Below are 72089 nucleotides of genomic sequence, written 5' to 3' on the forward strand. Positions count from 1 at the left end.
CACACCAATAGTGGCCCCAAATTCAAATTTGCTTGGTCCTCATAAAGTTATAACGCGCCGCATCCTTTTAGTGCCCTCGATGCCCATCGGCCAACAAAAGGGGTGAAAGAGCAAATAACAGCAATAGAATAAAAATAAATTAAATGCTTATTAAGGTATTTTGTTTATTAAAATTAAAAAAATAAAATAAAATTTATCGTCGTAAGTGTTGTATGACAATTATTGTCAGCACTGGCTGGCAACACTTTGAGATGTGTTGTCAGAACCGGCTGGCAACACATCCGGGAGTCCATTTGTGTTTGTTAGTAAACTGAGCCGTGTCACAGTGGTATATTCTGTCTGCAGATCGGTTTTAGAATGAGTATCGTCGAGTACTTTTCCGAACACAGCGGCTATCGATGCGGATATTGCAAAAGCGAAGACGGAAGTTATTCACATGGTAAAAAATAAAATAAGTTTTTCATTTGAAATTGATTAATTTTGCAATGTAATTGACATGTAATTAGACTGAACATGTTACTATAGAATTTGGATCCTTGCAGCTAAATAGTATATATACAGTAATCTCTCACTTAACATAGTGTTTTTAAATGAGAGCTGTTTATAAATATAATTCAACAACACACAACACTTGAGGTTGAGGTGATATGTTGTTGAATTATATTTAAAAACATGTGGGGAAATTAAATGGGTAATATTCTAGCACTGAATGAGGGTCGCTGCCCCGTCCCCTCATTCGGTGCTAGAATCTTACTAATTAAATGCCGGAGGTTGCAAGCGCAAAATAATAGGAAACTTAACTCTCATTTATATCCTATGACAAAATTGCTTTCGTTATATGTCATTTTGCTTAATGATGCAATTTCAAAGAACTTGTCGACGCATTAAGTGAGGTCTTTCTGCGTGCGTAAAGCTTTAAAAAGTAACTTATACCTAAATTCTTGTTCGTATGAAATATATTTATCTGTCTAGAAGAATCTGAATAATGTAATTGGCGTCGGTTATATTTAAAATGTTTTTACTTTTGTTATATGCTTGCTAATCGTCGTTCTTGTACTGTTTTATGGCTCAATTTGGTTCTGCTAAACGAAACTTTGGATTGACTGAATCGGTTTTGTTGATCGTATATTGTGGCGGCGAGGGATGACGTGATCCGAAATGAAGGATAAATGCCCTGCGGGGGGGGCATAGTTTATAAATTAAAAAATTATAAAATTCTCATTGAAAACTGTAGGTTATTTCTGTCTTCAAAAACTTAGAGAAATACTTATACTTTTTCATCATAGAGCAATGCAAATTAAGAAATTTACTTTGTTGATTTCTAGAAATCAAGAATTTTTGAATGGGAATGTTGACAAAATCTCGTTTGAAGGTGTGCCAAAGATACAACTTTTGTTTGCAGGACCGAGGGATGAGATGCCGGAATGAAAGATTGTCCCTTGAGATTGGCACAGTTGACTGACGTGACTAAATACGTCTGCAAGTCGATAATAATTGATTGAAGTCGTGGTGTTACATCAAGCAAAGAGGCAAAGAATATTTGTTTATATTAGACACAACCAGTGGCACACTCGGGATTTAATCTTTGGGGAGCCAAGTTCAATGGATAAAAAATTTTTAATACTAATTAAATAGAATTCCCATCTTATTTGACCACTAATTCACAAGTATAGAAATAGAAGACACAATATAAATAAATAAAATAAACTTTAATTAGAAAAAGATTTTTGGAAAATTTTGCTACTGGTTTTTTATTTCCTTTGGAGGGTGCCAGGATCTTTGGCTCCCTCTGAGTGTGCCATTGGAAACAAACGTAAATACCATATTTATTCTAATAAATAGTACAGCTGCAAGATGAAAAAGTATAAAGAAGATAGGGGTTATTGTAAACTGTAAAACTGTACATTCTATTTGGTGTTGTCACTCTTACTGTATATTCAAGTAAAGTGTTAATCTGTGGAGTGTTGTGTTTGAGGTTCAAATAATAATAATGTGAAAAAATCATATTTATTCCATTTATAGTCCCCTCAAAGAATAATGGCACCCAATTCCCAAAGAATAGAAATAATAATTGCCTTCTAACAGTATGCGCATTCTAATAAACATCAGAACTGCAGGATGAAAAAGGAGTCAATCCTGCGGCTGTGTTGTGAATAGACAGTTTGCTGTTTATTTGAATAAATATGGTATCTTTATCTCACCAGTTTTTTAGATGGTGTGAAAATAAGTATTCATCATCATAAAAATCAAAATAAATGGTGAATGACTTGAGATGAGCAGTACATGTGCATGTTGTGCTATGTTGATCGGATGTCTATTCTAAAAATGATGAAAATATGCTGGCCAAATGGGAGAAATGTAAAGTCGTCGGGTTCTCTAAGAAGGAATTAATTAATTTTTTTCTTAAAATTATCTCAGTTTTTATAAATATTAGACAAGAGTAATGTAATTGTATTCTTGGAAGAAATATTTAATTCAGATAGGTTTTACTTTGAACAGTGTTTTAGATCAATAAAGTTTGTAATTATTAATGTTTACTTGCACTTGTATTGCAGCAAACTAAAACAGTTTCAATCCTACTGTTTTCTAATTGCATTCCTAAAGTAATAATAATCAAAAACAAATTTCATATAGCAATTACAAATTTATTGTAAGAAAATCTTTAAAAATCGACTGTTTTTGTCTTGATTTATGTTTTTTAAAAATATTTGAAAAATAAACTGAATACAATAGTATAATAAAACACTTATTTTTGAAGTAATTCACAGCTTCAAATACAATTTTTATGTTAAACAGTATTGAAATAACCTTTAGTAAATATAAAATTTAATATGAAAGTTCAGAAGTGCTAAGTGCTAATGTTTTTGCCCATGTCAAACGGGCATTGTCAGGAAAACTAATCCCCGGCTGCCGAAACAACGGGGATTACCATACGCGGTCGAAGAGGGGAATTTTTTAAAATTCTCGTTAGACTTTTAATGTGAAAACCTTTTGTTATTGGTTGATTAAAGACATTTTATACTAAGCCAAGAAAAAAACCATTTATTTAGTTCTATGGCTTTTTTGGGACAGGTGTCTCGGTTGTGCCACGGATGACATAGTTGCATCTATTTATCTCCTTGTTGAAAACCTTATATTTTGAAGGTATGCTGTCACATGGGCATTAGTGTTGTGTGCACAGATCTTTATCTCTCTGCCACAAGTGGCCACTGTTGAGTGGCATGTAGCTTTTATAGCCTTTCATATGAATTACCAAATGGTGCCATTTAGTGGCAAGTCTGAGGTGCTGCGCTGAAACAGACAACCGAGTGATCTATCTGGAGGCAATCTGTAACTGTACTTTTCCATCTCAAATTTCTTAATAGACATTTTATTTAGTATATATCTATCATTTTATAATTTTGTTGTATTTTTTTTTTTTTTCATTTCTATGGAAAGGAAATATACTTTCAGAAATGATTTTTAACTACTGATATTAGCAGCTTTGAGTGCTTGAAGCTGAAACATTTAAGTTGATAAGAGGATGAAAGATCTATATTTAGTAAACTTATTATTTTAACAATAGAAACAAATGCATTTGAATTTTGTTCTGTTTGTGTTATAATTATTTTTATTTAATTATAAAGCGAATAGAACAAAGTTCAAATGCATTTGTTTCTGTTAATATTTTAATTTTTAGACTGAATTAGTAAGAAAAATACAATAACAGAATTTGGGTCTAATCATTTTGAAAAAATGGGTTTGTGGGCCATTTTCAAGTAATTTCCCTGGTCAATTTTGACTGCAGTTCACCCCTAGTAGTAAGTATTTAAATAATAAATAAAAATGAGTAAAATAAAATAATACATTTTTAAAAGACTTCTAAAGACTTTTTAAATTATTTTATTCATGTAATATATAATGTGAAATTTGTCACAGCCCATTAATAAACTGTGATTGGGGCTAGACTGCAGACTTCGGTCTTCAGACAACGGTGCCAATAGCAAATTTGTCTACATTACTCCATTTTCTGCATAAATTTTAATTTTTTTTTTCTCTTGTTGACGTGTGCTTCATGTTAACAGTTGAAAGCCATTAAATTAGACTTGATAAATATTTTTAGGTCTGCAGCTGTTGTAAAGCAGAATTGAGACAGTTTTATGAAGTACATTGGGGATGATCATGTATCTAAACTTGAGTAATCTGTTCGTAGTCCATCATATAATTATTGGTCTCTATCATCCTGAATAATAATACAAAACAGTTGATTCAAGACACATTCACATGCACAGTAACATTGTGATCACTCCATACATGTAACTTTGCATTAATTTTTTTATTATTTATAAAAAATTTCATTAACATTATTCTAAAATTATTTTCTACAAGTTATAAAACACGAAAGTTTTTCAATCCGAGTATATTTTAGAATAATAAAACTATTTAAATTTTCTAAAACTGGGTTTATAACTTTAATAATGTGAAGACATGCTATTCTGACATTTAAACATCTGTGTTTACTGGAGTAATACATTACAATATTATATAGTGAAAACTTTTGGACATTTTGTCGACAGTGTTTGTCACAAAAAGAACAAAATTACAGAATTCCGCACTGAACGTTGTAGTGAAATCAAGCTTATTCCATTAAACCTAAATTTGGAACTTATTTCATTACGTTTGATAAGGAATTCTGTAATTTAATTATTTTTGAGATAGACTCTGATTGATGAATGAATAAATGTCCAAAAATACTTAGTATGTTATTCTATTAAAAGCAGATGTTTCATATTATTAATTTTAACTTAGTTTAATCATAGTAAATAAATATACTCATTGGAAAAAAGTTACGTTCTAAGGAGGAGTTGAATGAAACCTTATTATTTTGAATGTAATGACAATAGTAATAAGTGATTATGGTATCATACCAAAAAGATAATTTCTTGTGGAACAACTATATATTTTAAAGGAATCTTTAGCATCTTTTAAGACTTCTTGCCTGGAAAATACGTACAGTGATATGGTCAGACATGGACAACATATCTGTGTACCTGTGATTTGCTTACAGATGTTGCAACTATCACTCAGTGGCGTAGCGAACATAATTGGCGCCCGTGGCACGACTCTTTATTGGCACCCCCTGCCCACTCCAGAAACACATATAGTTTGTTTTGGAGACTATTTGGGTGCCCCCTCTGCGAGTAGTGTCCGGTGCATGATAGACCCCCTTGCATCCCCTTTGCTATGCCACTGCTATCACTCCAGGTTTCTCACACTTGTAGATGGTCGAAGTTGGTGTCCCATTTGGTCTCGCATATGTTCAAATTTAGAAACTGTGCCAGGAAGTTACTAACATGACAGGCATTCCTGGAATGTTCATAACTTCCTTAGCTATGTGTGGCCAAGCATTAGCTTACGAAATGACTGCAGTCATATCGTGAAAGGCATAATATTGAGGGTGCAACATTTCTTAAACTTACCACTGTTCTGTTACTATCTTGTACCTCTAGTTGAGGTGACCGACAGGACTACCAAGACGAGCATAACAGCAGTGGGCATTGTGCTACTCAATAGTAAAGACAAGATTGAAGTGCTTATCAGTGGTTTTCCACACACTAATGTGTGTTTGTCCATTCCCAAACAGAACTGGGATTCTCTGCTAAAGACAATATGCTGCCAGTCTGTAGCAGTTTATGCTTCTCTGTCACAGCCTCACTGTAAATGAAGCTGATGTCTTGGCTGCTAATGACAGAATGCATAGCAGTTGCCATGTGTATGGCTCTGAAAATGACCTGGAGCTCCACTAAATTTGTAAATAATTAATATAATAATAATAATAATAAAAAATTCCGAGAAACATGACAGAAGAATAGACAATGGAAGTTCCAATATTGACTGTTTTGAGTTAGAATTGGATTTTCTTGTTTAAAACTTCAACAATGACCTCTCTTGCAGTCTCTTAATTCTTGTTTTACCTGGTTACAGATGTGATGCCATTGTGCACATGAAAATTCAGGACCAATTTCGTGGATAATTGAGGGACCAGAAATTAATAAAAGCCATTGTTCAAGGTCACCACAGCGCCTTTTGTTTTTTGTGGTGTGCTCTCTTTTGTTGTGCTTGTCATGCCAGTTCTGTTCCTTCTGTAAAAATGTTTGTTTCATGCTCTTTTGAACTTACGGAACTGTAATCTGTGTTACAATGACATCATGTAACTCCTTGGTCTGGACTGTTGCCACAACTTCCAAACCAGCACTCACATTGATCCTGCCACCAATCAGAAGTGAGTAATCAGAGAGAGACTGCAAGAAGCTGCAAAGAAAGATCTTGTGAGCCCTGATCTGTTTTGACAATAAATGGGTTAAGTTAATGAAACTTGACTCAGTGTTTCCACTCCCACATATCTGATCTTACCCCTCTACCATTGTGATTGGGATTAAAGTTTCCTCCTTTGTTTGCCCATACACTTGCATGTAATTTTGCTTCTGCTAGTTGCTTGCCAATGGTACTAGGAAGAGATCCTGTCTCTGGATGATGGCCAAAGATGCCATTGCAACTGTTTATGCTTGTCTCACAATAAGACAGTCTGGGTCATAACTATATGCCAAATTTTGCAATAATTGGACAATTTTATCTGGATGTGTAGTATTTCTGTCAGTGGGCATTAATAAGTATTAATATATAATGAAAATTTTCTAAAAAAAGTCAATATGAATTTTAGGAATGTGGGCACATGCTTTGACACCTACTGACTACCAAGATCTTATCAACAGAGGATGGAGAAGGTAAGACTTGTAATTTTTTTTACTTTTCCAATTTAAAATAATAAAAATTTCATATATGTTTTAGAAGTGGAATGTATTGCTATAAGCCAACTATGAATATTGCATGCTGTCCTCAGTACACAATAAGGTAAAATTTAAATTGATACCTATATCTATAAGCTATTAAAAACCATTTAATCACAGTTAAAAAATTCGTTGCAGATGTGAAGCATTAAATTTTCGTCCATCGAAATCACAAAAGAAAGTCTTAAAAAAGATGCATAAATTCTTGGCTTACGGAAGAACTAAAGACGACGTAAATTTTTTTTTTCAAAATTGAGTTTAACGTTATTTTCTATTGCTCATTTCCACCAATGTTAATTCAGGTTTCTAACAACGAATCCCAAATGAAATCTTTCGAGAGCGATAGTCATTTCGAGTATCCGGATGTCGTGAGAATGAAAGACATAGCTTCTAAAGTCGAGAAAGATTTAAAAGACAAGGAATTCGAAGTTAGACCTGATTTAGGTTGGTATATTGTTAAGCTGGAGTAAGTATGAAAAGAGTTAATTGTAATTCTTACTTTTCTTTTTGATATTTTTAGGAAGTGTAAAAAACACATCTCAGAATGAACATAATGTATTGGGTGAAGAAAGCAAAATCGTTAAAAATGTGACTGTTAAAACGAGTTCAAAAAAAGGTAATTAGCGAGGTTGAGGCCGAAGTTTTCGATGCGAAAACGTGTACGTCAGACGTTTGGCGCCGCTTTCCTGTAAGTCTAGAAGTTTGACAATGGCATTTGGAAAGTCAGTGGAATCATGCTCGACATTCCAAACGCCATTGTCGGACTTCTAGGCTTACGGGAAAGTGGTGCCGAATGACTGACGTACACGTTTTTGCATTGAAAACTTTGGCCTCAACCTCACTATTACTTATAAAATAACTGTACTTTTACTATTATATAAACTTTTATACTATTTACTATCTTATCTTCTATAATTTGAGATGTTGATAATCCAAATTCAAATTGTGCAGCTATAGAATACGGAAGTAAATTTTTCTAATTTTCTTTAACTATGTGATTTGCTGTTAGTGAAAAAGGGGAAGAGAAATTTTGTTAAAGGATGTATTAATCTCAATTTAAAACATTGTTGGTGAATATGGCTGAGCTGTAAATCGTTAGATAAGATCAATTTCATCATAAGGTGTGTTTCAAATTTATACGGACACGAATAAATTAAAGTGAAACACAAATTTGCTGCATTAAGTGACAAATGTTTTATTAAAAATAATATGGATTTACATGTTTCTACACTGCAAAAGAAGAATTTTAATCAAACATTAACATTTTGTCACTGAAAATAATGTTTATGAAACTCTTATACAAAAAAACTGTTACATATTTATCCGGACAGGCACTCATTTTATGACTTAAACAGAATATTGTTTAGTTTCAAGCATTGAAATATGCAAATTAGCTTACATATCTAATTGTAATACAAATTCTTTATGTTGTTCAACGTTCTAAAATGGGTAGAACAAAGAATTTATCTGATTATGAAAAAGGGAATATTGATGCCTATAAATCACGAGGCAAGTCAATAAGAGAAATTGCAGCATATATAAATTGTCCAAAATCAACTGTTGGTGATTATTTATCAAAAAGACGTGGCAAGGATGTACCAAAATTCAAGACAGGTCCAAAACCCAAGCTTACTCCTCGAGATTGTAGACAAATCATCAAGGTTTGCTCCACAAAACAAACATTAGTAAGAAAAATAAAAAAAGAATTGTGCTGCTACAAGGCAAGTCTAACAGTGTGGAGAGTTTTAAATACATCTCCAATGTTAAAATTCAGAAAAAAAGTCATAATGCCACCACTTTCATTAAAGCACAAAAGTGACAGACTTGATTGGGCACAAAAACACATGACATGGTCCGAAGAATGGATTGAAGTTTTGTTCAGTGATGAAAAAAAATTCAACTTAGATGGTCCAGACGGTTGGAAGTATTATTGGCACGATTTAAGAACCGAAAAACAAATTTTTTCAAAACGCCAAATGGGTGGGGGATCAATAATGGTGTGGGGTGCGTTTGGATTCAACGGAACCACAGATTTAGCATTTATAACTCAAAGAATGAATTCAAAGAAGTATCAAGGCATGCTTGAAGATCATTTATTGGAAGCTGGACCAAATATTTGTGGACCAAATTGGATCTTTCAACAAGACAATGCCCCTGTGCATGCCTCTAAATCAACAAAAATGTGGTTTAAACGTAAAAATATTAATCTGATGACATGGCCTGCTAGAAGCCCTGACCTGAATCCGATGGAAAATCTTTGGGGGATGATGGTTCGTACAGTTTATGCCAATGGAAAGCAGTTTTCCACAATTCATGATTTGAAGGCAGCAATTTCAGATGCTTGGGATAAACTTAAGATTGAATTCCTTCAGAATCTAATTGAAACAATGCCTAATCGAGTATTTAATGTAATTAAGTTAAATGGTGGTTACATTGGCCATTAAATTGTAAGAAAACTTTGCAATTTGAAACCTGTCCGGATAAATATGTAACAGTTTTTTTGTATAAGAGTTTCATAAACATTATTTTCAGTGACAAAATGTTAATGTTTGATTAAAATTCTTCTTTTGCAGTGTAGAAACATGTAAATCCATATTATTTTTAATAAAACATTTGTCACTTAATGCAGCAAATTTGTGTTTCACTTTAATTTTTTCGTGTCCGTATAAATTTGAAACACACCTTAAGTTGAATATTGCAGTCATACTTGCACAAAGAGAACACTAGGCAATGTAACTGAAACACAAGATTTTAATCTATTTTAGCTTAAACTCTGGCATTGACGACATAAAATGGGATTGCGGAAGGTTCTGGAAGTACATTCTACGCAAGCAAATCAGATTTCGTTCAGCATTCAGAATAGTTATGATCCAAAATTTAAACTTTGTCATAAAATCTGCTGTTTTAAGATTTTTTTTGTTCTGAAAATTGGCTAAAAAAGAGGTATATTTGAGGAACTGTTTTTTTTTTCCTGAAAATGGATTCCAAAAATATATTTAGATAAATATGGTGATATTATGATGCCATGGAATTTGGTCGTAGTCTGAAATCAAAGCTAATGAATTTAATTGGGGAAGATTGTGACTTGGATGACCAGTGGAAATACGACATGTAGCCTATGTATTTTTAGCAATCTGGGATTAGAGATGACCCTTTAATTTCAAACTATTTTTTATTAGAGTAAGTGTCCAATTACCTGAAAAGGTGTAGATTTCTATAGCAGTTCTGAGTTTAAAACTATTATTATTGCTGGACAAGTCTTTTTATTGGTTTTCTATTACTTGCCAGAGATGATTCAGTTGGGACTGGAGTCATGTTGAGTCACAAAGTAGAGAAGAGAAAGTTATACTAAATGCACAAATGATATGATACATATGTAATATTGTTTACAGAAGGTGATCATACGAATTCCGATAGACCTTTACCGAAAAAAGCTAAATTAATGAGGAAAGAGCGAAAGATCCAAAAGTTATTAGAGAAAGCAAAGCAAGAAGGGACATCTGAAAATGTGGAACAGGTACTATTTAAATATGTTTGCATTACGGTTAATGGAGAATTTAAGTATTAAAAGTTTTCTTTAAATATTGCTATTAAAGTTGCTGAAGAAAAACCAGACAAAGCAAAAAAATAAAGTTAAGACATTGAATGATTTTCTTAACGAACCTCTTCCCGAAAACCCGGCGCATCGTTTACAGGTAATTTATATTTTAAAAATAAATTTCCAGATTTTGTTTTTGCTAAATTAATATTTCTAATGCAGATTCGTTTAGTTCGTTCCGGTCTCGGCAATAAAGAATTCGAAAAAACTTTTTCCATTTCACATAATATTTACGCAAAGTATCAAATGACAATTCATGGAGATCCACCAGATAAATGTTCAGAAGATCAGTTTACTTGGTTCCTTGTTAAAAGTCCTTTAAAAGTAAGTTGTTATTAATATAAAAATTCTTACTAGAATAAAACTTTATAAAAATATCAGTCACTTTCTCAGCCAGAGAAAAAGTCAGAATTTTTCTGTGGTTATGGTTCATTCCATCAGCAGTATTGGCTAGATGATAATTTAATTGCTGTTGGAGTTGTAGACGTGTTACCACATTGCGTATCTTCCGTATATCTATATTACGATCCGTCGTATAGTTTTTTATCGCTAGGAACTTATGCGGCATTAAGGTAAGGCAATTACAAAGGTTGTTTATCTTCCAGTTTAATGTATAATAATGAAATTTAAATAATTTTAGAGAGATAGCATTTACGCAAGAATTGAATCGCATTGTTCCGGAATTGAAATATTATTATATGGGTTTTTATATCCATTCTTGTCCAAAGATGCGATATAAAGCAAGTATTTAAACAGTTATAATTTTGCTCTTAAGTATCTTTTAATTAAATATTTAAAATATTTTCAGGGTAACTTTGAACCTTCGTACCTCTTATGCCCCGAGGTCTACAGTTGGCATCCCATTGAGAAATGTAAACCAAAACTGGATATTTCCAAATATCATCGTTTGAATGAAGATAGTAATGCAGGTAATATATTTTCTAAATGAAATACGATTTAAAAAATTAAGGTGATATTTTTCATAGAAATAAGTTATGGTAGATTGAGTTTACACACAATGTCAATGGACAGATTTGACCAAACTTTATTATTGTTTTATTAGTTTTAATTCAAATAGAACTATTTTATTAAAATGAAGGAAAATTTACTTATTCAATTATATTCTTTGATCTAAAATTTTCTTTTGAACTTTGGTATCGTGTTTTTGAGTGTTATTTAGTATACAGGCATAAAAACAGACATTTTATAGAGTATGTCTACTGATATACAGAAAATATATATTTATTATTTATATACCAAATATCAACATACATTTTTAACAAAATGACTTGAGGTTAAATTCAAAATACAACCAATAGAAAGTCAGAATCTCGCACAATTTTGAGAAGAGTGCCAAGTGTTGACGACTGTAATGTTTGTAGTACAGCCTGAAAAACAAAGTATTTAAATAATTTCCCGACCACTTCAAAATTATTTTAATCGTAACATAATTATTACTTATATGTAGGAGTTTTAGTCTTAAGAATTTGGGTGGTGATTTGGATTATGATTGTAATGGGAAATGTAGATCAAAAATGTTAACGAAGAGTATCTTTCAGTTAATATTTTATTGTTAGAAAAACCAGAAAAATGTGTGACACTATTTTTTTTCTAATAATGGAAACCAACATTCTATACTATTTTTCAAAGTAATTTAAATTAGCGATAAATTCATCTTTTTAATATGTATTAGAATCTCATTTTGTGCTCTAGAGTAAGAGTAAAAATAGACAGGTAGTAGTAAAGAGGTATTGCATTTTTCTCAATGGAAGTAATCGTCTAAATGAGTCATTTCTGTTTGTATTACTTCTAATAAAACACTTGCCATTTTAATCCAAAATGATTTGTCACTACCATTCAAATTAATACCACCTTACGAAATCTAGTATACTGAGCTAAGCAATCATCAGACGTACAGTACATCTGAAAATAATGAAAAACAATTTTTTTCCATTCAATTTTGTGTATTCTTAAGCAAAACTATACAATGTAATGACTCCACAACAGTTCCACTTTTCATCAAATTTTTTCGCACATGTACTATACAAAATTTACCGATTTATCAGTTCTAAAATATGATTATAAATCTTAAAGGTTAACATGTTAACCACCATGGGAAAGTGTGACTCACTAAAAATTTCTCCTGGTGCTTTGAGATACGCATTGTGTAATTGTGCCTCAACAAACGATTACACAGTATACTCTGTGGACTACCAATAGTACCTTACCGAGCATTTCCATAAATGTAGTTTAAAAAATAACGCAAAACAAACTTGTACCGACCTGCAAGTGAAAGCGCAATGTATATGACTCGGCCTGTACGTGTAAATTCGTCTAAGTCTAGAGGCTTATATGTTATACCTCAAGCAAAAAATTCAAAATTAACATAAATATTTTTAAAAAGTCAATTCAAAGAGCAAATTTAGATTTTCGAATATTAAAAAAAACCTGTGTAGAAAAATGAGAATGGCTCACGGGGATACAATTTCTTCAATGGTGGCAGTTAATATTAGTCTAGTTCAGTGAAATCTGTGCAAGGTAGATTTGGTACCATATTTCCCCCCCCCATAAATATCGAAATATTTATACTGGAATTCAGAATATTTTAATTATACATATTAATATTTAAATTTTTTTTTTTTAAATAGAAGATAAAGATGGCATCGTAGACATCGGCCAGGTTCAGATTTTATACCAAAGGCAGTGGATTTCCTACACTAATTATCGCAAGATGAGGAAAGGCGATTGCAACGAAGCCGAAGTGGCGGAATATGCTCGTTTTGTAGGAAGGAAGTGCTATTCTAAAATGCTTTTATACAGATCGAGTTCCAAATAACGACGTACCGCTTCTTTTTACCGATTATCACTGCACATATAGCATGGAATTAAAACTATGCCTGTTTAAACTACACATATTTTGAGAACTGTAGATATGTGTAAATTTGTTCACAATAAATTATCTCATCGAAAGTTATGACAGAATTACTTGAATTAAGTTTTTTTATTTGTGTTGATTATTGAATTTTACAATACGTATAATAGTATTTACAAAAGATGAATAGTGCATTTGTGACAAAATTGGATGCCGGCAAACTATTTTTCTACTGTCTGTGCAGCTTCACTCCTTCAGTCGCTTTCTTCTTTGTCAGGACCTGGCTGAATTGGATTTAACGGTCTGCCTTCTGCATCGGATCTATGAAGAAAAACAATTCTAAACATCCACGTTTTCTATACAATCTGTTCATAAAGTTAATTACCACATACACAATACTCTGACCATATGGTGAATTGCTTCCAAAAACAAAGTTTACATGGTACTTGCAAGAAGTAGACGAGCCGCCGTGCTTATGGCATTGTTGCCCGACAAGAAAACCAATTTCCCTTAATCAAATTTTGGAATCATAAAGTATCTCAACACTACTTTTTGTAGCTGCACGAAATAGGACAATAAATACCTAATATTTTCTGGAACTTGCTTCTATTCTAAATTCCACGGTGCCATTGATGCTCATTACACAAACACATTTTCAAAAGGAGCATTCTGTTATAAGCTTAGTCTTTTACTCTTAGCACAATTGCAAAATTGTAGTATCGGGATTTGCATATAAATATCTTCAAATCCACTTAATTGTTAGTAGAGGAAAGGCCTTGGTTTTCCTTTTGCTCTGCTAGCAAACATTTATTTATTGTCAGCACAAAATCTTGGGATTCAAAATTTTTTATGCCTAGATTTTGTACTTATGACATAATTTCGATAATTGATCACCAAAATACTGGTTTCCAGTTTTTTTGTAACGAATTGGTGGAAGTAGCATAAACACACCCAGATGTCTCATCTTAGAAGAAAAATTTAGCATTTCTACTACTATTCAGATTTATTTGTTAACACTACACTCAAAAATTTATGGCACAAAAAGTCAGTATTGCCAAGTCTACTCCTTGCAAGTTAACATTTAATTACATATAAACTTGGAGATGCCAAGTTGGCCATTTTTTAGGGCCACAATGGGGTGTCCTGTCCAAATTCGATTCCCCAGATGGCAGGCCAACATCTTAACTAACTCGGCTATTCTTATATTCTATCTGCGTTCATTAAACATTATCACTATGGGTCGAGGTGGCCAAGGCAATTAAGGTATTGGCTTACTGCCGTGGAAACCCAAGACCGAATCTGGTCGGGCAACCTTAGGAATTTTTTGACGATGGTCTGTCACAGATACCGGTCCTTGTTACCCCAAGGAGGGCCTACAGGAAAAGCCAGAAATGAAAAAATTAGGCATCTACTTACCCATAAATGACTTCTTCGTCCGAATCGTCAATCATCGAAAGAGCAGGATTATCCTTTACTCTAGATTCTGTAACAAATCAGAACAATACTACGATCACACAAGAATTATTTATGGTCGGTTTTTTTGTTATCCTAACTAAATAAAAGTGTTATACCTAACACGGCATTTCCGGGCGGCGAGTATACGTAGGCCATATTATACAAATAAAAATTTAAAAGACCGTAGAAGGATAAAAATTGAGCCGAACTACTGTAGTTGTGGGTGAAGTCTGCCATAAAGTTATCCTTTAATATGGAGGTTTTTATATTTAAAATCATATTAGTCACGCTATTCAGGATGACTATTATCATGGTGAAAGTTTGAAATTTCAGACGAAGATCTATAAATAAAAATAATATATACTTCAAATTTTGAGTCTTTTTTCCTTCCAAATTTTATGTTACATTTGCATTACCAAAGTAAGGCATGGAATGAACTTCTGTATAAGCTTTCACCACTAGACAGGCAAGATATAAAAAATAAAATATGCAAACGATTCCAAAGAAAATTTTGAAACCCTGAAAATAACAATTGCGTTTAATGTAATTTAATAGTGACGTGCGACTGCAGTTTAATTTAAAAATGAGTAAATACCGTAAAGTTTTGGATGTCCAAGTGATAGTCGAAGGTCGGATCTTGTAATTCGTGATATTTCTGGCTGGAGGTGAGTATTACGGTCGAAATCCATAGCAATCCGACGATAATACATTTAGGAAAATAAAAGGATAGGAACTTTCTTTTATTCTGAAAATCAAATAAGTTATTAATATGCAATTTGCATTTTAAATACACAATATGGCGAGTGACCTCGATGACCAAATGGCCGAAAGATAGAATTTGGTATGAGAAACTCTTGAAATTTTTCGTGGGGAGTCTCTGTTCTTTGCCATTTTCCCAAACCCATGATGGGTATGGAAAAAAAGGTGATCTTACAGTGAGGGGGAAAAGAGAGACAAACCTTTTACAAACTTGAAATAAGCGGAAATTTTTCATTTTTAAATACAGGTACTCCTCACTTTATGACAGAGTTTCGTTCTGACGAATTGGTCAATAAGTGAGGAGCTTGTGCCAGGAATATAGGATCGTTGTAAAATTATGCAACAAATTTCAAATTTATTCATAAAAAGACTATTATAGTATGCGCAAGCCTATTATAGTACGCTTAGTGCGCATGTCACCATTTGCCACCGACCGACACTCAAGCTGAGAAAGGGGATTCCCCGAATTGCAGGTCATAAGTGCATGTGGTCGTTAAGCAGACAGTGGTCGTAAAGTGAGGAGTACCTGTATATCGTGTCTTTCCGATTATATTGTGAGCCTTTCTTGGACTTTTGGTCTCCAAAATTGACACAAATGCGGCCTCATTTGTGTCATTTTCTCCTCATTCTGCTTGGAAAATTTAATGCTTGTGTGTAATGACTTGATAATCTCACAGTTAAAATGTCAGTTATTTGGTATTATGACTGACAATCAGTGGAATCATAAATGAACTAATCTAGAAATGTGAACATCATGAAGCCTTGTATTTATGACAATAAACTATGTTTATTGTTGTTTGAATACATTAACTTCCTGCCAACAAATGTTATTTTAAAAGGTCAGCAATGTATATCTTATATAATTTTAACTTTTCACCCTGCAGGCATTAAGGCTTTATTTGTGCTCACAATGGGAACAGATCAGATTGTGAGGAAAGACCAAGATCAAATCACTCGCATGTTAATTTGGATCATCAAAGTACCGGGCCGGTGCCTTTACTGCCTCGATTACCAGCTGTCATACGAACAGATTAATATGTTAATTAAAAAAAAAAAAATATACAAACCTGACGAATTCCGTGATAGGCACATAACCAGAAGAAAAGCACGGCAGAAACAAAGGATGCTTGAAAAGTCACATCTAACATTCCGGGAAGCCAACTATTGAACAGGAATGACATCGGAAATATAGGATCTAGAATGGAAAATCAAATCGCCATCTTATTAAAGTATAAAAATCAGATGCAAAATAACAATCTTATGTATAAATTCGTACTGTTATATAAAAGGAGAAGAGGAAGTAAAGCGAACATCCATTTCTGTTCGTAGGACCAATCGTGATGGATAAAGTGACGTAAACTGTGAGAAAACCAACACTGGAAAGAAATTTAATGTCCGTGTACACAAAATATATTTTATTATTTTATTCTAAACATATGGGTGATTGAACAAAAGCTTTACTTGCAAGGAACAGACTTACGATGCGTTATTTAGAATTTTAAATGTTATATGTCGAGTCCCATAGCGAATGTTTGAAAGATTTCTATGATTCCTTAGTTACTGTAGAATTGATAGGATAAGACAGCGCAAACAATCTGTCAATGAGGTGCGCCTCGGAAGTACTTTTTTTACAGAAAACTGGCTCCATTTAGGCATTCAACACACGAGAAAAACCCATAAACCCAATATGGCCTGCTGTCGCCAAGGTGCAAACCCGCAATCTTGGACCATCAACTGACCCAAAATTTAATTGTTTCTCGTGACACATTGCAAGGAAGTGACGAGCACGGCAAACTCGTGGCATTGCCGAGTCTACTCCTCTCAAATAAATATTTTGTTCGATCGTTCCGCAATCATATGACCAAAAAGTTTCACTTACGGTAACGTAAAATGTGACGATTAAAAATATCATCCGAAACCAAATTTCCATTTTGGTATAAGCTGGATTGTAACTCTGAAACTAATTGCTTCATTTATCAATAAAGATAACTCAAAACAAACTTCAAACGTTTATTTTTGATAATTATAATAATAATATTAAAATGCTTTTACAAATAAATTTATAATACTTATTACAATTACCTGAAACAATACATCCGTTATCTGATATTTTTCGTCTATAGTTTCTAAGCCGTAAAAGCGAATTGTGATAACGTAATGAGAGTATTCTAAGAAGCCTAAATGTAGCACTGTTATGGCATCACAAATCTATAAAAAGAAAATCAATATAACTTCTGGTTTTAAAGTTTTTTTTTGAATTAACGAATATTAATTTAACTAACCTTTTTTGAACAATGCAAATCCCTCATTCTGTTCTTATTGTGTTTTTTGTCTAAAATCAGCACTTGTTCGTTTTTATCGGAGATGCCGTAAATGGCGACATTTACGTCGAACGTCTTGTCAAAGGTTTCTTCCTCTGAAATTAATATAAATCAATAATTAATGTTTTGTTTGAATCTGCGAGTAATTGATTGGAAAATTTTCAAAACTAATTTGAATTATAAGAAAAACTGTGCTTTATTGGAATGAACCCAGTGTTTTTGAGCTTATCTATTCATCTTTGGGGCCTTAATTATTCTAAAAAAGTTAAAAATTTACACACACCGCTCACTTTTTCCAGCAGAGAATTCTAATATAACCTTCGAAGCAGAAACTGGAGATTCGAATGTTTGAAGAGATTCCGTTCTGGAATGCTTAACAAATTCTGGATTACGTGTTCAAAAACTTATCATCCAATACAGAGACAAAGATGCTTTTAAGAAATTATGCAGTACGGCACTGGTTGGTGCTGGAGCCAAGCCTGCATGGCATAACGGGTGCCATTTTCACCCTTGTCCGGCATGCAATGGCTCAGAGTGGTCCGAAGTTTTGGGTTAGGAGAGAAGATTGATGGAATAAGGACATCCTAATATAAAATGTAGGTAGTTCGGATTGCAATAATCTTCGTCTAGGTTGTGGGCAATAGCAAACAAAGTATGATATTGGAAGAATAATGCTAAAGATTTAAAATTTTATAATATTTTAGAAGTATTTAAGTTTCTGAAGAAGAGTTGAATATGCTCAAAGGTGCTTTAGTTCTAAATGTAAATGTTCGTTCCAATAAAACATAGTTAACTGATGAATTATAGAAAACAATGCTTACATTTTATAAAATTTGATGTAAAATGTTATCTTGCATTGATTTAATAATTAAATAAAATAAATTAGTTTATTTTGGTAATATTGAATTAATATTTGAGAAAATATACAATAAAGAAAAATGCTTAAAATGTACAGTGCTCAAAACATGTTAACAAGCATGCGCAGTCACAGTGACGGCGATAGTAGGTCGTACTTTTTGAGAACTCCACGACCTGGTTGTGACTTCTCGCACGTGACGGAGAACTATTCGAAGGACAACACACCACTTTACTTTCATACTAGTGTTAACATTTTTTAAAGCACCCTGTAAATATATATATAAATATCTCCTACCATCTTCATTCAATATAATAATTTGTGCAGTAACTTGCAATTGTTGACTGTATGCAGATAATGTAGGCGATTTAAGAAGAAATGGACCTGTCTGAAAATCAAAAAGAACTTGTAAAATTACATACTTATTCAAAATTATCAGCTATATCATATAACTTTCAATTTAAGATACATTTCAGACTGATGAATTTTCAAAATATTGATTTAACTCCATCCTTTTTTGAGGCGGACTTAAAATGTCTATTTTTAAACAAATTTCCCGGAGTTATAATTTTTATGGATGAAAATTTACTGCATATTTATGTTAATTATTATCCGAGAAGTGTGACGCATACACCAATTGATAGAGTAACCACCCGAGTTTTGTCTCGTCGTCTGTTATCTCCAGCCATCTTCATTGTCTAGTTGTCTGTTATGTCTGCCGTAAACAAAAATGTCAACCTGTAACAGTGCTGCGTGTTCCACAGTTTGCAAAGTCGGAATTGCTTGTCATCGTGCAACGTGAATAATCTGTAGGAGCCGTAATTATGGGCTGTCACGAGAAGAATGCCACAGTGGGCATAGGAAGAATTTGAGTACAGATGTGTGATGCGAGGTGCATGCATTGAGACGTGATGGGCAAATGTAAAACTTGGACAGTTTTCCAATGCCTTAATATACATTGCAAATTTCTCGGATAATAATTAACATAATTACAATAACTTAAAATGGTAGCATTCTTTTTGGGAGAACCTGTATATGTTTAAAATGAAATTCAGTTAATACTTGTGCTTTAATGGAAAATATTTGGTTAATGTAACCCTTGGTGCCAAGATGGTGGTTCGTCTCTGATTCCAGCAAGGAAACAGTGGGACGCACGTTCTAACCTAACATAACCTATTCTAATAAATTACCATAATTATTAACAACCAAATTATTTGAATAGGTTAGGTTGGGTTTAGAATGTGCGTCCCACTGTTTCCTTGCTGGAATCGGAGACGAGCCGCCATCTTGGCACCAAGGGTTACATTAACCAAATATTTAAATAGTCCAAGAGTTAACTTTCCATTTAGCAAACTATACAGTAAATATCAAACCAAGATAGTATAGAGTTTAACCATTATTAGTTATCAAATGTAGTTTAAATCATTTAATGCAAATTCAATTATTGTATATAAAAACCAATAAAGCATCTTTGCAAACACAGAAATTTATATAACATAATATTTCACTGATTTTGCATGACTCTAAAATAAGTAATAAATGTAAAAATAAAATTCATAAATAATCTCTCACCGCCATTATCGATCTGTTAAGTTCGGGTTTGATTTCCGTAGCACGGAGAGAGACGGTGCTCGAGGTGGAGGGTCCGGCCAGACCGATAACCACGCAGAGAGTATAAAGGGCAATAAACACCAAGAAAAGCAACACAAATTCTCTTTTATGAAGTGTGTACAGTCGCATCTGAACCGATCTGTGAATAAAAAAGAAATTTCTACAGCATTTAATTTTTTTACCGCAACGGTTACGTGTAACAATTGCTAAATTATAAACTTAAATATGCCTTACGCAAATATTTTGATAAACATTCGGTTTCAGAAAACATTGCAAATCTCACATTTTCGACGATCATTTTTATTCTGAATATTCTGTAAAATATAAAAATAAAAAGAAAAAACAGAAATAAGAACATAAAATAAAAAAAAGGGTTTAAATAAATATTTAAAAAAAACAAAACAGAATTGAAATAATAAAACTGAATAAAATTAAAATATAAAAGATCTGTATAACAACAAAAACTAGAATGAAATTTACTAAAAATTGTATGCAAGCGGAAGATGATAAAACTTAAGAGCAGTGGCGTGGTGAGGGGGTGTATCATGCCCTAGGTGCCACTCGCAGAGGGGCGCCCAAATAGTCTCCAGGAGAAACTGTGTGTGTTTCTGGGGAAGGAAAGGGGGTGCCGATAAAGTGTCGTGCCCCGGGCGCCAGTTATGTTCACTATGCCACTGCTTAAGAGTATCCAGATTCATCCTTTTCAGATCATAGGAACACAAATCTCATAGTCCCATAAGGCAATTTTCTTTTAAAGATTGACTTTTACATATTTAGGTAGGGAAGAGCCTACGAAAATAGATTCCATGTAAATATATAAGGTCTAAATGTCCCTCTGACGACAGCATAATTTAAAAAAATAATAAAATTATACCGAAGGATATACTGTATTAATGCTCGTTTAAGTGGAGAAGAGCATAATTGACTCTACAATATGAATATATGTTGCTGTAAAGACTTTACAAATTAAAGAAGCAATGAGTAATGATATATTAATGTACAAGTACCAGTATTTCATTTATGGGTTTATTTAATTTGAGTTTCTAGCAGTCCATGGTATATTTTAAACCCATGGGAAGTGTATAATTAGTGGGTTAAAGGTGTGTTGATGAATTATTATTATTATACATGACCATGGTTGTCCTTAATCAAGCAAGGGTTTGGAATCAAGGGTGCCGGAAATTCGATGGTATACCTGTATAATTGTTTTATACAAAAGAATGTAACTTTGTTTTAATTCTCTTTCTTTATTTGTTGTGTTCATCTGGAGATTTCAGCCACTGAGGCTATTTTCTCCGAAAGGCCGCCACCTGGTGGTTAAAGAAAGCGGCCCGTTTGCCTTATGTATTCTTCCAAGGCTTTAATTCTCCAATAATATTTTAGATTATAAAATACTCTCAGATAGATATATTCAGTTTATATTCATTGAACACATATTGCAGAATGATTAATAATTATTTTAAGAATTAAAACACATTGTAATTGTAAATTTATATTGAGTTTTATAAAGAAACATGCAGAATAAGTCAAAAATCTCACTGAACTGACTATCAGTTCCATCAAATCTACTGATGTTTATTTGTGGGAGCACTTAAAGATGATAACATATTATCTGAAGTTACAAAACACCCGAAGGAATGCATCCGTATACTGGCATAAATAACAGGTACATGGCAAGGTTGGAGTCCTGACCGAGAAGAACCCGTTGCCAGATCTAATAAAATTCTTCTGGGATTCTTTTAGGAAAGGTTCTCATACACATTATGGATTTGGCCAGGTCAACAATGAGGCAGACCTGATTATGGGTGACAAAGCCCAACATATCTAGGATGAACTGCCTGTGAAATTTACATTCAAAAGGTTAACAAATGATAGTCCTTAAATTATGTAATGCTATTTTTATGCTTTTCAACTATTATCCCATTCTCATAATGCTCTTTGTGGCAGCCAAATAATTGTAACCTGGAGCTGCATACGAAAATCCAGGCGGCGCTTTATTGAGAATATAAAAACCCGTGCTGGCCGCCTGCCACAGCTTTTTCCCGCTCTTTTCTGGCTTGTTCACTTCTCTGCGGATGACTTGTACTGCTCTATCTTAAATCTTGTAGCTGAGATCTCTTTATTTGACAAGTATTGTAGATTACTGTAAATAAATCCCCTTTGGAAAGAAACCTGGCTTTGGCTAATTCAAATCTTAACGAACATTTAAGTGGTGATACTAGACTGCCACACTCTTTAACACTGTCACACATACAGTCCTCAAAATTATGTAATCCATATCCTTAGTTAACTTCCTTACTTGTACTAAGAAATAATACACACCACGGAGTATTGAACATTCTGTTATTTTATTAATTACATGTATAATGTACAAGACAGTGACATAAATGGTACGATTTACTATTCAACATTTCAGAAACAAAAAGGAATCATCATATTATTCAAGGGTCATACCCTAGCATTATGTAATGTTTTTGTAAACACTCCCATCCCCTTGTAACACATTGTAATGATCTCCCTTGTACCCATGGGGCCATCCATTAATTATGTGTACAGTTTGAAGGGAGAGACATTGTCTATGTGAACATTTTTCAATGGTATTAGTGGCATATGAATTTGTTCTCAAAAGCCTGCTTACTAGTCATATAACTGTAACTTAGAAAATATTTGCAGAACTTTTTAAAGTCATTTCTTCAATGTAGAGGGACCACACACTTTTGTAGACATAATTAAAGATGGGAAGGGAGGGGTCAAAAGTTGATCAAAATCTGTATATGTAATTAATTTATAGCCCCAAGCTTAGTACTTAAACTTTTCAAACCATAATACAGAATGATCTGTCTAGTTCAAAGAATAATTCAAAATATCAAACTGTTTGCCAAACAAGAATAGGAAGTGTAAATCAATAGACATACGAAAATACGAATAAGTAAATTAAATCAACTATTATAACCATTAAATTATATACATTCATGAAAATATATGATGTGATATATTTCTGGCCACAATATTTGAGACTGTATGCTGTATGATTCATAAGCAAAGATAATTTGTAAATATTCTGGTTCTGATTACATTCATTAGAAATTCACTTAAAACCTTTCTCTCCCCCATTTTGACTCTTTATCCGTGGGCACTAAGTTTTTTCAAGCTCACAATGCAGGAGCTAGATGATGAAGGATGGTTTTGGTTTGTTAAGTTATGGCAATGCAACACTTGGGCAATCTGCCTAGTGGGGATGTCTTCCGGGAGGTCTTTTTAAGAATAACCGGTTCCTATTCAGGCGTTACAGACATGGAGAAAACCCGGAAAACTCCACGTGGCCAGCCCATCTTGGCAAGGTGCAAACCCATGACTAAATTTCCAGTGTTCGGAAATGGAACCATCCTGGCCACTGGTAGGTCTTTATGGAGGATTGGACTTGACATATTCGGTATAAACTATACCAAGAATACTTCCTGGAGTTTTCTGTCTGGAATTGATCCATGTTTTCAGAGCAGTAGGCTGAGACCTTTGCTACCACGGTCATCCAACTGATTTATCTTATAAAATACATTCAATACTATATTATAAGTAAATAGTAAGAGAAATAAAAATCAGTCTCAGTTGTAAGAGGTTGATTATTTTTATTTGCCTATAATACTATTCTCCAGGAAAGAGAAGTTTATTAAACACAGGAATATAAGCTGCTGATTACTGATATGTTAAGATTATTTATTATACAAAATTAAACTGAATTGAATCCAGGAAAAAATCAATTTTTGAAAGCTAGATACAATTTCTCATGTTTCTAATTGTCTGTTCTGCATCACTTTAAGAAGTATTAAAATCACTCTTGGAATCAGTAAGTCTACTTTATATTTTGATATAAAAACAATTTATAAGGATCTCTTATCTATAAAGAGGTCAATAGGGACACTATCTAGTAAAGTGGCTTTAATAGGACCAGATAAGTAAGCCATTGATTTGTCATTGATTGATTGATTAAGCCATTGATTTGTCATTGATTTGTTTATCTAGTTATATTAAAGCCACTTTACCAGCAACACACCCAAAGAGTTCTTATGAAATTGTGTCCGTAGTTAATTATTTCTTTTATTTTTTAGCAGAGTTTTAGTATGACAAACATGAGTGTATATATGCAATAGAAAAGGAATTAATTATTTGTGAAATTCATGACTACCCCAATAGGCTCAATTCAAGCTCCGAATGAGACATTTGGGACCTTATCAGAGTTGTAGAGCATACCTACAGGAGCAAAAAAGTCAAAGAAACCATACCTCTACAAGTGACCCTTTGCGAGATACAGCTCCCAAAATTGGGTCACGCAAGATTGCAAGTTGCACCACTCTGTTAAGATTATCACATTTAACTGTTTAGCCCATGTGACTATGCTAGCTCCAAGCAGTCCACTTGACTGTTTGTGGAGTACTTGAAGTTATATAGTTTTAGGGGGAGCTGGCCCCTACATAGGCAATGAGGTGCAAGCTATAGCGAGCACCAAAGTGCACGACTACATGTGGAGCATTGGTCAAGGCTTGCTGTCACTCGCCTTGACAATGCAGAGCATGGAGAATAGGCAGTATACTGATACAGGTTAAAAACTGATCTTTGGACCCTTCAACTCTTCACGAGATATTTGCCTCCAAAAGCAAATATTTCATGAAGGATCACATGTACAGTACATGTATGGTTCCTTTAACTTTTCTGCTTGTACAAGGGGAGTTATACATCCCTTATATCCAGTGGTGATATTTGAAATATTTAACAAAGGGTTCGCTAGCAGAAAATTTTTCCCTAACAATCACCGACAAACAAAATGGAAGTTTTGGCTAGAAATAAATATAATACCTTTTCTTGCGATATATCTAATAATCTGTGGCGTATTTGGAACGTAAGGGGCCCTGGGCGAAGACCAGGTAACAATAGTATATTAGTGCTGTCAACCTGTTTTTTTTCTTTTTGGGGCAGAGAAATTTTTCATCCCAAAATGGCACTGCTGATAATATACAGACGTCATCATCTCTCGAAATACAATATCCTTTTTATTTCACTGTCCATAGCCTGACACGTGTTCCACATCCATCTTGTATTTTCTCGTGTGCGTGGATTGTGGGATCTCTCTTATGACTGGATCTAGTTTCAAGAACTCTCTTGAATCAATCGCGATTAAACCTTGTTTTGTTCGAGATTGAAATGGTCGAGAGAGATAGCACCAAGGCATAGTCCCCGACCTTGCTCACAATCTAGATTGAAATGCTCGGTGCAAACGGGGTATAAGGCTCTAGTTTAGTAGCGTTACAGAGTATAATACGCTATATTTTAATATATTTTTTAAAAGAAACAAAACCACTGAGAAAATGTTACATGTGTTTAACAAGGTTCGGAAAATTGAAAATTTTACCAACGGGTTCGGCTGAACCTGTGCGAACCCACTGAATATCACCACTGCTTATATCTGTCCCTTCGCAAAATACAGTGTACTTCCAGGGATGCATGCAATTGAGAGTCATGTCACTCCATTAAGACAATCATATTTAAGAAGTTAACTTGTGTGACTGCTGGTTTTGAGTAGCCGCAACTTGACTGTTTGTGGAGTACTTGATGTTATATAGCAGGGGTGGGCAAGCACGAGTTTCAGTGGGAGCCGCAATGTAGGTTTTGCAAACTGCACGGGAGCTGCAGTTCTGTACTGTCGTCGTGGATAGTATGGTAAACTGCGCAATTTTATTATATAATATAAATATAAAATAAAACAATATATTGAATTTTTTTAATAAACATATTTTCACAAAATTATAAAAATAAAATTGCTAAAAATATTAATAAAAAAACAGAAATTAACACTTTCAGCAAGAGCCGCACGTAACTCAAACAAGAGCCGCATCTGCCCATGCCTGTTATATAGCCTTAGAGGAGGGTGTGGGCGAGAGGGGTGCCGAGATGCTTATTCTACACGCTCCACGTCGGTCAAGGAAGAGCATGAAGAATACATAGTAGTACCGATTCACAGTAAAAACTTACCACTGGAGGTGAATATCTCGCTAAGTGTCACACGTATAGGTATGGTTCAATTGACTTTTTGCTCTTGCAGGGGGTCTTTAATTCTGGGAGTGGCAAATCCTTCATTCAGAATTCACATCTTACCTTAAGAGAGCCGGAGACTACGCCGGGAGTAAAAAAGTCAAAAGAACCAACAGCCTACCCATGACCTCCTGAAATTAGCCTATCTGAAGTTTGGCCCAACAATTTGCCCGTTTTTTTGGTTTTATTTAATTAATTATTTATATCATTATAAATTTGATTTCTTGCCAAGGGACTACAATTAGAGATACACTCGTTCTAAGAGTGTCTAAAATTTTGGGGAGAGTCCAAACCCCTCATTCAAAACTGAAGGAGTTACCTTTAGGTAAATTGCATATAGAAGTATTTATACGCAAATTAACTAAAAGTAACTTCTACCGTACACAATTGTTATTATTTTTATTAAATCGTAAAATTTAATTTAACCGATTATGATATTTTATTATTAAAAATAAGAAATCTGTAAATTACACGTTTCGACTGAAAAAAAAACGCGCGAATCACCCGCAATATTTACACTGTGACGTTTACATTGTGACGTTTACAGTAGGTGAATGAAATGGACATTTATTTACCTTTCGCAGCGATCATGGTAGTAAGTAGGAGCTATGAATTTACTAAATTCGCTAAATAAGTCACTGAATTGGTTACAGGCCGATCTCAATTTCATCTTCAGAAAGGCAGAATTAAAACAATAACGACTTTTCGGATAACCGTTCATCTCGGAGCGGGTTTAAGGATCAAAAACACGACACAAGTACGACCACCGCCATGACAGAGATGCAGCGAAGCGATTAAAAAAATTAAATAAATAAAATAAATAATTGTTTACTAAAATTTTATACGTATTATATTCTCATTTAACGTATTTATATTTTTTTAACGTTTTGTTTTGTTATATTCACTTTTTCCAAGATTTATTATATTTTATATTTTCAATAACGATCGATTTTGTCGAAAGAGGGCGCGTGTTACTTACGGTTTGAATAAGGGGTACGTTCGTTAAGTCGAACGAGTTAAACGCGTTAGTAACGAATCGTTCGAAAAGTAGTAGTCTCGCTCAGTGCGCATGTTCTGCGGTGATGACGTATCGAACGAAGCTCACGAAGGAAAGAGTTAGTTTACTTCGTTAAGAAAATGGCGCCCGACGATATCGATGTTTCTAGATCTACTCGAGTGTTTAAATTGTGAATTAAAAGGTGAAATGATTGAAATAACTGTCCATCCGAAGCAACCTAAGAAAAATATTTTGGATAAGGCTGCACTAGCAACATTCATATCTTCGATTTTAGAAACAGCCATTTAGTTATAACGAATCGTTCGAAAAGTCTCACGAAACAAGAATAACGATGACGTCATTCTCGTTTAACTCGTTTGACTTAACGAACGTACCCAAGAAGGTCTGTATAAGAAGGTCAGGACACGCTCCCAAGATTCTATGCGGCAGCGGCCATGTTGGGGCATATCGATAAAGATCACCATACGCGGTCCCTGCGTGAGTCGACTAATATTACGTATATACGTATTCAGAATGTTAAACAATGGGTTATTCTGTGGCACCTAATTGTAAAAATAAGTTTACCGACCTTCGATTGTTTAGATTTCCTGCAGATAAGCAGAGGAAAGCGAAATGGGTGCAGAACAGCTGACAAGATAAGTGGCAGCCAACTGAACATTCTAAACTATGTGAGAGTAGTGTATATTATGTATTTTTCTATAGGTACTGTCTTTGAGATGTACTGTACACTCAAACCTGTTTTTGTGCGGTGGATAGGGACCGCATAAAAGAAAACGTATAAAAAAATCGCACAAAACTTCACGAGTGGCTATAAAAAATAGTTTTCGCAACACAATTAAAAAGTATTTTTTTATGCGGTCCCTATCCACCGCATAGAAAAAAGTCTCACGTAGAAAAATAACTCAAAACCGTACGAAATAACTAGGAATTGTTTTTTTAACTCCTTGGGCCTTTTCCTGCAATCCCTAATGGGGAAAAAATCCGGGTGTACTATAGATTACTATCTATGGAATTTCGGGACTTTGAGTATATATCTGAACTGACGGGACCGAGACGAGTTCAACGATACCCTATTTTTGGACCGGAGACGAAAAATAAAAAAGTTATCATACTTTTTCACTTACCATACTTTTTTAATGCTCTCATAAAGACGGCACCATAGTTGCTAGTACTGCCATCTTGCGGTAAAGTCTGCAAACCATGACGTCGGATTACGGTCATCTCCAGTAGGGTTAAACACGCGATACGAGAGCGGAGAGAGCGACGCGACTTCCGATCATCGCGCGATCGCCATTTCGGTTAATGTTACTTATGGCAGCGAACATGGCGGCCCGACTGACCTCTCGTATGGGCGCCACCACACGCCGCCATGTGCTAAACTAGTGATCGATTCACGGTAGTTCTTGAACAAAGTAAAAAAAGGGGGGAAACGTCTACTAAAGGCAATTTTAACGGCAAGCGACGGGACTCCCGATCGCGATAGCGATGCCGACTTAGCGGAGAGAGCGACGCGACTCCCTATCATCGCGCGATCGCCGAAAAAAGTATGATAACTTTTTAATTTTTCGTCTCCGGTCCAAAAATAGGGTATCGTTGAACTCGTCTCGGTCCCGTCAGTTCAGATATATACTCAAAGTCCCGAAATTCCATAGATAGTAATCTATAGTACCCAAAAATCCTCTAAGAATTTTATTTTTTTATATTAATTAATTATTTCCACTTAAATACCAATCTAACATTAAAAAGTTAAAAATAATCGTTAAAAAATGATTTTATTTGATAAATATAGCTGCAGAAAGTGTTATTTCATTTAACAAGGCGTGAAATTTTACACCCGCAGTCTAAAGCCGGAGGGGAGCTAACTCACCGCATCTGTTCAAATATAACATAATATTTATGATTTTTATGCTATTAAAATGAGAGGGGACCGATAAAGACGTATGAGAAAAAGTTTTACTGAATAAAAAATGAAAAAACCTGCTGATGTCATAGAAAACATCCAATAGAATTTTAAAAAGTATTTTATTATATTTGTATCTTGTGTGTTTACAGAGAAAGAAGTTATGTCTCCGATAAGCTCTGTTAAAAATATCATCAAATTGTGTTTAATATTATCCTTTTTGATTAAATTTTATATAATTAGGAAAATATGACGTTTAAGCCTTTGTAAAGCCAAAAATGTTCATTAATTAAACGTTAGTCCAGTATTTATTTTTTAATGCATTAATATTGTATTGGTAAATGCTTTAAAATGAAATTTTGGATAACTTATGTTATTGCATTACTTTACGAAGTGCTTATATACGTAATTGCATCAGTTTTACCACCTGTTTAATTAGTTTCATTCACGACAGCGAGTGATGCGGATGATTGTTTCTTTTAAACTATTTGATCGAAAAGTTGCATAAAATTGGGGATGCATAATCATCCGAAATTATTATTATAATTTTGACTGGAAATTGCTGGATTTATGCAATTTTAGTTTAATTAATGTCGTATAAAACTGACTGCTCGTACAAGTTTGCTTAAAACATGCGACTCAAGATACTCCAAAATGGCGGCTCGAGAAGTAGGTCACGCGTGTCCTGACCTTCTTAGGTTTGGAATCTATCCGTTTGTTTTTATTTATTTTTATTTTTTGTCCTGTGGGTGCTGAGACGGTTTATGAAGACAATTTAGATATGAATTTAAATAGATTAAGAAATTTTCAGGGCTGGATTGATTCGGTTCTGTCCGGCCCTGTCACTCACCATCCCGCCGCTCCATTATAGATCTAGTGAAATTCTCGATGGGCATAAAAAAGGGCCATAAAATCTGCCTTGGAAGATTGCCAACGCATTGCGTTGCCTTATACAAATAAACACACAAACAACCTCCTCATTGTGGGTCTTTTCTACACGACGCCTGAAAAAAGGTCCCTCTTAGGGCACACGGCAGATATTTTGAGACAGTGGCGTAGCGAACATAACTGGCGCCTCTCTCCCCCTCCAGAAACACATATAGTTTGTCTTGGAGACCATTTGGGCGCCCCTCTGCGAGTGGCGCCCGGTGCATGATACACCCCCTTGCACCCTCCTCGCTACGCCACTGTTTTTGGGATGAAACAAAATGATTTATTTAAATAAAAATTTGATTTTCTTAATTTTACGGTTTTAATTTTCAATTGGATTTACAGCATGAAATGAAAATTAATCTTCAAAATTATTTTTATACTCCAATTATACAGGAGATTGTCTTTTAATACCAATCAAAACCGATACACACGATTCAATTATTCAAAAATTACGAATTCTTTTCATTTTCTTTTTCTAAAAATAAATTTCAAGAAAATTTTTATAAATATTCTTTAGCATATTTAATTAAATTTCTATGAGTAACTGGTTTTATTTAGATTATTACACACGTGAAGAAAACCCGAAGAAGTACACGTGGCCAGCCTGTTGGTCAGGCGCGAACCCGCAATCAGTCTTCAGGGGTTTTATTCACCCGGACACTAATGGGCCGAGCTTTGATAACTATTGGATTAATTAACAATGACTTCTTTTTACTCTTTCTGCCTCGTGGGCACTAAGAGATCCCTTCAATCAAAGCTAATCGTGGATTCAGCCATGCCCGATAGTGAAAGACGAGGCTCAGCATATACGGGATGGCTTATGAACATTTCCTGAGGTCACCACATTTTCACGGAAATTTTGAGGCCCACCAGTGGTCAAGCGGTTCCGTTCTCTAAACACCGGGAGTTCGGTCGCGGGTTCACGTCTCGCAAGGACGGGCTGGCCATTTGGGTTTTCTCCATGTCTGTAACGCCTGAATAGGGGCTAGTAATCCTTAAAAAGACCTCTCTGAAGGCACCCCCACTAGGCAGATCGCCCAAGTGTTGCGTTGCCATAACTTAATAAAAACAAAACAAATAAAAATACTGAAATTTTGAAAATTTTCAAAATTTTATAAGAACCGACAGTCTTTGCATGAGTACATTTAGGAGGAAGAATTTATATTCTAAAACTTAAGCTCTAACACCAGAAAAATGGCTCGTTCAGGTGTTTGTATCCAATGAAGCGGATGATACCTCCATTCAAGAAAGGTTGGATGAAATGGATGAGAGACTTTTAGCAGCAAAACACGGAATCCATCTTGTTGATGAGTGGTTTCAATGCACACATTGCCTGCTCTAAATAGAAGGAAGGGTCTCTCCGATATAAACGCCAGCGGGTCAAAATTATTGAACTTCTTCAGCATGTCTATGATAGATTACTGTAGATCTTTTCCATAAAGTACTGGACATTCGAGTGAAGGGAAAAGCAGAGCTTCTTGCACTTCGAAACTTCAAAGGCCAAATGAATCTTGCTTAAATAACACCGATGGCATACCTCGGTTAACTCGTGTTTGTGAGTTAGCACGAATTTGTGGGAAGACACCAAAGCGATAGCAAACTGGGGGATTTATAATCCCCATCTAATAAGAAAAAGAGATGAATGCTTTAACTATTGAGGCACCTCTCTGGTCTTCTTTAAGCACTTAAAGAGAGGATGCAAAGTGCTGCACGAGTGTTGCTTTTGCAAACTAGAATAGCTTGGATAATGTTTACCGATGACCTGGTTCTGTTTAGTCATTCTGAAAGCGATCTTCAGGATAATTTTAAAGAGTTCCCCGGGAAGATTTCCATGGAAAACTAGCCCCTAACGTTAAACCAACAAATTTACGGTTAAACCGTAAAGTATGGCACCCATCAAGAACTTCACACACAGCACCACGCTCCAATAAAATTACAGATAATAAAACTAGGATTTACTTATAAAAAACACCCCCACATTTCAGTAATGCCCAGCATGTTTTAAAGCTAGAAATTCACAGGATAAGAGTTAGTTACGTCACAGATGTCGCTCCCCTCTCGTTTCGTAAGGGTTAAATATCATTTAAACACAAAGAATAGAAGTTATTTAAATAATTTAAATTTAAATATCACGCGAGAATTTAAAACTAGAACGGGTAACGTCTAGACTTTACGGGTAGTTTTATTTTTGGAATTAACCAATGGGAGGAGATGTACGAGAACTTTGAAGGAAGTTGCACCTTGACAAGTGTCGATCAAGGTAACTTCTTAGCAACACCTATAAATAATGGTGAGTCTATGAGAGTTTGACATTCTATGGTGCTCGACGTAAGTATATTTTTATAGTAATTTATGCTAATTTCCGTTACTGTATGCCGCATTCTTCCTTGTGATTGACAAAGGTGTAATTAAGCGAAGAAAGTGGGAAAAATTTAATTAAATTATTAAAATTTATACTAGATAAAGAGCTTAAACTTTAATGAAAAACCCTCTGAATAACGGCTAGCGGCGGAAACATAAAAATGGCCGTTGTTCGCAGGTTATTTTGAATGCATTTTTGCTTAAAAAAAGCCAGTAAGTCGCTATTGTGGGAGGTGGCCGTTGTTAAAATAACCTTTAAACAACAGACACTTCTAAAGAGCAGCTTAACAAAAATACAAAGTTTCTGACAAAAATGGCAGCTGTTTGAAGGTTATTTTGTATATATATTAATTAATTAACCTTTAAAAAACGGCCACTTCGCATCAACTATTTATTTATTTATTTGATAAAAACATAAAATTTGTGAAAAAAATGGCCGCCGTTTAGAGGTGGCTGCTGCTTGGAGGTTCGGCTGTATTTATTTTATAAAATAATTAATAAAATATAAATATTTTTTTCGAATTTTTGTATAAAGAGAGTTAAAAATCTAAAAATAAAACTAATTTCCTCCATATTTGTTTTTCTACTTCACACTTAAGGTTAATAACATTAACGTTATCGATAGAGATTTTCCGATCACAAAAAAATATGGCGAGTTAAATAAATTTAAATGTAAATATTGATAAAAAAATAAATTACTTTAAATACGGCCAAACCTCTCAATAACGGCCGCCGACGGGGGGCATAAAAAGTGATCGTTGTTTAGAGGTTATCTTGTAAGTTGCATACATTAATACGTGAAAAGTACCTGGAAAAATGGCCGCTGTTGGGAGGTGGCCGTTGACAAAAAGGTTAAAAGTTTCATGTTACTCGATTAAGTTCAAAATAATGACATAATAAACGTAATTAAATTATTCTATTTTAATTTTAATTAAAATTTTAATGATGTATTCAAGGTTTGTATTAAATAAAATTAAGTTTTTTAAATTCTTTGTAATTAAAATTTTTATAATTCTAAACGGAAAAATACAGTGTTTAGAATCCTCAAATTATTTAGTAAAGGAAAGGCCTCTTATAAGTTACAATTTCGGGGCCTTAACGAGTCAAAATTCGGCTTTTTTAGGCCCTGTTTTAGTTAATATTCTTATTAAGCATTTTTATCTAAAAACTTATGCGCATTTTAAAACTGTTCAACGAATTTTTATAAATACAATCAAACCTGTGAACAACGGACACTGACGACATAAAGACTGTCGTTGTTTGGAGGTTATTTTGTACGGATTTTTGTTTAGAAAATGAAAAGAGGCCACCGTTTACAGTTGGCCGTTATTGCAGGTTCGACTGTAGGCCTACATAAAAAATGTGTACAGTAAAACCTGTCCAAAACGGCCCATTATAGGTTCATGGGCGGCCAGGAAAGTTTGAATTAGAGGGCTCCACGTACAACGTTGACTTCAGACGTTTTTCTTTGAGGGAAATTTTGGGGGAAAATTGCCTTATAAAAGATTTAATTTGGGCCCCTTGTTAGTGGTTGCCCCGGACAATTGTCCTTTTCGCCATCTGATTGGGCCCTGTTTAAGTGTTATCCAGGTGAAGAAAACCCGGGAAACTTCACGCGGCCAGCCTGTTGGTGAGGTGCGAACCCACGACCCCAGTGTTTAGTGGTTTCGGCAATTATATAAGCTTACTTAACCCGAAAAATTTCATAAATTTTACCACTTTATGTCTTATTGAGCTTCGCTAGAAGCCCCAGAAAGGCCTCTTGCATCCTTAAGGTTGCAAATTTCCAACCCTCCCCCGTACTGGCATTATTTAAATAATTAAATTCTATCATTTTAATTGTAAATGTGGATACGAAATCGAGTTACAAATTAAAAATATTGTGGGCTAAAAATATAATTTTCAAATTAACTAGAAGACAATTGAAAAATTCAATTTAACAATAGTTTAAATATAAAGTCGTATCTACGTGTTTGTCTAAACAATGATAGACGTTAACACAAGACAATACACGTATCATGTTACTTGAACACTAGCTCAATACATAACGCTGTATTGTTTACAGGCCGATTTAACAATTTAAATGATATTTATTTAAACTAAACGATACCCAATTAACCACGTGACGCTTTAAACAATAAATAACAATACTTTGGTGTGATTTAAGGGTAGAATTTTACAGTTTTTACGGCTGAACAGTTTAATTCTTATTGTTTGTATGAGTTTTACGGCTTGAAATTGTCGAGAGTTTTTAATTGATTAACGGCGTTCTAATTATAATTAACTAACGAAAATTTTACAGAATTAACTTATTAAATTAAGCTTTTATATGACGCTTACAGCTTGTTTCTATACAGTATACGTTTAAAGTTATTAAAGTTTGAAGTCGCGTATACAGGGCCCGTATACTCGCTCTTCTAGTAAAAATATTCAGTTTATTCTTGTCGAAAATCCTTTAATTCGGTATAAATATAGAAATTAAATGTATAATTTCTAATAATTTATGCATATTTTTTATTTTTAGAATGTTTTCTGCACGTTAAAACAGCGTTCAAAGATCAAACTATAAGGAAAGAACACCTGGAAAAAGATGGAACTTGATGCCTTGTTTAAGTAAGTATTTATTCATAAAATTGACTTTTACTTAATTTATCGGATAGAAACGTGAATTTTAATTATTTGGAAACTTGTTTAGTAAGCCCTTAAAGTTTTTTTATGACACAAATTTGAATTTCTTATCGGCTCGATGCGAGATTCCCGATTTAGATTTGGACCAGGTTCGTCTTTTCGGGTTAGAAAATCGAACGATAAATAATAGAAAAGAGTGAAAAATAAAATTATTTTTAGCAAAGTAACCAGAACAGACAAACTGACGTACTAATTCAGGAAATGCTTTCATTGATTGATTGATTGGTTATTATGCGTACGTAGGCCTACTTGATAACTAGTTGAGGTGAGCATCTAAGCACGATCGCTGCTGTAATTCGAGGTAAATTCTGTTAAAACGTAAGCGAATTTCTTCTGTATAAGGTAAATTTTAAGTTTTTATAATTAATTTTTAAAGTATTATTTAAAAAAAGGAGAAAAATCTAGAGTTGCGTAACTTTCCCGGCCGGTGTTAAAATTGCGTGTGGCGCCATCTGTTACACGATTTTATTTTAAAAAAAACTTTGTCCTTTTATAATTAATAATATATAAAAAGCTTAATTTCGAGGGAAGAGACAAGACAAATCGAGATACGACACGTGACTCCCTCTATCTCTTCACCCCCTCGACATTTAACTACGAAAATTTAACAGTATTAACCCTCACGATACACAAACATCTCCGCAAAATTTCAGAGATTTTTGACAAAAGGAACAGGAGGGATTAAGCTTTAAATTGGGTGAACAAAATCGTGCACCCCCGCAACAGCACCCATATATACAGGGGAAAAAACACCCGAATTTTCGACGTTTCGAGGTCCTCAGAGTAAAAAAAACGTAAAAATCTTGGGAAGGGTCATTTTCTTGATCGATTCCTCTGTTATGTTTAACAGCAAAAAGTAAAAATTAGTGATGGTGCCCACTATTTCTCCACACTGAACTTTAATAGAAGAGATTATAACAGCATAAGACATGGATGAGGCGTAATTTTGAGGTTTTTTTTTGATATTAGAAGAGTTTTTGTAACTTTTCTTAGTTATATTTTAAATAAATAATCATCAGCTCCCCGTCAAATCGTGCTCGAGATACCCCAGACACGTGTATATCAATCAAAATCTCTCATTGTTCTGGTGATAACCTATTGTTTTACATACAACAATGCCTTTTCTCACGCATTGAATATTAAGGAGAGTTGAAGTTTAATGGATTTTAATCGCCACGATCTTTTTAGAGAAGAAATTTATGCCCAGAAGGCCTTAGACAATAGAAAAAATTTACAAAATTTTGATTTAATTTTTGAATAAATCTATTAAATCTATTCGGGGTTTAAAAATGAAGGCCTCAAACATCGAAGTTAAAGATTAGGACCTGACACTTTTAAATTTTATTATTATTCGATGGAAGAAAAGGGCCTCGTATATGTTATGGGATAGATCAATTAATCTTGAGAAAAGAGTTTATGTGAGGTTATGCCTCTTTCTATGGAAAATTGGCTATATTCGGGCCATATTCGGCAAAGAAAACCCAAACACTCCACGTGGCAATCCATTGATGAGGCGCGAACCCAGTGTTTAGGGGTTTTTTTTAAACCACTAATAAGCTTAACAAGCCGCAGCTTAGGGCCTCGGTAGGGAGGAAGGGCCTGTTGTATTATAGCTTACAGCCTTGATGCCAGTTTACTAGATCTTTACTAGAATTTTTTTCGGGGATATTTTAGATAATATTTAGAATAGACAAGCAAACGCGCACTCGATTAGGGTGCTGTTAAGTAATCGTATTCCTTTTATCTCTGTCGAGGTCACCGTAGAGTTCGGCTTTAGTGAGGCCGTACCACTTGTACCATTGTAGTTACGTCATTAATGAGATAGTTACGTAAATTTGACATCATTCTTTACCATTTATTATTGTAAAACTGACGTAAAAATGCACATTATCTCAACTTTTTCTCTCATTTATACTCGTACTCATTGATGAACAGCATATATTATTAAGTATAATGTCCGCATTAACAACTGATGAAAATGCCTCAAGTACAGTCAAACCCCGATATAGCGACTTGTTGTGGCCCTAAACTATAAGGTGTAACAGGCTCTTCTCATTCACCAAATGGTGCATGTAACAATGTGAGGCCCTAAGCTAGCTTATGACCTAACGGGGCGAACCCACGACAATAGTATTTTAATTTTTATATATTTAAATTAAAAACAATATGGAAATGTACTTTAACTTGTTACAATATCTTTCTATTATTATTTATATAGGTTATTTATATTAAACATCTTCCTAATTCATGCAAATACTGAATTTGACTACGTAAAGCGATCCAAAGAAAAAATTAGGAATTATGTCAGATTAAATGAGAAATTGGAACAAGCAGGTAATTCACCTTTTGTTCAAATATATCTTTCCTCGTATGATTAATTATTCATTTCCTCGTAATGTGAAGAAATTAACATGGTTTAAATGTAATTAAATATCTTCTTTATCGTTTTAATTAATTATAAATGTAACATTTATAGAGGTACAGAATGTTTTGACATCCCCTTATAATTTTCTGTCTGGGGTTCCGTTCTAAGTATATCTCTCATTATTCCGAACAATATTGTATGATTTGAAGTAGCGTAACCAAGAAGGGAACCCCTTCCGTTTATAAATAAGTAAGTACAGGGTAGGGACTTGAATGCAGCCAACGCACTTACACGTGTACGTAGGCCTACATTTAAGAGTTTTCTCTTCATTCACAGCTCTAGTGGCTACATCCACAGTTGTACGGGAGTAGAATATACGCTTTCACGTTCTACTTCGCCCCCTACTACCGGTTCTAGTTACGCTACTGGTGCACGTTCAAACCATACGAATTGTCTTCGTTTTCTTTCCATTATAATACTTTCTCTTGAGCTTTTCTAGAAAACATTTGACATTTTTTTCCTAAATAAATTTTAAAAAATATATTTTTTGTTTTGTTTCTAGGAAATAACATTCGCCTTAGTAATTCAGAGAGAGCGCATCAAATGATGAACGTTCATATTCCTTGTGGACTGAGCAATTGCTTCAGCAATACTCAATATTTATTAGAAGCAATAGCTTCAGAAAAAATATCGAGGTATTTTATATTGTTTTTAAATCTTATTTACATATTTTAACACCTAAATAGGAACCATAGAATGTCCTCCTGGGAGGCACCTCCCTGGCAGATCTTACACTTGTCTTTGTTAACTTATCCCATCATTCCAATCCATAGAAAGTCCTTCCTGGAGCACTGGCAGATCGCCCTTATGTTGTGTTGCATTATTTTCCAGGTTGAAAATCAAAAAGTCAGACGTGGATGTACTAGAAAATTTAGAATGGGAAAGCCAAGAGGTTAAAGAAATTCAAAAGCAATGTCTATATGACAGAAGCAGGCCTACAGATTGCCACGACAGCAAGTTCCGAAATTTTGATGGAAGCTGCAATAATCTCGAAAGGCCCGACGATGGAAGAACGTTTACGTGTTACAGAAGATTATTAAGGCCCGATTATGCGGATGGTTTGTTTTTATATTAGCGTATCGAATTAAATTGTATAAACCAAACCGAATTAAATTATTAATTTTAGGAGTGAAGGAACCAAGAGCTGGCGTAGAAAATGTGCTACCGGATGCAAGAATTATAACGCGTAAACTGCACAGAATGCGCCATTTAAACACGGTGACGACAAGTGTCAACTCGTTGCACATGAGCTATGGGCAATTCCTCGATCACGATTTGGAATTTACCTCGCTCTTTCGATTGGGTTAGTAGGTCATTTTTCACTTTAAATCGTAAAATACAGCGCTTTTCATTAAAGAAAGGGGTTTTTCTTTACAACAGGTAATAGAACGTTGCTTAATTGCTGTCGACTCGATGCTCCTATCCATCATCAATGCTTCCCATTACAAATTCGTTCGGATGATCCCGATTTCAGCCATAGATCTTGCTTAAATTTTGTTAGAGATTCTGCATGTCCCACATGCAATTTAGGTAAATATAGAGTTATGCAATTAATCAATTGCATAATTATGAGTTTAATTATTTGATTTTAGGATGGAGAGAACAAATGAATACATTGCCTTCTGCAATAGATTGCTCCCAAGTATATGGTACTTCAGATGAAATTGCTATGTCTCTTCGAAACTTATCTGGAAACGGTAGTTTTAAAGTCGTTACTGTTACGAAGGAGCCGAGAAATTAAATATTTTTATAGGATTTGTATGTCGTACATTTTTATAGGAGAATTAGCAACTAAGTGGATACCAGGAGCGGGAGATCTTCCGTTACCAAGTCTACAAACACAGGGGAGTCACCCGGGATTTCCAAGCTTTCAAATGGGTACTACTAAATTATTATCTAAGCAATATGTAACAAAGAAAAATGCTAATTAGTATCTATTTTGAAAGGCGATTTCAGGGTAAATCAAAACTTATTATTAACGACCTTCCATATAATGTTTTTGAGATTTCATAACTACGTTGCACGGCATCTAAGAAGATTGAATCCAATGTGGGATGGAGACAGGATATACATGGAAACAAGGTAAAACAATTAATAAAATTTTCATGTATAAATTATATATTTAAGATTATATCGTATTACAGAAGATTCGTAGGAGCGTGTATGCAACACATTACCTATGAAGAGTACCTTCCTTTGCTGTTAGGACCAATGATTATGAGGAAGTATCATCTAGATGAGGATAACACGAGATACGACAGTAGATTATCTCTATCGTTGTTTAATTATTTCGTAACTGCATCATTCAGATTTGGGCACAGCACCATTCCCGATACGTTTCTGACACTTTCGGAGGATGGAAAAGTCGGACAGTTTTTATTAAAAGATACATTCTTTAACCCAGTGCCATTTTATCAAGGAAGATTAGAAGACTTGATACGAGGGTCTACATTACAATTTCAGGATTCTTTTGACAGATTTGTGGCTAATTCAGTGGCGAGACATTTGTTTCAAAGCGAAAACGATACCGTGGGACTAGACTTGCCAACAATAAACATACAAAGAGGAAGAGATCATGGATTACCAGGATATAAATTTTACGTAGAGAAAACTCACAATTTCCGAATTGATGACTTCGATCATCTGCATAAATATGGCCTGATGAATAGGAGGACTGCGGAGGAACTACAAGTTTTATACGATAAGTAAGTACTACTTAATTAGTGTGCATATTTAATCTTAATCATATGGTTATTGCAGATTACTCCAGAACCTACAAGTTTAATTTTTTACTGTAAATGGACGAACGGGGTATACAAATCTTGCTCAACCATCATTCAAATCTTTGTATTATAATGTTTCCTCTCAATTTCAATGAGCTTTATACCATGGGAGCAATGGCGTAGCGAACATAACTGGCGCCCCCTCCCCCTCCAAAACACATATAGTTTGTCTTTAAGACCATTTGGGCGCCCCTCTGAGAGTGGCGCCCGGTGCATGATACACCCCTTGCACCCCCGTCGCTACGCCACTGCATGGGAGTACCATAAATTGGAACGATGCAACTTAAAACATGGGCAAAGTGCCAAAGGAGGATTCCTCCCAGGAGGAATTTCTAAGAGAGACTGGCACCTATTTAGGTGTTAGACACGAAGAAAACACGGAAAACCCTCAGATCAACCCTTTGCTGAGGCGTGCTTTTGTCGAAAATTTCTGAAATTTTGCAGGGAGATTTGTACATTATGGGGTATGATGCTATTAAGTTTTGGTAGTTAAAGGTCGAGGGAGTGGAGAGATAATGGGAGTCGTGTTTATCTCTAATAGAATCAGACTTAATGACGATTTTACTCGTTATACCCATACATAAACCGTCTAAAAATATATTTAAAAAATTATATTTATCCCATATGGTTTTTTTTTCAAAAATTATATATACATATAAATAAAAATTTTACTTATAGTAAGATTGAAGACGTCGATCTGTTTGTCGGTTTACTATGCGAAGAACATTTAAAAGAATCTCTGGTAGGACCCACAGCAGCGCATTTAATAGCCAAGCAGTTTTTTGAACTGAAATTTGGAGATAGATATTTTTACACTCACCGAGACGAAACCGGATCGTTTACTTTAGGTAAACGGACTTTAATAATCTCAGATATTATTAATACTTTAAATTCGTTAATATTAACGATCAGTATCGATTTCTATCTAGCTCAAAAGGCAGCCATTCGAGAGGTATTTCTGAGTAACATTATATGTGCAACAACAGAAATTAACGAGATAACTATCGATGCCATGGTTCCTCAGTAAGTATATAATGATTACTTTTTACCATTAAATTACCATTTCTTAATCTTATTGATTAAATATTTTAACTTTCAGGAGTCCTATTGTGCCGTGTAGCCATTTAAAACCCATAAACTTTTTACATTGGAAAGAATGAAGAAGTAAATTGATATATAATTAATTTAAAAATTAAAATATTTACTTCCACTTCGCAATTTCTTCTTCTCATTTTAAAGCTGTTTTAAGATCATTTTAATGCTCGAAACGGGTACTAAAAGTTTTACAATTTTAAATTTTATATCATTCGGTGGAGAAGGAACATCTCTATATAATTTATAGCTTAGAGTGACGAGAAATTAGACCCTACCCCGCTTTAAGTCTTGTCTTGTATGTTTGATTTATGAAGTGAGAATTGTAAATACAGTTCGTACCACAACTAGAATATTTCGTGTTGAGTAAATGAGTGATTTTACAAGCTATTTACACCAATTAAAAAGATTTAGTTAATGTTACCTATGGTTACAAGATGGCGGCTCTATCTGATTCCAGCAAGGAAACAGTGGGGACGCACGTTCTAACCTAGCCTAACCTATTCTAATAATTTTGTTGCTAATAATTACGGTAATTTATTAGAATAGGTTAGGTTAGAACGTGCGTCCCCACTGTTTCCCTTCTTCTATTTGCTAGAATCAGAGACGAGCCGCCATCTTGGAACCATAGGTAACATTAACCAAAGATTTTGTGAGTTTATACTGTATACACTAGTTAAAAGGCAAAATAATAATATATAATGGTGCGAGTAGAGAATTCTTGTATCCTAACGTTACGTTAGGATACAAGAACAAGAAAAAATATATACTTATTATAATATAATATAGTATATATTTTTTTAAAAATAAATTTTGTTGAACTCGTTTTTTAAGAGGATTACTTAAGGTTGTTCACGATAGTACAATATATTGTGCACATTAAAAATGAAGAGAGATAAGTTATAAGGCGCACAAAACAGAAAACGAGAAGCCGAAAAAGAACAGGAAAATGAAAAACAAAAGGAATTTACAGCAAAATAACTCGAGCAAAACGTTGCAAAACGAGAATTACACGCTAATTGCAGCGTGGATAAAACCACATAACACTGGTCGCGGGTTCGCACCTCACCAAGTGGAGTTTTCTGGGTGTTCTCCGCGTATCTAACACCTAAATACGATTAGTTTTTTCATAGAAAGTCTTCCAGGAAGTCATTTAGCAGATCGTAGTGGCGTAGCCAGAGGGTGCAAGGGGGTGTATCATGCACCGGGCGCCACTCGCAGAGGGGCTCCCAAATGGTCTCCAAGACAGACTGTGTTTCGAGAGGAGGGAGAGGGGCGCCAATAAATTGTCGGGCCCCAGTTATATTCGCTACGCCACTGGCAGATCGCACATATGTTGCATTACTTCATCCCCATCACTGTATTCTACTCCACTGAAATTTTTGTTCATGCATTTTATTTTATTATTATTATTTACTCATAAATTTTCTTAAATCGAAAAGTACAAAAGCCATACACTTACTGACCTTATAAAACATTCGCAAAAACTAACTTTTTAAAATCATTAGAATTCCTACTGTAGACCACTTCCTGGTCAAAAAATGGTTGATAATGTGTATCTTTTATGAACTGTTTAATGGTGTATTATTTTTTATTTGTACTTGTGTGCACGTTATCCTATGAGAAAAAAGGGCAATTGAGGAATTTCGTAGTGTTGAAAGGCATGGTTTATATCGTGTACTGTCTTTAGTGTTACCTTTTTAGGATTCATGCATGTAATGCTCTGTGTGATGTCAATTTTAATTATTTTACATTAATTGTAAAATATTTCAGAAGATAAGTAATACATTTACATTTTGAAATATATATTTTATTATGAAATATATTTAGTTTACATATATATACAGTACCTGTAAGGAAACGTGGATAATCTGAATTGCATTGATCACGTGTTGGATCCGTATCAGTCAATGGAAGTTCTCCTACTGGTGTCATCCTAGATGCTAGCTTACCTTCAATTAATATACAGAAGACAAATTAACATTTACTGTACACACGCACCTGTATTATCTCTAAATGAAATCATTTTATAGGAATATGTCAAGCATAAGATTATTTATGTAACTACAAAAGGATGATGATAAGAATTTTTAACATCGTATTATAAGACAAAACAAATATTAACTTTAATGTACATTAATTTAAGAAACCATTTTATTTGCACACGTGTTCTCTCAATAAGATATTTCAGTGGAGAGTGAGCTTTTTAAATCGGGGCCTACTGGACCTAATATCCAGTCTCAATTTTCATCTATCTAACTCCGTTCTCTAGATTAAGGAACAACAAACAGACAGACAAATGACAGTGCATTTGATTGGACTGCAAACGTAGGGAATGTTTTTCATTTCTATTTTATCATAAAGCTGTAAGAAATTTAATGTTTGCATCCATATTGTCAGATCCGGACATCACGTATGCTGTAAGTCGGGTTAGCAGAATTTTAGCAAATCAAAGAATTACATATTGGAAGACTGTTAAAAGAATTTTGAGACATCAAAATGGAAGTGATGTCAGAGTTTGTTATAATTCAGACTTTGCTGGTAATGTGGGTACACACAAATTGGTTATGTGATATAGCCCGTTTCAAATGAAATGAGTTATGCCATTGGCTTGCTTATTCAACAGTATTAAAGCCTCTTTACCAGGCAACGCGCCTATAGATTGACGCTAGTTTAAAGATGAGCGTTTAGAAGCGATCCCGGTGGCAGTGGATTGAACTATTATGCTGCACCAATTAGTTCTGATTTTCCGACCAATCTATATATCGTAGTGTGCGATTAAAATCAATTAAATTGTTGAATAGTGAATAATGAGAATTGTGAAGTTGCAATCGATTATGTCCGCCGAGTTCAATGCTATTAGTTGTTTAAAAAAGCTTGACATAAATAAAAAAATTTAAACGTGTTTTTTGCAGAAAAATAAAGAAAGTTTGTTGACTTTTCTACAACTAAGAATTTTTTTTTTGGCCAACGAGAGCATATTTAAATGTAATATAATAAAAATTAAACGTAATAATTTAATAAAACAAAGAAATATATATAACAAAGAAATAAATCCAATTGTTTTAAAATGGCTACGGGAGACAATATAAACCGAATGAAAAACGATATAATGAGGCTTCTAAATAGAAAATTCGAAGTAAAACAATCGGGTAAAATAAATGAACTGGCTGTGAAATTTTATGGGCCGAAAGAATCACTTTATGAAGGAGTGTGGACAGTTAATGTGTATTTGCCCGATGATTATTCATATAAGTCGCCTTCGATTGGATTTGAGAATAAAATTTACCATCCAAACATTGATGAAGCATCGGGAACAGTTTGCATGGATGTAATTAATCAAACGTGGACACCCTTATACGATTTATCGAATATATTTGAGTTTTTCTTGCCTCAACTTTTAATTTATCCAAACTCTTCCGATCCGTTAAATGTGGAGGCCGCTTATTTGTATACAAATTCTCCGCAAGATTACATAAATAGGGTAAAGGAATTTATCCAGAAATATGCTAATGAAGAAATTAATGAAGAAAACGAAGAGGAAGAAACTAGCAGCAGCCAAAGTTTAAGTGATATTTCTGTTGATGTTAATGAAGAAAACGAAGAGGAAGAAACTAGCAGCAGCCAAAGTTTAAGTGATATTTCTGTTGATGTTAATGAAGAAAACGAAGAGGAAGAAACTAGCAGCAGCCAAAGTTTAAATGATATTTCTGATGATGATTTAGTAGAATAAAATTAAAGACATCGGTTTTTAGTGCAATATAGGCTTTCGCGTACAAATCAAAATTAAAATGATAAAGTATAATAAATAAATGTGTATAATATTGCTGTTAGTTTTATTTTGCATTTAAATTTTAATACAAGACTTATTAAAATTTGTCGTTATTGAGAAACTGTCGTTTCTATCCTTTGAAGCTTTAGAAGACTTACATAAAAAATATAACTCTTTTCGACGTCTATTTTTTTCATCCTTTTCACAGTCCAACTCAGAAGTAACAGCAAATTGGCTTGAAGATATAACTAAATCTTCGTTAAAACAACAATTATAGATTATTAAAAAATTTACACAAAGTTAAAAATGATCAAAACGCTGACCTTTTATTTTAGGATTCGGCACTTTCACAATAAAACAATGATAGAAATTTTTCACATTATCTACCGTGTCTACCTTTGTTATAAATTCAGTGATAATTCTCGATTAATTAAATTGTATTCTGGCTTAAACATGTAACGTCTGCCTAGTCTTATTCCACCCTACCTGCATATTCAGCACACGCACAGTGTGCTGAATATACAGAGTGGGTGGAAAGAAACTAGGCATTATAAAATCGCTATAATTTCAGTATTTCTAATGAAAAAAATAACAGAAATTATTTGATTTGTACCGTATCAAATGAAAATCGTATTATCGTATTTTCGGGTGGAAATTTTTTTGCCACTGGGCGTGCAGTTTCTTAGTCACATATTTTATAATTTTCGACTAGAGTTGGTATACTAAGTAATAAGTGGGATTAAGCTAACACAAGCCTGGGCCATTTGCCAACGAGGAAGCCTTTCAGAAAGGCCTTCTATGTGAAACTATCCTTTATTTGAATGCTAAATACACGATGAAAACTCGGAAAACATTCTAATTTTTCCGTCAAAACTTCTGTTTTAATGTTACAATATGAAGTGAGTTTTTAAACAGCTGTTCCCAATTTAAAAAGAATAAAACTTAAAATTACATTGTAAATCAGCTAATGTGAGAACCGAGGGGGTTGAGCGGCGTTCTTGACCCCTCTTACCGGCTTCTCCGTCAGTGGATGGCTTTAGGAGGGCAGAATAGGGTGGGAGGGTTGATGAGGTGGTGATAAGGTGTCGGCTCAAGGATGACAGCATTAAACATAGAACTAATTTAATAGACAGATAAACATATACAAAAAGTACAAAAATGGAAGATACAGTTCTAATTACAAATATTCTAAAATACAGCTATAAAATACCAAAACAACAGTAATTGCTTGTGTCAGCACGACAATTCTATTTGGCGCGTGACCGCTCGTTATTAACGTTCGTAATACCAGTCTAACTTATGAACTATTCGGGTTGAGAGAGAGAGAGCGAGAGAGAGTTTATAATCTACGTATACTGTAATATACCTCTTAGACCGTTGTATAGGGCGTATCTTTACGCTCCAAGATCGGTAATTAGGAGGGGTGGGACGTAGAACTCTTGTCTTCGGGCTGGAGGTGACTGTTATGGCTTATGGTGGGACGGGTCCTATGTCTGCTGGCGGGCCAGGATATCTGGTTGATGTCCGCTGTAGAGTATGGCGTTCGCGACGTATTTGAAAGGGTAAAAAGGTCACTTTTGGAAGTGCCGCACAAATCGGAGGAGAAAAAGGTCGTCTTCTTGACCTTTCACGGAAAGAAAAAATTTAGAAAATTGGAGAAAGAAGGGAAATAATTTATCTCGAAACTCTAAAATTCACGAAAGCACTTAAAATCTCACAGCTAATGAAATAAAACAGCTGGCACATCTCATAGACCTATAAATTCCCATTGTTGTCAGTCTGTTTGTCTGCCTTTTCTTAATCTCGAGAAAAGAGTTAGATCGATGACAGGCACTACTCTATTGTTAAAGGAAAAGTGTGATGTACAGGGGCAAGACACTACTAATTTTGAGGTAGAGAAGATATATTTTAAATTGAATAAATTAAAAATATGATTAAAAATTTCATCCCGGCAATTTTATAAAAAGGCAAGAACACTTAATTTTAAGGGTAGAGATGAGTTTTTTAAAATATTGTAAGTACCAATAACTCACTCCAGATATGAAGCTTGTCCCTCTATTGTCTACCCTTTCGAGTTCCATACTCCAAAATTTAATAGCATTAAATGCCCCTTATGTACTTGCCCCTATTGACTTCTTTTCAGTTCGGGGGTCGATAAAATTCGAGATTTGCAAAAGAACAAATTTAAAATAATATATTTTATTTGTTCAATTTCTTTAAAATTAATGCCTGAACATCTGTGCATCTGTGTACAGAATAAATACATGTGCAAATAATCTAATAGAGCAAATGTTGGTTTACCAATTATTAGTAAACATGTACTTCAACGTTGCGCTTAGGTAAGGCTCGGTTTCTTCGTTCTCCCTTCTTTTTAACTTATTTAATTCTAGATTTTACGCCGAATTATAAAAGTATACTCGATTTAGAATATTACAGACAAGTTTTTCTGTAATTTACAGCTTGGCTTTGTGTGTAATCTTTGTCTCCGCTCGTGAAATCGAAGAGTTGTTTAGCTTGATCGACAACGATTATCTACGGGAATTGGTAAGAAATGCCGAATTAGAGATGGAAAAAATACGCGAAATTGAAAGCAAAGGTAAAATTATTCTATAAATATTATTTTGTGTAATTTAGTTTTAAAAAAATTCCTTTTTTCGTTTGGGATTTAGTCATATAATATTATAATCACCGAACAGTTAGCAGATTCCTTATCTTTTCCGAATTTTCTCCGCCTGTTTAACGTTTAAATAAGAGCTACAGAGCTATACATTATTTAGGCATATAAGGTGCTCCACAAAAGTATAGAACCGCTGCAAATTTACTATACCAAGGTTAGGAATACGCAGCAAACAGCAGAAATTGTATGAAAAAAAACTGATTTTAAACACCGCAAAAGTATAGAATTGACTAGTGAATGAATGCAAAGAGCATTAAATACTACAAAATATTTTAATTTAGTAATTTATTTGCGCATCTTTACTAATAACATCGAAAATGCATTTGGCGCGCTATCAATAAGGTTTTTTTTATGATCGACGCCTCGAAGGAGTTCCGAGCATTGCTTGTTTTTTTTAAGTGTTCAACGTCGGCATACTGACGATTTTGGTCATAAATTCGGCCAACCAACATTCCCCAAGCGTTCTCTACAGGTCTACAAAAGACTTGCCTTATTCCATTGAGTGGCCATATTACTCCCAGCAAAATAGAGCCGGGCAGCTTCGTACGTGGGCTTAAGAGCATTGGCAATTCTCTTTCGAGACCTAACAACGTTGTTGGTGTTGCGTAAAACCCTTCGAACGGTTTCCCGATTTACTCGAATACCCAAATCGTTCCGAATTTAGAGGTGAATTTAGAGGCTGCATTAACAATTCGCCCGCGATCTCGTGGAGTAAGCTTTGAAGGACGTCTCCTTCTACTCTTTGATCCATAATTTGCAGGATTTGACAAATAATTCTGAAATATCTTTTTCGAACGCTTGATGCCGTTTGCTACTGCCTGATGACGGATTAAACCGGGCAATATTTTCTTGTAGAAGATTGGTTTGGGGCACCCCGTTGATGGGTGTAATTGTTCTTTATGTCCATGGGATTTCTCGTGGATGATTGAGATTGAGAATTCGCTCCCGTTCCTCTTCGGCTTTGTCGCGTTATTCTTTAATATTTATTTAAAATATTCGTTTATTTTTCTGGAATAATGAAAATTTATTATTGTTTCTATTGTTTACAGCAAAATACTTGAATCCTTACATTATTTCTGCTGAAGGAAGGCATCAATTAAAAACGCGTCCGGCGTATAAACGTAACGATGTTCAAGCCATGCTTGAAATTATGACACGTGATATCGTTTCCAGGTAGATTCATATATTATATTCATTTATAGTGTTTAAATTTTGATTAAATGCCTCGTGTTCTATTGTCTTTATTACTTTCCCGGCTCTGTTATATATAACGGAGCAAAATTATGGCGATCGGTCAAAAAATGAACCCAGATATTTACATTTTTGGACCCAGAGCTTCTTAAAACGTCGAGAAATGCAAAAAATTGGGGTTTTTCTTCCTGTATGTATGGATGTCAATGTGTGTGTGGGGGCACGATTTTGTTCACCCTGTTTGAAACCCTGCTTAATAACTCCTGTGCTTTTTGTCGAAAATTTCTGAAATTTTTCAGAGAGCTTTGTGTAGTAGGGAGATTGATATCATTAAATTTTGGTGTCTAAAGGTCGACGAGGTGGTGAGTTAAAGGGGGTGGTGTATATTTCTAGTAGTGACAATTTTACACGTTATTAGCACATACAATTTCTCGTAGCTGGATATTTTCTTTAATTTTGAAAATGTTTAAATGAATTTTAAACAAGAATAACTTAAATTTCCGTATTTAATACTGAATAAACTATTGTTTATTTTGTTAAGATATGATTTAGATTCATCCGATATAAATTTACTACGGCAATATCCCCTTAAAATATGGAAATCACCAAGCAATTACACGAGCAATGTGTCGACAACAGACCAGTCGACTGCACCAATATAAAATATCCTACAATCGATGGAAGTTGCAACCATTTAGACAGGCCAAACGAAGGAAGAACATTCTCCTGTTTCGATCGTTTGTTACCCCCCGATTATGCCGATGGTAAGGCAATGTGTAATTTGGATAAATTAAATCAACTACTAATAAATATTTTACATTCGAGGTGTTAGTTCGCCGAGGGTTTGTAGAGGATGCTCCACGCCGGAACCCAGAGACATAACTTTAAAAATTCACAGAACACTTCACGGTAAACATAGCCATACTCATACTGCAATGCTTTCGGGTTTCGGACAGTTTCTCGATCACGACATGCTATTTACCACTCAACCTAAATCGGGTAAAGCAAAATATTTTAGTAAATTTAATCAATTTAATAAACCTATTTAATAAAAATGTTTCTTTATCTAAATAGACACACTTACTGCAATTGAATGCTGTGAAGGTCCTCCCATTCACGAGACTTGTTTTTCTCTTAAAATTCCTCCGAACGATCCCGATTTTTCGGATATTACTTGCTACTGCCTGATGACGGATTAAACCGGGCAATATTTTCTTGTAGAAGATTGGTTTGGGGCACCCCGTTGATGGGTGTAATTGTTCTTTACGTCCATGGGATTTCTCGTGGACATAAGCTGTAGAATTTATTTTCCTTAAATTTACGATTTATGTATCGGTTGTCATAAAAATTGTCTTTCCAATGTTTTTTCAAGACTACAGATATCCAAGTACAAAGTAACTAGTTTCGACTTATTTTTACTTAAGAAGTAGTTAAATAATTTAGCGATTAGGGAATTAGGAACATAAATAAAACCCCGATGAAAGAGCCGAAATTTTACTTAAACAGAAGCTTAACCGAACCAATCTCTTGCCCAATACAGTGGGGTCTGTTCTCTTCGTAATATTACATGTAATAAAGACAGAAATTTTTCCAGTTCAATAGAGAGTGACCGAAAAGTTGTAAATTTTGGAAATTTCCGCGAACACTGGTCCTAAAACGAATTAGTTAGAAAACGAACGACGGACAATCTGTTAAGTTTAACGTATTTAGATTTTTACAGCTATGGTAAGAAACGTTTAAAATCTACAACAACCCTGTGGCGTCCTTTGATATATACTAGTGATGCGACAAAAGAGGCATTTGACATTGACCGGTATCGGCACCCTCGGGATTTGGCACGCACACACCTCCCTGGACCGTCTCTGATTCCATTCATTAGCCACTCGTAGGGAGCTATTTCGCTAAGTGGATTGTTTTAAGATTTAAAAAGTAAAGAATATTTTGTTATTTTTATGTACGTTTCTTCACAAAGTTATACTTAATTATAAGTTTCTTTAAAAGTATATTCGTACAATTGAAGAATTTTTTGTACTAGGTATGTATATTCATCACACATTTTGTTTTACCAAGTAAGTTTTTCTGATAATTTTAATTTTAGCCCTTATATCGTGGCTAGTGATTAAAAAGTTTATTTTAAAAAAGTTTTGGCTCAAGACCATATAATGAAAAAGAAAACATTATTAAAAGAGAAAGACCGATGCCTAAATTAAATATAAATACGTGGACAAAAAAATTTCGACATTTTGACGATACAATTTATGACGAATGACGATTCTTTCGTAAAATTGAAGCAATTTGGAAATCAAAGCGGAATAGAATTTAACATTGGTAGACAATATAAAATAAATATTGAAAATTATAACGAGATAATTACGATTAATAGATATATCTAAATTAATAGACGTTATATGTTTCTTTTCAAAGCGAGAATTGGCATTTAGAGAGCATAGGGAATTTATTGAATATAATAACGGAGGTAATTATATTGAACTTTGTTATTTATTAAGTACGTCGGATAATCTATTAAAAATACATTTAAAGAAGTATACGGTTTTTACTGGCTTATCGAACAAACGAATACGAACGGGCCCTGACGCGCAATTAATTGATTGCCCGTGTAAGTCGGCTTCTTACAGAAACACAGCGTCCCTATCATCAAATGTCACGGCACGCCACTGTATTTTATCCACACACATTATGGATTCTGGCCATATCCCGAAAGATCCTGATAGAGGAATACATGAACAATCTCAAAGTTTCAGATTCGGACTCGAACCGGTACCGCCTCGATTGATATTACTTTGTTTCTTCTTATGTGCCAGACACTGTCATAGCAAATAGCTTATACGACAATAGTGGAAACTCTCGTGAATTAGCATGTACCGTAGTGGCGACATCTAGCGATTCGAGGAGAACACTAACACCGCAGACTATGTAAAGTCTAACAAAACTTGCAGAAATGCAATTAAATAAATATTTTATCACCTTTAAACATGAATTATAAATTTATTTAGTAGGAAACGTGGATGGATAGTGATTTAAAGGAAGGAATAATACTAGTAAAGCAAATCAAATGCAATAAGAGTAAGATGTTTTAAATTAAAATCTGAGGTTTTAATTTAATTTTATTAAATTGAAACAACGTTTTAAAACAAAAATTTTTACATTAAATTAAAACACATTGAACACCAAAATGTGTTATATGCACAGCTTGATCATACAGGTCATGGATAATACAGTTATTACATACGTGAAATCTTCAATTCGGCATTTTTTGTTCTCAGAAACTTTCATTATTTTTTGTCACATATGCTTTAATAAGGACTTTGAAATATTAATCTGCCAATAATTTAATACAATTGTCACAAACATCTTTAATATTTGCATTCTTTAAGAAATAATTAATTAACTTAGTTATAATTCCATATGGGCTCTGTAACAAAAACACAGTATATTAAAATTGTTTTGAAATATTGCTGATATTTCTGAAGATAATCTTTTTCCGTAAAATGGTCGGAACACGCGACATAATTTCTATTTAAATATTCTGGCCCTTTCGTTTTCAAAATCTTGTCTAAATCGGACCTTCTGCTCTTAATAACCCACCGAGTGCATCTAAAAATCAATATAAACACATACGTTGAATGATAACAATATTTTAAAGGAGGAATGTTGATATAAATGAAAACAATCTAATTATTAATTTACTTGCACTTGTTTGTTTTTAGAGAGTCTGTTTGTATCTTATAATTAAAGCAGCCATACATAGTGCAAATTACACCTCTTCCGGCCATTCTAATTATTCTGAGATATAAAAATGTTTAAAACTTTATATTAATACCCAAAAACGTCTCTTCATACACGCGGTACAAATGGAGTGAAGTGTAGTTATCTCCCGAAACCACTAGATGGCGGCAGAAGCTTCCACTATTGTTGTAATAAGCTATTTTGTCATAGATCAGTCAGTAAAGTAGACAAATTTCCAAAGTCGTAGAAAGTTTACTGATGAGTACAATGGCTATGTAACATCATATTTTTAATTTATTTCAATTAGAATATACGCTCTCCACCTCACATTAGTAGTGGCATGCCCCTGTACGTCATACTTTTCCGTTAACAATAGAGTCGTACACACGTGGCGAATCTGGCGGCCATGTTTGAGATGCCGAAGTCGGCGGTGTGCCATCAGTAAATGCAATTTTTATCTTATTATATGCTATTTTACGTATTTTATTTGTTTTCGTGTTTTTGGGCATTTAATTGTGTTATTTTTACCTTAAATTATGTGCCTCGCTGTTTACGTTTATCGGAATGGATATCGTTTAGTGTCCGTTCGAAGTACGAGGCATCAGTGTATTTTAAAGCACTTTTTTCCATATTTCACGAAATGTAGTGACAAATGATCGTGATGATTAAGCACAATGAAACTATAAGAGTTTATTTCTCACATTTTATTTTTAAACACGACACTAAAATATGAAAATGAATGCTTATACCATCCCCTCGTAATATAGTTAAACTGAAAAATTTAATTTCGGGTTATTAAAATATATTTTAAACAATTTCTAATGAGATTATTAAGAAGAATTTTCAAGTTTTTTCTCATTTCTCTTTCCACGCAGAAAAATCCCAACGTCGGCGGACATCATCGCAATTTATAAGAGGACCTCTATAAAAAGAAAATATAACAAAATCACATATATTTATTTTTTAAAACTCAGTTAATATAGATTATAAGCGTACGTTTACATAATTATAATACGCACACGCATATTGTAAGGAACTCGATTAAAGTACTATTAATTTCCCCCTTTATTAGCTGATTAAATTTGCCCGTAATGAAGTAAGAATAATAATAGCAAGAGTGTTCAACCAAAAATACTAAACAAAATATATAATTCACATAAATGCCCGTGTAAATATGTTAAGAACTACACAAGAAAATTATATAATATTATTTTTACTTTAATTTTTCCATTTCGTAATATAATTAATTAATTACTTACCCCAACACAAATACATTTTCCTCTATTTTAGAAATGTTAGTGGTGTAACAAATCAAGTGACTGAGTTTAACTGTTTTAATGAATTCCATCTGGTCTATTAAAAGAACAGTTTATGATTATTTCAAACGGCATTTACAAAGAATTTTTAATGACGTATTATATTTATAATTAATTTCTTATATTAACAAGAATATAATTTAAAGTAATAAAAGTTATAAAAAAAATAATTCTCCCTCGATTGATTTCCTTCTTCCGTATGAACTAACTTAAACAAAACGGTGCAAAACGAGAATTACACGCTAATGGCCCAGTACATAAAACTACATAACGCACATAACATAATGGTCGCGGGTTCGCACCTCACCAAGTGGAGTTTTCTGGGTTTTCTCCGCGTATCTAACACCTAAACACGGCTAGTTTTTTCATAGAAAGTCTTCCAGGAAATCATTTAGCAGATCGCAAATATGTTGCATTACAGTCAAACCTGTTTTTATGCGGTGGATAGGGACCGCATTAAAAAAACGCATTAAAAAATCGCACGAAACTTCACGAATGGCTGTAAAAAATAGTTTTCGCAACACACTTAAAAAAATATTTTTTATGCGGTCAACACTGACCGCATAAAAAAGTCACATAGAAACTAACTCAAAACCGTACGAAATAGAATTTATTGACAACAGATGTCAGCACTTGACTGCATCGTCTGGTCTATCGTCTGTTTTACATATTTTTGTCCAGGTGGTGTTTTGTTGACTTAAAAAGTAAATTATTTCATTTTTCGCATATTCATGCAATAATATTACTATAATAAGTTTATTTAGCTATAATAAGTCAACGTGAGACATGACGAATCGCACGAGACTAGTCGCCAACTATACCGCACAAATAAAAAATCGCACAGAAAAAACCGCACAAATTAAAAATTCGCATAAAAAATCGCACAAAAAAAGACCGCATAAAAACAGGTTTGACTGTACTTCATCCCCATCACGGTATTCTACTCTACTGGATTTTTGTTCATGCATATTATTATATTATCTAATTATCTAATTAATCAATAAATGTACCTGGTTGTAGACAACCCTTATGCCCGCAGTAATGTCTCCATCCATATTTCAAACGATAAAATTGTAGACCAATAATTGTAGCTGCCGTACGTCCAACTGTGGCATGTTTCAAACGTTTTTCGCAAACCAAACCAGTGAAAAAATCGATACATTCCACGCTAAAGTAATTCAATTATGCACAATTATACTTTAATTACTACAATATTCAATTATATATTATTAACTAGCGACAGCACGGTATACATCTCCACTTACCACTGGTACACTTCTTGCAATTTCTTCACAGTGGAGTATTCCATTAAACCACATTCGAATAAATCTGAAAATTTCTCAATTTTGATTCCGTATAGAAAAAAGACATATTTTATGTAAGGAGGTAGACCCTGATCCCTTCCTCGATTTATATTGATTGAGGCAAGGTCTAATCCTATTCTCGTATTATTTACTCTGTATAAAAATGTCGTCAACGACTGTACTAATAAACGATCATAATTCTCTTCTAGTTGTTTAGTCGACCCTCTTAGCACGTCTTCGATCCCTCGATTAAGTATATAATCATCAATACAAAAGTTATCTCTTAGTTGTATTTCTTCCATTGTTCCATCTTCGGTAACCAAGAAGATCGGATCGGGCACTATAGAATGAAGTCTGAAGACAGAACCGGCGAAATCATTGAATAATTTGAATGGCACCGAAGGATCGTATTCGGTGTTCTCTTCACTGATTTTATAGCGACGTGTATAGACTGGCCCAATAATTAATGGGATGTATTCGAAATAGATAATGCGCAGATAAATACAGATAAGAATTTTTCTGGAAATTAAATTTGAAATCAATTTTAATACATGAAATTTACCGACATTTCAACCAAATATATTGTACCTCGCTTCTTGATATATGGTTTCACCGTTCCAACGTCGGTTAATTCGTTTCAGTTTTTCTGCAATTAAATTGTGTAGCCGGAGAAAGATGATTTGCAACGAAGTTAAAAGAGGGTTTTGGCTTGACCTAAAATCACCTTCGGCAATTACAAGAACAATTTAATTATTTAAAATAAATAAAAGTTCAAAGTTTTATTTTTAATATCGTTAGAATGCCTACTGTAGACCCCCTCCTGGCCCAAAACTGATTGATAATGTGTATCTTTTATGAACTGTTTAACGGTGTATTATTTTTTATTTGTACTTGTGTGCACGTTATCCTATCAGCAAAAAGGCAATTGAGGAATTTCGTAGTGTTGAGAGGCATGGTTTATACCGTGTACTGTCTTTAGTGTTATATTTTTAGGATTCATGCATGTAATGCTCTGTGTGATGTCAATTTTAATTATTTTACATTAATTGTAAAATATTTCAGAAGATAAGTAATATATTTACATTTTGAAATATATATTTTATTATGAAATATATTTAGTTTACATTTATATACAGTACCTGTAAGGAAACGTGGATAATCTGAATTGCATTGATCACGTGTTGGATCCGTATCAGTCAATGGAAGTTCTCCTACTGGTGTCATCCTAGATGCTAGCTTACCTTCAATTAATATACAGAAGACAAATTAACATTTACTGTACACACGCACGTGTATTATCTCTAAATGAAATCATTTTATAGGAATATGTCAAGCATAAGATTATTTATGTAACTACAAAAGGATGATGATAAGAATTTTTAACATCGTATTATAAGACAAAACAAATATTAACTTTAATGTACATTAAATGTAATTTAAGAAACCATTTTATTTGCACACGTGTTCTCTCAATAAGATATTTCAGTGGTGAGGGAGCTTTTTTAATTATATAATTCCAGCACCTGTATGTGGACAGTGACTGAGAGGCTGCACGCATAGTGGCAAAGAAGATGGCCACCCAAAACTACGGGTGCAGCATTTCCATTTAATTAGGTACAAAGTAAATAATTTTCATCATTCTTACCTTAGAAATGTAGAAATTATAGCGATTCGCTAATGCCTAGTCTCTTTCCACCCTACTTATATATTCAGCGCACACTGTACAGTACATGTGCTGAATATACAGTCAGGGTGGAAAGAGACTAGGCGTTACAGAAACTTTATAATAAATAACTAAGCAAAATGATTAAAAAAATATCATAGTAACCGTCCGAAAAAGAATTTTTAGTTAATTTATTTGATAAATAAAGAATAACAGATGACCACAAAATTAATATCAATTTACCTTTTACATGCTATACTAGAAGCAATAAACACATGGAAAGAGCATTAGAATAAACAGGTGTATGGAATTATAAGGTCCCGGTTTTATCGAATTAGAGATTTTATATTTAGTTTTTATAATTAATTATTAGGAAATTAAGTTATTATAATAATTACCACTTCCATCTAATCTTCTTAATGCTCTAGATTCATTTAATTCGACACCATATACTATAGACAAATCGAGTGCCGGAGTCTTCGCATTCATCTGTTCTCTCCAACCTGTCAATGAAAATGTGCCAATGGAGCGATAGCAGGATGATATTTTTAAATTACACAATAATATTTTAAAAAATTACCTAAATTGCAAGTTGTACATCTGGAATTTCGCACGAAATTCCTGCACGTAATACCCCGAAAATCGGGATCGTTTGGAGCAATTTTGACAGGAAAACAATTTTCGTGTACAAGAGGATCTTCACAGCAATTGAATGGACTAATAGTCTCTGTTTAAACAAAGAAACGTTTTTCAGTTTTATCTCTTTACGCCTTATGGCAATAAGGGGCCTTTTTTCAGGCCCACCGTAGGTAGGATCCTCAACAGGGGTGTTCGAATAATTAGGAATCTGGAACGGAATGTTCACGAAAAATCCCGAGGAGTTGGAAGTGATGACCCTTAATCGCTTCGACCACCCTGTTGTCTTTATTAAATACTATAAACAGGTATTTCTAATTACAATACAGTATTTTGCTTACCCGATTCAGGTTGAGCGGTAAATTCCATGTCGTGAGTGATAAACTGTCCGAAACTCGAAAGTATCGCAGTATAAGTACAGCTAAGTTTACCGCGAACTGCGACTCTGTGAACTGCTAAACTTACAGTTCTGGGTTCCGGCGTGGGGCATCCTCTACAAACCCTCGGCGAACTAACACCTCGAATGCAAAATATTTATTAGTAGTTTATTTAATTTATCCAAATTACCCATTGTCTTACCATCGGCATAATCGGGGGGTAATAAACGATCGAAACAGGAGAATGTTCTTCCTTCGTTTGGCCTGTGTAAATGGTTGCAACTTCCATCGATTGTAGGATATTTTATATTGGTGCAGTCGACTGGTCTGTTGTCGACACATTGCTCGTGTAATTGCTTGGTGATTTCCTTATTTGTAAGGGGAAATTGCCGTAGTAAATTTATATCGGATGGATCTAAATCATATCTTAACAAAATAAACAAGTAGTAGTTTTAAATGAAATACAAAAAATAATAATCATTTGAAATGAATGATATAAAGGGTGATCGTAATTAAAGAGCAAGTGTTTTGGGCTCTTTGTAGAAAAAGTATTAGACAAATCTCAACCAAATTATGTATAGGTGTTGCCCAAAGCGTGTGGTTTCAATTTTTTCGGGAGAATTTAATTTAAAATTCCGTGGATAGAGCGAAATTTAGCGATGCTGTTCTCTTCATGCGCATATTTTTAAGTACGCTTGCTAACGAATTTGAGGTATACAAGGAGTCTCAAAAAGTTCTTCGCAGTTCTTAAATAAGTGAACAGCAATGCCAACTGGGTACACCTGTAATCACATCTGTAACTATTGTATTTCGCTCGTAACTCCCGAAATTCGTTTTAAAAAGATCACACGATAGCCTCATTGAGGGCATCAGCGACATATTTTTGCCTTGCGGCTGAACTTTTATGTGACATCTCTTCTCGTAAATCGAAACCGCATACTCAGGACAGGATTTGTACTAAATTTTGTCGCGATCTGAGCAATAATTCTTTGTACAGAAAGCCGTGAACACCCACTCTTTAATTATGATTTCCCTCGTATATGAATTTACCTGGCAACTATATCACGTGTCATTATTTCAAGCATGGCTTGAACATCGTTACGTTGATATTCTGAACACTGACTCCTCTCTTCGGCAAAAATAATGTAAGGATTCAAGTATTTTGCTGTAAATAACGAAAAGGTAAGTTTCGTATATTAATATTTTAGGCATTAATGTCGAATAGATAACACTAGACTCGCGGGTTCGCGTGGCTACGTGGAGTTTTTCTGGTTTTCTTCACGTTTTTAACACCTAAATAGGAGAGTTTTTCATAAAGAATGCATTACTTCTTAGCAGATCGCCAACATGTTGTGTTGATGTATCTAACCAAACCAACAACCAATAATATTCCCTTAATCATAGCCTAAAAAACAAAATGTATAGTAACTACTAATGTAAATAATGTAAAAAATGTATAGTAACTACTAATGTAAATAATATATGCCGTATACATTATAATATTCATTTAATACAGGAGCGCCCGAACATAGGAACAAATATCCCCTTTTTCTAATCCCCAACGGGGCCTAAAATTCTATCGTCGACAAACACGACTTTTAACCTAATTTGTGATGAACCCTCTGGCATTTCAATTTTTAACTCCACCATAGCTAACAGCCCTGACCCAAATACGGTAGATACTAGACAGCTGGCACGGCTCCATTTTTCTAAAACAATATTAGGCTGCCCATTTCTCGGGCCATAGACATTTGTCTAGTATGCTTAATGATTAAAACGACCCTGATTATACCCAGTCATAAATAAATGGGTGCCCAAGTAGTTGAGGCGTAAGAATACTGCAATGGGGAGGGAATTCAATTGATGGAATAAGTAAACCATACGAGCGATCTGCTAAGGAGGTACCTGAAGAAGGACTTATTACGTTTTTGGAAAACTGGCTCATATTTTTCCTATTTACGTGTTAGACACTAGGAAAAACCCGTGAAACTCGCGTATTCAGTCTGTGGGTGAGGCGCAAACCCGCGATTAATAGCCAGAGTTCAATGGTTTTATCCATTCGTCTACTCCTTTATGTACTAACAATAACAGATAAATCCCAAACGAAAGAAGAAAACTTTTAAAATATAATATACAAAATAATATCCTAACAAAATAAATTTACTATTAACTTGATTTTACCTTTACTTTCAATTTCGCGCCGTTTTTGGACCTCTAATTCGGCTTTTCTCACTAATTCACGTAGATAATCGTCATCAATCAAGCTAAATAACTCGTCGATTTCACGAGCAGAGACAAAGAATACGCCCAAAGCCAAGCTGTAAATTACAGAAAGACTTGTCTGTAATATTCTAAATCGAGTATATTTTGGTAATTCGGCGTAAATTCTAGAATTAAATAAGCATAAACAAAGGAAGAACAAAGAAACCGAGCCTTACCTAAGCGCAACGTTGAAGTACATGTTCACACACTCTCGGAATTTGTGCTGTTTGATTACATACAAAAAGTCACAGATGTATGTGTTCTCTATACAGATACACAAGTATTCAGGTGTTGATGAATAAATTTAACAAATAATTTTTATTTGAATAAACGAAAATTATTATAATTTTGATGATATATAGTTTATTAGTTTAATTAACCAGTTTTAGATTGTAAAATAATAATTTAATTCTAATTTTTAAACAAAAATCTTCTATAAAAACTAATTCAGACAAAGATTAGAACAAAGTGGATTGTAAATCTATACTTTTAATCTTAACATTAAGCCAGATGGAGTTTTTCCGGGTTTCCTCCACCTTCTATCCCAAATGGGGGCTAGCTCCCTCCAAGTCCTCCCGGAAGGCTGCTGTAATTACCTGTGGCGTGCCGTGACATTTGATGATAGGGAAGCTGTGTTTCTGTAAGAAGCCGACTTACACGGGCAATCAATTAGTTGCGCTTCAGGGCCCGTTCGTATTCGTTTGTTCGATAAGCCAGTAAAAACCGTATACTTCTTTAAACGTATTTTTAATAGATTATCCGACGTACTTAATGAATAACAAAGGTAATTATATCGAACTTTCTTATTAGATTCAATAAATTCCCTACGCCCTCTAAATGCCAATTCTCGCTTTGAGAAAAAACATATAACATCTATTAATTTAGATATATCTATTAATCGTAATTATCTCGTTATAATTTTCAATATTTATTTTATATTGTGTACCAATGTTAAATTCTATTCTATTTTGATTTCTAAATTGCTTCAATTTTACGAAAAAATCGTCATTCGTCATAAATTGTATCGTCAAAATGTCGAATTTTTTTTTGTCGACGTATTTATATTTAATTTAGGCATTAGTCTTTCTCTTTTAATAATGTTTTCTTTTTCATTATACGGTCTTGAGCCAAAACTTTTTTAAAATAAACTTTTTAATCACTAGCCACGATATAAGGGCTAAAATTAAAATTATCAGAAAAACTTACTTGGTAAAACAAAATGTGTGACGAATATACATACCTAGTACAAAAAATTCTTCAATTGTATGAATATACTTTTAAAGAAACTTATAATTAAATATAACTTTGTGAAGAAACGTACATAAAAATAACAAAATATTCTTTACTTTTTAAATCTTAAAACAATCCACTTAGCGAAATAGCTCCCTACGAGTGGCTAATGAACGGAATCAGAGACGGTCCAGGTAGGTGTGTGCGTGCCAAATCCCGAGGGTGCCGATACCGGTCAATGTCAAATGCCTCTTTTGTCGCATCACTAGTATATCTCAAAGGACGCCACAGGGTTGTTGATTTTAAACGTTTCTCACCATAGCTGTAAAAATCTAAATATGTTAGACTTAACAGATTGTCCGTGGTTCGTTTTCTAACTAATTCGTTTTAGGACCGAGTGTTCGCGGAAATTTCCAAAATTTACAACTTTTCGGTCACTCTCATTGAACTGGAAAAATTTCTGTCTTTATTACATCTAATATTACGAAGAGAACAGACCCACTGTACTCGGTAAGAGATTGGTTCGGTTAAGCTTCTGTTTAAGTAAAATTTCGGCTCTTTCATCAGGGTTTTATTTATGTTTCTAATTCCCTAATCGCTTAATTATTTAACTACTTCTTAAGTAGAAGTAAGTCGAAACCGGTTACTTTGTACTCGAATATCTGTAGTCTTGGGAAAGAAGTGAAAAGAAATTTTTATGACAACCGATACATAAATCGTAAATTTAAGGAAAATGAATTCTAGAGCTTTTTTTTGTACCATTGTACGTCTCGTTCATTAAATTTGGTTGTAAACGATGCTGCCAAAGTAACAGTTAATTTTTTAACACTGTACTAGAATTGTACACGTTTTTTCGGCATCCCCTTACAGATGGGACATACTAAATCGTAATATCACCGGTTTAACATTGAAATCCGTAAGTAATATAAGATGGGAGAGCAAAATAAATATATCAAATATTTTAATGGATTTTTTTTTAAACTCCTGTCAACTATACAGAACTATCATAAAAACATGCCAGTAAACTCCTATCGGTTGGGCTAAGTTATAAATCTAGTCTAGGGTGGGCAACCTTTTTTATAACATGGGCCAGAATAAATTTTACGTTATTTCCGCGGGCCGTAGTAGTTAATTGACGCCTTCTTGTGACTCGTAATTTTTTTAGTCTGCAAATACGAAATAAATAAATAAAAAGTTAATTACTACATTTATTTCTCTTATCGTTTTTGAAAATTACAAAGAATTGGAAAAATAACTATTAATAGTTATTTTTCCAATTTAATAATCTATTAAAGACTTCGCGGGCCGGATAAAAACTTTTCGCCAGCCGTAGCTGGCCCGCGGGCCGGGGGTTGTTCGCCGTTGATCTAGTCTACTCGTGATTCACGTAATCGGGCGAGGGCGGCAGAATATCTAGCAGGCGGGCGGCTAACAACCGATCCGGGATATAAAATTAGAAGCTTTATGTGTGAAGGATCCACCAGCTAAACCGGGTGAGGTTGGTGTTCTGTAAACCGCATGTGGCAATGCCTATATAATCTGGCTGATTGGAAACTGACCCGGTTTCGACATTCCTTCCGCCAGCGAATTATTCGAATATACAATAGCAATCTTATCGTTTTTTTCACATGTAGTATAGAAATTTGTAAAAGATACATAATGCAGTTATGTATCACAACTTTTGAAGTTTCTCTCTGATGTCCAGCTGCTTTGTTAGTTATAACATGACCGTGGTTAGTGTAATAAACAATAATCTGATGCACTGTGGTCTTGCTTAGCATTAGCTCTTTTCTAATAGCTCTCTCAGACATGTTACTTTTATAAAACCTATTTATTGAATGACGAGTTAACAGCTACCTGGTCTAAGTTCAGCGATAACTACTGTATATTGTTGAGGAAATCGCCTCTACCACGAAATCGTCCTAATCAAAATGCTTAAGAAGGATCACAAATTCGGTGGTTAAAAAGTTAATTTTTTAATGATTTATTATAACAGTAGAACAAATTATTTTCTATCTTTTATAATAATTAATCATTAATGACATAAAGAAAATGGATAATTCTTTTTAAATTTTAATTCTCCTTCCACGCTGAAAGATCCAACGGAGGAACATCGGCGCAATTTATGGTTGGACTTCTACAAAAATAAATAAATAATTATTTTAAAAACTGCATTTCAAATGCTATAAATTTAAATTCAGAAGGGGAAAAAATGTTTTATAATGATAATGTTTGTTAGAATATGTGAAAAAGTGGATGGAAAAAGTCTTCAACGTTTAAGAATTTTTAAATACGGATGTTTGATTAGGTATAAAGTAGGAAAACAAGTCACAGACAATTGTATCGTTTAGATTTGCTTGATAACATTCTGCATTTACTCTCGAATACATATAATACACGATGCTCGAGAAGACTGTGAAGAAAGAAGACATGCAGTCACTGCACCGTACTTTCATGAGAAATCCACAATAAGGTCGTGAACATTAACAAATTCTCATTGTTCATACGTTTGTCTTTGTTTATACAAAATAACCCGCAACTATGACACCGTCACGGGTGAGCAATGCGAATCCACACTACACCATAACGTGTTTGGAAACCTTAAGTGTGGCAATCTTACCACAATAGAAATAGTTAAGAGTTATACAAGAAAATAATCTCTTAGATGAAATTATTTTTACATTAATTAATTATTTATATCAGGAAGTGAAAGAGAAGATTACTTACCCTCCTCTAAATGCATTTTCTTCTATTTTAGCAATGTTAAGAACGTAACAAAATATATGACTGAGTTTAACATTTTTGATAAATGCTGCTTGCTTCTCTAAAAAATTATAAATATTTTAAGCAGAATTTACAAAGTACTTTTTCATAACATATTAAATTTATAATTAATAAGAATATAAAAATAACAAATATAATTTCTGAGCAATTTGCAAACCATTTATGCTGATCCAACAATTATGCATTGTCATCAATTACAGGATGAATCCAGCTCGATAGTAATAGATATTGCACTCATTTCGTAAATATGACATTTCGAAGAAGCCCTTCAAAATTTAATAGCACCAATTCCCCTAATTATTAATCAGTACCTGACTTTAGATATCCTGTATGTTCGTAGAAATGTCTGCATCCAAATTTCAAACGAAAAAACTGTAGGGCAATAATCGTGGCTGCTGTACGTCCAACGGTGGCATCCTCCAAGCGTTTTTCACAAACTAGACCCGTAAAAAAGTCGATGCATTCCACACTGAAATAATTAAATTATGCACAATTTAAAACTACCCATGCATAAACCTCGATTATCATTAACTAGAAGTGTGATAGATCAACCGGTATACGGGCGTGGTACGCTTACCATTGGTACACTTCCATTAATTTCTTTACAGTAGACTTATCCATTAGACCGAATGTAGTTAAATCTGAAAATTTCTTTATTTCTACTCCGTGTAAAAGTGAAACATATTTTGTATAAGAAGGTAGACCGTGGTCTCTTCCTCGTTGTATGTTTATTGATGCAAGATCCAATCCTAAACTCGAGTTATCTGTTCTGTATAAAAATTTTGTCAATGACTGTACTAAAAGACGATCGAAGTTATCTTGTGGTTGTTTAGTCGCGCCCCTTATTACGTCTTCTACCCCTCGTTCCAGTACATATTTCGTATTTGAAAAGGCATCTCCTAATAATATTTCTTCAGTTGTTCCATCTTCGGCAACCAAGAAGATTGTATCGGGCACTATGGAATGAAGTCTGTAAGCACAAGCAGCGAATTCATTAGACATTTTCAACGGGACCGAAGGATCGTATTCGGTGTTCTCTTCATTGATTCTACTGAGAAGTGTATAGAGTGGTCCAAGAACTTCTGGAAGAAATTCGTGGTAGACGATGCGTTGGAATATACAAATAACAATTTTTCTGAAAATTAAATTTGAAATTAATTTTAATACATATAATTATCTGACAGTTCAACCAAATCTCGTACTGTACCTCGCTCCTTGATATATGCTTTCATCGTTCCAACGACGGTTAATTTGTTTCAGTTTTTCTGCAATTAAATTGTGTAGCCGGAGAAAAACGATTTGCAACGAAGTTAAAAGAGGGTTTTGGTTTGACCTAAAATCTCCTTCGGCAAAAAAATAATATTAGATAAATAAAATTTGCTAATTTCGTTTGTAAAATAATCATACAAATCTACATTATAATAGGATGAGCTGCCTGATAAATCGGCCTTAATTCGATAATCGACCCCTTTTTCAAATGAAACCGGCCATCTTATTGGTTTATATTAAGGCTTATTTATAAAGCAACACGCTCGAGAAACTGTCCGAAACCCGAAAGCATTGCAGTATGAGTATGGCTATGTTTACCGTGAAGTGTTTTGTGAATTTTTAAAGTTACGTCTCTGGGTTCTGGCGTGGAGCATCCTGTACAAACCCTCGGCGAACTAACACCTCGAATGTAAAATATTTATTAGTAGTTGATCTAATTTATCCAAATTACACAAAGGTTAGTGATTCGACTTCTGCCAATGGCTGGAAAATAGCGAGCCGAAGTTTTAAATACGAAAACGTGTACGTCGGACGTTGAGCGTCGCTTCCTGTAAGCCTAGAAGTTTGACAATGGCGTTTGGATAGTCAGTGGAATCATGCTCTACATTCTAAACGCCAAACTTCTAGGCTTACAGGAAAGCACCGCTGAACGTCCGACGTACACGTTTTCGCGTTGAAAACTTCGGCCTCAACCTTGCTAATGGCGTCGTGTTAATTACTTGCCACCGGTGGATTATCGATACTTTTCATACTGTCTGCTGGTTCGGGCGCATTTTAGCTGAAGAATATTCCTGCTTGTCACTACTTATTATATTTACGGCTTTATGTTTTATTATATTAACATATAATGGCTACCTAATGGCAGACATTGGTTGCCGTGTTGAACCACACGTGCCTTACTATACAACAGTATTTCTCTCTGCAAGTGTTCTAAACTTGTATGTGCCCAATGTATAACTCCAAACGAATGTGCGAGTATTGGCACAACACGTGTTTGTTACTTCAGATGTGTGTTTCACATTCTACTGTGTTGTTGGCATTGAAAGCAATCTGTTGTATAGCTTTTAGTGTGTTTTATTTAGCTTGTTCTGTTAATTCGGCCTGTTGAAAACGGAAGTTTTTGTGGACTTCTACATTCAATGCTTCGATTTCTCAGAATAAAATCGTCTTTTTTCAATGCTCCTCTTCCTATGTGGAGTGTTCTGCATGCAATTGACTAGACCGAACTCACTTTCTCTCAGTGAATTTAGTATATTTAATTGTTTACTAGATAATTGTCATAAACCATGGAATATTTTACAAAATAAAATATTACTTTATATTTGGTTTTTGTTTTTTACTGTGTTTTATTTTATATGATTTAATGCCCTGTACGCGATGCTGTTTGATGTCTCTGTTACATTACAGTTTTAATTATTTTATATATAAAATATTTTAGAATATCAATAATGTAAAATGTTTTTAAAGGTATTTACATTATGCAAATCAATTTTATTAGTAAATATATTTAATTTACATATACCTGTTCGTAAACACGGGGTTGGTTCGCACTGATTAGTTGGATCCGGATCAACCAACGGAAATTCTCCTACTGGTGTTATTCTAGATACTAGCTTACCTTAAGCAGAAGAGAAAATAACAGATACTGTACACATGTATATGAAATAATTTCAAATACTGAACAGTCAAAACGCCAAACAACGGCCACCGACGAGAGTTTTTCGACGCTGTTTTGGGGGTTTTTAATGTATTTGCATTCTCAAAAGATTAGTGATTCGACCTCTGTCACATTTCCCGCAATTACACAGTTAAAACCTGTAAACAACGGCCACCGACATCAACATAAAAATGGTCGTTGTTTGAAGGTTATTCCGTACGGATTTTTGTTCGAAACGTTCCTGAAAGATGGAGCCGTTTAGAAGTGTTTTAATGGTGGTTCGACTGTATTATAAATAATGGAAAATTAAAATAATTATTATAATTACCACTTCCATCCAATCTTCTTATTCTTCTAGATCGATTTAATTCGGTGTCGTACACTTGAGAACAATCGATTGCCGGAGTTAAAGAATTCATCTGTTCTCTCCAACCTGCCAACGGTAATGTGTCAATAGAGTAAAAACAGAATGATATTTCCAAATTATACAATAATATTTTTAAAAAATCTACCTAAATTACAAGTTGTACATTGGGCATCCCGTACAAAATTCATGCAAGTAATATCCGAAAAATCGGGATCGTTCGGAGGAATTTCAAGAGAAAAACAAGTCTCGTGAATGGGAGGACCTTCACAGCATTCAATTGCAGTAAGTGTGTCTATTTAGATAAAGAAACATTTTTATTAAATAGGTTTATTAAATTGATTAAATTTACTAAAATATTTTGCTTTACCCGATTCAGGTTGAGTGGTAAATAGCATGTCGTGATCGAGAAACTGTCCGAAACCCGAAAGCATTGCAGTATGAGTATGGCTATGTTTACCGTGAAGTGTTCTGTGAATTTTTAAAGTTATGTCTCTGGGTTCCGGCGTGGAGCATCCTGTACAAACCCTCGGCGAACTAACACCTCGAATGTAAAATATTTATTAGTAGTTGATTTAATTTATCCAAATTACACATTGCCTTACCATCGGCATAATCGGGGGGTAACAAACGATCGAAACAGGAGAATGTTCTTCCTTCGTTTGGCCTGTCTAAATGGTTGCAACTTCCATCGATTGTAGGATATTTTATATTGGTGCAGTCGACTGGTCTGTTGTCGACACATTGCTCGTGTAATTGCTTGGTGATTTCCATATTTTTAAGGGGATATTGCCGTAGTAAATTAATATCGGATGAATCTAAATCATATCTTAACAAAATAAACAATAGTTTATTCAATATTAAATACGAGAATTTAAGTTAGTATAGTTTAAAACTAATTCAAACATTTCCAAAATTAAAAGAAAAATATCCAGCAACGAGTTGCTTAACTTTCCCGGCAACGTTTAAAACTGTGTGTGAATGTGTGTGGCGTTATCTGTTATGATATTTTATTTTAAAAACACTTTTTATATTTTTAACTATTATAAAATGGAAAAAGGCTTAATTTTGAGGGTAGGGGTGGGTTTTATAAAAAAAATTGTAAGCGCTAATAACAAGTAAAATCGTCAGCATGGAAAGGGTTAAATTCTGACCTACTGGAGATACACACCACCTTTTTTAACTCCCCACCCCGTCGACCTTTAGACACCAAAATTTATTATTATCAATCCCCCTAATACACAAACCTCCCTGCAAAATTTCAGAAATTTTCGACAAAAAGCACAGGAGTTATTAAGCAGGGTTTCAAACAGGGTGAACAAAATCATGCCCCCACACACATTAACATCCATACATACAGGAAAAAACCCTCAATTTTTTGCATTTCTCGACGTTTCAAGGTGCCCTGGGTCCAAAAAATATAAAAATCTGGTGGTCATCTTTTGACTGATCGCCATACTTTTCCTCTGTTATACAGGGTGAGTTTTTTTTTAATCTTGAGACAATGAAATTTCTTAATTGGATCTCATTATTTTGAAAAAAGATTTAGGGAAAAGTTGTAGGGTTTCGAAGGGGCAATCAATTGGTGACCTTGGATGTGACCTTGACCGTGACTTTCAAGGTCATTTGAAGATCAAGTCCGTTTTCTTCAATGGGAATACACATTTTTTACTCCAGCACTTAAAAGAGTGCGAAATTTCACAATTGGATATACCAATGATTCCCAAACTTTTATGATCCACCGTTGTTCCATAAAGTTATACCCAATGCCCCTAACCCATTTTCTGTTGTGTGAGAAAGGATTGGAAATATTCTTAGGAAAAATTTTCTATGAATCTCACACTTTGTGCCCTTACCATACATTGTTCTCAACATCTGGAAACCATTAAACGCAATGTTTCCTCTTATCCGTTTAACAGAGGAAAGGGAACGGCTGTCGGTGACCCCAACTTTTGCCTTTGGTCACCGTTCAGTACCCTGCCTCCAGTGCCCCCTAGATTTACTCACTACTCACAGGGGGGGCAGTAGCACCCACTTTGAGAACCACTGGGATATAACCCTTGACCTTAAAGTCTACATCAAGATTATTTTAAGTTTAAAATTAAAAGCTTTTTCTAATGAGAAACCATACGTTTTATTAATGGAATAGACAGAGAAATAAAATTTACATTTTTTCACAACCTTATTAATTTGATCCTTAAAAGCATTCACTACTTTTAGCACTACCCAGGAGTAACAACGTGGACGTAGTAGCTTTCTGCTTGCTTTGAGGTGCTTATTTTCAGTGTGTTCCCTTGCTCTCTCACTTTACTTCTCACTGTTGCTTGAGATATTGGTTATGGGAAAAAATTTTATACGAATATTCAAAATGATACCCTTCCACTTCGATGCATTTGTTGAGCCATGCTTCAAATGATCGCGCTTGAGATGGCTTTAGAGGTCAAATTCAGGGGTACTCAAGGTCATGGCTGATTGTGAAATTTCCCACTCTTTTAATTGCCAGAGCCAAAAATATGTATTCACATTGAAAAAACACGGACTTGACCTTCAAATAACCTTGATGGTCACGGTCAAGGTCACATCCAAAATCACCAATTGATTGCCCCTTCGAAATCCTACAACTTTTGTCTAAACCTTTTTCCAAAATAATGAGATCCAATTAAGATATTTCATTGTCTCAAGATAAAAAACTAACCTTGTATATAACAGAACCGGGAAAGTAATAAAGACAATAGTACACGAGGTATTTAATTAGGATTTAAATACTATAAATGAATATAATACATGAATCTACCTGGAAACGATATCACGTGTCATAATTTCAAGCATGGCTTGAACATCGTTACGTTTATACGCCGGACACGTTTTTAATTGATGCCTCCCTTCCGCAGAAATAATGTAAGGATTCAAATATTTTGCTGTAAACAATAAAAAAAATAATAAATTTTCATTATTCCAGAAAAATAAACGAATATTTTAAATAAATATTAAAGAATAACGCGACAAAGCCGAAGAGGAACGGGAGCGAATTCTCAATCTCAATCATCCACGAGAAATCCCATGGACATAAAGAACAATTACACCCATCAACGGGGTGCCCCAAACCAATCTTCTACAAGAAAATATTGCCCGGTTTAATCCGTCATCAGGCAGTAGCAAACGGCATCAAGCGTTCGAAAAAGATATTTCAGAATTATTTGTCAAATCCTGCAAATTATGGACCAAAGAGTAGAAGGAGACGTCCTTCAAAGCTTACTCCACGAGATCGCGGGCGAATTGTTAATGCAGCCTCTAAATTCACCTCTAAATTCGGGACGATTTGGGTATTCCAGTAAATCGGGAAACCGTTCGAAGGGTTTTACGCAACACCAACAACGTTGTTAGGTTCTCGAAAGAGAAGTGCCAATGCTCTTAAGCCCGCGCACGAAGCTGCCCGACTCTATTTTGCTGGGAGTAATATGGCCACTCAATGGAATAAGGCAAGTCTTTTGTAGACCTGAACGCTTGGGGAATGTTGGTTGGCCGAATTTATGACCAAAATCGTCAGTATGCCGACGTTGAACACTTAAAAAAAACAAGCAATGCTCGGAACTCCTTCGAGGCGTCGATCATAAAAAAAACCTTATTGATAGCGCGCCAAATGCATTTTCGATGTTATTAGTAAAGATGCGCAAATAAATTACTAAATTAAAATATTTTGTAGTATTTAATGCTCTTTGCATTCATTCACTAGTCAATTCTATACTTTTGCGGTGTTTAAAATCAGTTTTTTTAAATACAATTTCTGCTGTTTGCTGCGTATTCCTAACCTTCGTATAGTAAATTTGCAGCGGTTCTATACTTTTGTGGAGCACCTTATATGCCTAAATAATGTATAGCTCTGTAGCTCTTATTTAAACGTTAAACAGGCGGAGAAAATTCGGAAAAGATAAGGAATCTGCTAACTGTTCGGTGATTATAATATTATACGACTAAATCCCAAACGAAAAAAGGAATTTTTTTAAAACTAAATTATACAAAATAATATTTATAGAATAATTTTACCTTTGCTTTCAATTTCGCGTATTTTTTCCATCTCTAATTCGGCATTTCTTACCAATTCCCGTAGATAATCGTTGTCGATCAAGCTAAACAACTCTTCGATTTCACGAGCGGAGACAAAGATTACACACAAAGCCAAGCTGTAAATTACAGAAAAACTTGTCTGTAATATTCTAAATCGAGTATACTTTTATAATTCGGCGTAAAATCTAGAAT

General features: G+C 34.2%; 5 protein-coding genes and 1 pseudogene across 11 annotated transcripts in view; 4 read left to right on the forward strand and 2 right to left on the reverse strand.

Moving 5' to 3' along the window:
• The first annotated feature begins 281 nt into the window (after positions 1-281).
• On the forward strand, positions 282-13407 carry Ate1 (arginyltransferase 1). 2 transcript variants are annotated; one of them, XM_067284951.1, is made up of 13 exons: positions 282-439; positions 6701-6764; positions 6829-6891; positions 6966-7059; positions 7130-7271; positions 7348-7443; positions 10220-10344; positions 10424-10522; positions 10588-10749; positions 10807-10997; positions 11066-11165; positions 11234-11354; positions 13074-13407. In XM_067284951.1, the coding sequence occupies exons 1-13, from the start codon at positions 358-360 to the stop codon at positions 13259-13261; spliced, it is 1527 nt and encodes a 508-aa protein (XP_067141052.1). In that variant the 5' UTR covers positions 282-357; the 3' UTR covers positions 13262-13407. The 2 variants fall into 2 exon arrangements, with proteins under 2 accessions (XP_067141052.1, XP_067141053.1); XM_067284952.1 differs by having other exon boundaries at positions 10819-10997.
• Positions 13408-27171, reverse strand: LOC136987243 (transmembrane protein 181). Of its 2 annotated transcripts, XM_067284950.1 has the most exons (14): positions 26959-27083; positions 20534-20613; positions 20261-20438; positions 18986-19076; positions 17794-17927; positions 17594-17719; positions 17391-17471; positions 16788-16887; positions 16579-16706; positions 15348-15497; positions 15169-15271; positions 14869-15093; positions 14714-14780; positions 13408-13618 (listed from the first exon to the last, which is right to left on the reverse strand). In XM_067284950.1, exons 2-14 carry the CDS (start codon positions 20551-20553, stop codon positions 13552-13554), a joined length of 1470 nt encoding a protein of 489 aa, XP_067141051.1. In that variant the 5' UTR covers positions 20554-20613; positions 26959-27083; the 3' UTR covers positions 13408-13551. The 2 variants fall into 2 exon arrangements, with proteins under 2 accessions (XP_067141051.1, XP_067141050.1); XM_067284949.1 differs by lacking the exon at positions 20534-20613 and having other exon boundaries at positions 26959-27171.
• A 5279-nt stretch (positions 27172-32450) lies between these two features.
• On the forward strand, positions 32451-41682 carry LOC136987238 (chorion peroxidase-like). 2 transcript variants are annotated; one of them, XM_067284937.1, is made up of 14 exons: positions 32451-32562; positions 35120-35208; positions 37502-37617; positions 38211-38343; positions 38540-38766; positions 38835-39011; positions 39089-39238; positions 39301-39405; positions 39488-39586; positions 39655-39790; positions 39853-40413; positions 41170-41339; positions 41421-41514; positions 41591-41682. In XM_067284937.1, the coding sequence occupies exons 2-14, from the start codon at positions 35186-35188 to the stop codon at positions 41649-41651; spliced, it is 2052 nt and encodes a 683-aa protein (XP_067141038.1). In that variant the 5' UTR covers positions 32451-32562; positions 35120-35185; the 3' UTR covers positions 41652-41682. The 2 variants fall into 2 exon arrangements, with proteins under 2 accessions (XP_067141038.1, XP_067141039.1); XM_067284938.1 differs by having other exon boundaries at positions 39301-39357.
• A 2971-nt stretch (positions 41683-44653) lies between these two features.
• On the forward strand, positions 44654-45316 carry LOC136987188 (ubiquitin-conjugating enzyme E2 H pseudogene; annotated as a pseudogene).
• A 2346-nt stretch (positions 45317-47662) lies between these two features.
• On the forward strand, positions 47663-50374 carry LOC136987254 (uncharacterized). Its single transcript, XM_067284962.1, has 6 exons — positions 47663-47694; positions 47815-47951; positions 49082-49205; positions 49765-49987; positions 50049-50222; positions 50298-50374. Exons 1-4 carry the CDS (start codon positions 47672-47674, stop codon positions 49883-49885), a joined length of 405 nt encoding a protein of 134 aa, XP_067141063.1. The 5' UTR covers positions 47663-47671; the 3' UTR covers positions 49886-49987; positions 50049-50222; positions 50298-50374.
• Positions 50375-53819: 3445 nt separating this feature from the next.
• Positions 53820-72089, reverse strand: part of LOC136987237 (myeloperoxidase-like) — an 18346-nt gene continuing 76 nt past the window's right edge. The window contains exons 1-13 of one of the 4 annotated variants that reach the window (XM_067284935.1): positions 60705-60731; positions 60448-60584; positions 59317-59431; positions 58469-58692; positions 58231-58407; positions 57834-57980; positions 57652-57756; positions 56730-56831; positions 56179-56314; positions 55552-56109; positions 55297-55454; positions 54230-54323; positions 53820-53892 (exon numbers count right to left, since the gene is read on the reverse strand). In XM_067284935.1, the coding sequence (XP_067141036.1) occupies positions 53826-53892; positions 54230-54323; positions 55297-55454; positions 55552-56109; positions 56179-56314; positions 56730-56831; positions 57652-57756; positions 57834-57980; positions 58231-58407; positions 58469-58692; positions 59317-59431; positions 60448-60584; positions 60705-60727 (2043 nt within the window). In that variant the 5' untranslated portion in view covers positions 60728-60731 and the 3' untranslated portion in view covers positions 53820-53825. Of the gene's footprint in view, positions 53893-54229; positions 54324-55296; positions 55455-55551; positions 56110-56178; positions 56315-56729; positions 56832-57651; positions 57757-57833; positions 57981-58230; positions 58408-58468; positions 58693-59316; positions 59432-60447; positions 60585-60704; positions 60732-67796; positions 67902-67980; positions 68128-68202; positions 68377-68437; positions 68662-70626; positions 70751-71876; positions 72014-72089 lie in introns of those variants that run through there. The other 3 variants (XM_067284936.1, XM_067284933.1, XM_067284934.1) reach the window with 3 other exon arrangements.

This window comes from Centruroides vittatus, unplaced genomic scaffold (assembly GCF_030686945.1).
Source record: "Centruroides vittatus isolate TY-2023 unplaced genomic scaffold, ASM3068694v2 scaffold_149, whole genome shotgun sequence".
In the NCBI taxonomy this organism is placed as follows: domain Eukaryota; kingdom Metazoa; phylum Arthropoda; class Arachnida; order Scorpiones; family Buthidae; genus Centruroides; species Centruroides vittatus.

Coding starts and splice junctions, on each gene's coding strand:
- Ate1 (XM_067284951.1), top strand. CDS start 358: ATGAGTATCGTCGAGTACTTTTCCGAACACAGCGGCTATCGATGCGGA. Junction 6,765..6,828: donor ATCAACAGAGGATGGAGAAG/GTAAGACTTGTA, acceptor TATATGTTTTAG/AAGTGGAATGTATTGCTATA. Junction 7,272..7,347: donor CGAAGTTAGACCTGATTTAG/GTTGGTATATTG, acceptor TGATATTTTTAG/GAAGTGTAAAAAACACATCT.
- LOC136987243 (XM_067284949.1), bottom strand. CDS start 27,104: ATGAACGGTTATCCGAAAAGTCGTTATTGTTTTAATTCTGCCTTTCTG. Junction 17,472..17,593: donor TAACGGATGTATTGTTTCAG/GTAATTGTAATA, acceptor TGAAGCAATTAG/TTTCAGAGTTACAATCCAGC. Junction 14,781..14,868: donor GCCCGGAAATGCCGTGTTAG/GTATAACACTTT, acceptor GATTTGTTACAG/AATCTAGAGTAAAGGATAAT.
- LOC136987238 (XM_067284937.1), top strand. CDS start 35,186: ATGGAACTTGATGCCTTGTTTAA. Junction 41,340..41,420: donor AACCGGATCGTTTACTTTAG/GTAAACGGACTT, acceptor ATTTCTATCTAG/CTCAAAAGGCAGCCATTCGA. Junction 41,515..41,590: donor ATCGATGCCATGGTTCCTCA/GTAAGTATATAA, acceptor TTTAACTTTCAG/GAGTCCTATTGTGCCGTGTA.
- LOC136987254 (XM_067284962.1), top strand. CDS start 47,672: ATGTACTTCAACGTTGCGCTTAG. Junction 47,695..47,814: donor TACTTCAACGTTGCGCTTAG/GTAAGGCTCGGT, acceptor TGTAATTTACAG/CTTGGCTTTGTGTGTAATCT. Junction 49,206..49,764: donor ACACGTGATATCGTTTCCAG/GTAGATTCATAT, acceptor TATTTTGTTAAG/ATATGATTTAGATTCATCCG.